General features: G+C 40.5%; 3 protein-coding genes across 5 annotated transcripts in view; all 3 read left to right on the top strand.

Annotated features, from left to right (window-relative positions):
• The first annotated feature begins 26,692 nt into the window (after window positions 1–26,692).
• LOC144257894 (keratin, type I cytoskeletal 19-like) lies at window positions 26,693–35,340 on the top strand. Of its 2 annotated transcripts, XM_077806126.1 has the most exons (9): window positions 26,693–27,127; window positions 29,901–29,983; window positions 30,431–30,587; window positions 31,972–32,133; window positions 32,243–32,368; window positions 32,510–32,726; window positions 32,814–32,821; window positions 34,137–34,146; window positions 35,243–35,340. In XM_077806126.1, exons 1-9 carry the CDS (start codon window positions 26,693–26,695, stop codon window positions 35,338–35,340), a joined length of 1,296 nt encoding a protein of 431 aa, XP_077662252.1. The 2 variants fall into 2 exon arrangements, with proteins under 2 accessions (XP_077662252.1, XP_077662251.1); XM_077806125.1 differs by lacking the exon at window positions 32,814–32,821 and having other exon boundaries at window positions 32,510–32,730; window positions 34,103–34,146.
• Window positions 35,341–45,728: 10,388 nt separating this feature from the next.
• Window positions 45,729–51,855, top strand: LOC144257891 (keratin, type I cytoskeletal 12-like). Of its 2 annotated transcripts, none has more exons than XM_077806118.1 (8): window positions 45,729–46,280; window positions 46,888–46,970; window positions 47,252–47,408; window positions 48,760–48,921; window positions 49,022–49,147; window positions 49,557–49,774; window positions 50,598–50,686; window positions 51,758–51,855. In XM_077806118.1, exons 1-8 carry the CDS (start codon window positions 45,729–45,731, stop codon window positions 51,853–51,855), a joined length of 1,485 nt encoding a protein of 494 aa, XP_077662244.1. The 2 variants fall into 2 exon arrangements, with proteins under 2 accessions (XP_077662244.1, XP_077662243.1); XM_077806117.1 differs by having other exon boundaries at window positions 50,595–50,686.
• An 8,781-nt stretch (window positions 51,856–60,636) lies between these two features.
• The window catches only part of LOC144257848 (keratin, type I cytoskeletal 10-like), an 11,534-nt gene continuing 7,170 nt past the window's right edge, over window positions 60,637–65,000 (top strand). The window contains 1 exon segment of the mRNA XM_077806017.1: window positions 60,637–60,671. Coding sequence (XP_077662143.1) covers window positions 60,637–60,671 — 35 coding nt within the window.

Here is a 65,000-nt window from a genome sequence, read left to right as displayed (position 1 = left end):
TTAGGAGTTCATGAACAAGTGAGCTGAACTGGTGAAAAATTTTTAATTTGAAATTTTTTAAAATGAAAAATGGCTTTTTTAATCAAAACAGAAATTTACATGGGACATGTTTTGATTACAATAAAAATTTGTGGAGGTCATAAAAAAAATTTCAACTGAGAACTGAACATTTTGGGTGTTTAGTTGCCAAAAACTGAAACATTTTCAGTTTTGAGGTTTTCAACATTTATGATTTTTGTTGAGGGGGGAAAAAGAAAAATTTCAATGAAAACAAAAAATTAATTCTCATAAAAAATGTTGCAGGAAAAAATTAATTCTCAACAAACTCTAGTAACAAGGAGAGACTGATTTTTCAGATACAATGAACAATCTGAATTGCAGTAGAAGCCAATAGCAGTTCTGGACGCTCAGCTTGTCTGAAATTCAGGCCAACAATCTCTGTAGTCAAGGCCTGCGGTTCCTCCCTACATTTCACATCAGCACATTCACCAAATCAGGCGAAAATCCTGACCTATGAGGGGACAAATGACAGTGAAGTATAATAGAGACTCTGGCAAACAGAATCAACACAAGTGGATATTCAGCCAGGGAGGACTGGAAAATGAATCAACGGAAGAGAGACAGTATGGAGGAGCATGAGCAACTGTATGTGATTTGTACTCCCCAGCAAACATGCACACAAGACAAAACAGTTCTGGTCTGACCAGTCTTATGTCAATGGGAGAAAATGACATTGTGTTCCTTCATATCTGCTCATCCTTAGCTTTAATGGGTTTGCACATATATTCTGTTGCTTAGTCTGCATTGAAACAAGGATCACAAAAGAGGGTGAAAGTCTCAGGCTCAGGAAAAATGTACTTCTAAAATGCACAAAATCCAACCCCATGACCTAACCCTTTCTTACTGGCATGTTAGGACAAGTTAGTGATCACCCACCCCTGGTTGCAGAAAGAAGATTCCCAAGGGCCTTGAACGAATTACTTAATGTTTTGTCTAAATTGGGTAAGACTGGTAATACTGGATTGGTGGCTCTAGGCTAATTGAAGTTGTATTCCTTAGTGCTCAGCAGCTCCAACCAGCCAGACCTGTTACTTAAAGCACCTGGGCTGGAATGTACCTGGCTGACTGTAAACAAAAATTTTGGATTCTTTTAAACTACCTTTCCACTCCCCCAATCCTATGGTCTGCTCTAAATGATACTGCCTGGACTGGTCCCATAGGTACCCTCCCAATCTTTGTCAAGGATGGGTGAGTAGGTGGCTATGCCAGCTCTGTGCTATCAAAGGATTCCCTTGCACTGAGGGAATACTTAGATACCTGCCTGAGGTGGCTTTAAGCACCCCTTGCACCACTGGAATCTCCAAGAGCCAAGGAATCACAAGCTTTAGACTACGAAACTTGTAGACATATTTTAAAAAAATCTAAATAGTGATTTTTCATCCATATGTCTCAAGGTGAGACAAACAGAGGAACAACAAAATATCTTCATTTTAAAGATGGGTAAAGTGAGGCACAGAGAGGTGAAATGACTTGTCCAATGCCATATAATAGGCCAGTGGCAGAGCTAGGAATGGAACCCAGATCTCTTGCTGCTACGTAAGGGGCCCATCCAATGGCTCATATTAGCACTCACAGAAAAGATTAGGTCTCACAGATACATTACTATTGACTATGCATTATTTCTGACTATATGATAAAATAGAACAGGAGTGTAACCATTTAATGCAAAGCTACAGTTCTATTGGCTAAACTTGGTGGTATCACAAAGCACAAGAGCAGAGCTCAAATTACCAATATCCCAATGCATTTGTTTTGTTTTTTGATCTAAGATTAGAATAATTTTATGTGACTGTCTATATGCTTATTTCTAAAACTTCTAACTAATATTTCTTATCAACATTTTTATATTCAGCACTACATAATTTCAGAGTAATACTAATATGGTTGATTGTTTCAAATAGTGCATAACAGAAACCATAAATATTTATTTTTTCACAGGATGTATTTCACTGACAAATGTTTGTTTGATTTTGAAAAGATTATAATCAAAGTGAAACACAGGTACTATGAAAAGAAAAGGAGTACTTGTGGCACCTTAGAGACTAACGAATTTATTTGAGCATAAGCTTTCATGAGCTACAGCTCACTTCATCGGGTACATCCGATAAAGTGAGCTGTAGCTCACAAAAGCTTATGCTCAAATAAATTCGTTAGTCTCTAAGGTGCCACAAGTACTCCTTTTCTGTTTGCAAATACAGACTAAAACGGCTGTTACTCTGAAACAGGTACTATATTAACTGGAACATAATTACTGATATGTTCATATATGATGTGTGTTATGTTTAGTGTTTCATTTTAACTGTGAAATGATAGCGTTCATGATTCTAAGGAATGACTGGAGGGAAAACGGCACAATAAAGATAATAGATTTCAAGAAGGCAGACTTTACCAAACTCAGGGAGTTGGTAGGTAAGAGCCCATGAGAAGCAAGTCTAAGGGGAAAAAACAGTTGGCAGTTTTTCAAAGAGATGTTATTTAAGGGCACATGAGCAAACTATCGCACTGCCTAGGAAAGAGAGGAATTATGGAAAGTGACCACCCTAGTTTACCCAGGAGATCTTAAGTCATCTGAAACTTAAAAAAAGAAAAAGAGCACTACAAAAAGCAGAAACTAGGTCAAATTACAAAGGATGAACATAAACACAAGCATGTAAGGACAAAATTAAAAAGTAAACTATCTAGAGACAAAGGGTAACAAGAAGCAAGAGGAAGATCAAGGATAGGGTAGGCCTATAACTCGATGAGGGAAAGACAGTAACAGAAAATGTAGAAATGGCAAATGTGTTAACTGACTTCTTTGTTTTAGTTTCCACCAAAAAGTTCAGTAGCAATTAGATGTCTAACGTAGTGAATGCCAGCGAAAATGAGGTAGGATCTGAGACCAAAATAGAGAAAGAACAAGTTAAAAATTACTTAGACAAATTAGATGTCTTCAAGTCGCCAGGCCTGATGAAATACATCCTAGAAGCTGACTAAGGAGATATCTGAGCCAGTAGCAATTATCGTCAAAAACTCATGGAAGACAGGAAAGATTCCAGAAGACTGAAAGAGGGCAAATATAGTGCCAATCTATAAAATGGGGGAAAAGGACCACCCAGTGAATTACAGACCAGTCAGTTTAACTTCAGTCAGTTTTCCCATGGAAAGTATGGGAAATATGAAAGTGGAACTACTTGTGTGAGTAAAGATACAAGGAAAGTAGTGAAAACAACTAGGCAAAAAAGGCCTGATTTTCATAGGGACTGACTAAAGAAAAGCATCATATCTGCTCTTGAGATGGGTTTATTTAATATTCTCTTACTAGAAAGTAATTCTGATAGTGTAATCTATCTGAGATGGAGAATGGCAATTTCAACCACCTGCAGAACATAATGGGGGATTTTCAAAAGCTAGCATCCATCAAACTTAATTCCTCTTAAATCCCTGAGAGGCTTTTGAAAATCTTCCTATCAAGTCCTTCTGTAATATGGAAGGCAAATTGGCAAAGATAAGGATTAGAATGCACAAGGAACTTCAATGCACTGGATGATGCTGTATCTCAAGAGCCACCTGGAAAATGGAAATCACTACTGACTTTAGCTGCTGGAGGCAGAGAAGAGCAAACAGGAAAATAGAATCACTTCAACTTTGAAATTGAAGATTCAAGATAGACCAGAACTTCATGTAAATAAAATTCTTCATGATTAGCTCAGACTTCCTCCCACCCAGGATAGCCTAAATTCAGTTAATAGAGACATGAGACCTTTATAACACTAGGAAATAGGAACCATTATTATAATAGAATTGGAACACTGAAACTCAGTGATGTCCACACCCTCAATCTACAAAAGTCCCTGAAGGTTTGTTGGGAGATGTCCATTCCTGTGATGAATCATTTGGAAAAGGGAAGGATCTATCAACAGGAAAACAAGGAGAGGAACAAAAATGGGAGGCCTATACACCCCTAGCACAGCTAAGAACCTGTACTTTCTGAATTATACAGCAGAATCGTTTAAATTATTGGCTTCATTTGTAAACTTGGTTTAGTGGTATCCAAAATAATTTAGGATCTGACTTGTTTTTCACTGCTTCCTCACATTTTTTTCCTCAGTGTAAAATTTAGCAATTTTTAAAAAAGTTTATTGCTAACTTGACATGATCTACATACACAAGCTATGCTTCTCTCTCATGGCTGCTGATCTCAACTAGTTGTTTGTAAAATGCCACATCAGATGCCAGTGTTGATTTATAATTGAGGTTCAAGGTCCTTTTAATGGAAAACCCAGTGTATGGTTGACAAAGTAATAAGGCATACCATGTTAAGACATGTGTATGCTCTTTTATACATAATGAAAAAAGCCTCTTAAAATGCTTTGAATGTGCATCATAAGATCAAAGGCATATAAGCAGTAAAAACAATTAAAGTAAAAGCAGTTCCAACAATTGTCTGGACTCTATGGGTAATTTATCTGAATTTTCTACTGAAGATAGAGTATATTAGGTAAATGCCACATCACACAGGATACATTTCATTAATGTTCATGGATGACTTGTATGATCAATGCACCATTTTGTAAATATTTGTTTTCATTTAGCTTTTTACCATTCTCATGATATTAGACTTGCCAGATTAGATTAGACAAGAATCAGAAGAGGTCCCTGACCTGGACTGGAATGCTCTGAGCTATGGCTAGGGAGCAAGAGATGCAAATAAAATTCAGTTTACAGAACTATCTAATTTTCCTATGAAAGTTTTCTATTTGGATGGGAGAACATTAGGAAGCAAGCTAAAGCTTTTAACAAAAGAGACACAGTAATGGTACTACTTCCTTGATAGGTTATATAGGAGATAAATATTCTTCAATGCTATTGAAGATAAAGTACCAAAGTGGGCCTCAAATCTGTTTCCTGCTTGATGGGAGCAACAGAAAGAAAGCCCTTCTGACCACATTTCTGGAGGAAAGGGAGCAATTCTAATCAGTGAAATTTCATCTTGACGTCCCCATTGCTTGTAGCAGAGAAGCCATCTTCTCAGGCCAATGTTGCACCAGCCCCAGTGAAATTTTGAGAAGCATGAAGGTTGCTCTCAACTCCACCTGCTCAAAGGATTGTCCGCCAGGTGATTATAGCCAGAGCACAGCACACTCTGGCTATACTACTAATATACCTCTATTTGCCCCTTACATGGCTCCACAGGTAGGAAGGGAAGGAGGTGCAGATGTCAGCTATAGTGGAGCTACATCTACTGAGGACTCCCTTTTGCACTGCTTGAGTGGCACAAAGGGTGTGGAGCTGGGGCTTCAGAGAGCATCTGGACCATAAACTGACCAGTGTCTAGAAACAAAATATTTCTCACTCCATTTCTGAAAATGTTATTGAAGTGAGTAACTAGTTTCTGGAAGTCTGCATGGCCTAAGAGAAGAACATCACAGACTTCCAGAAGGCTTTAAAATAAAAGTTTTTGGGGGTAGCACAAGAAAGCGTAAGACACAATGACATTTTATTTGAGGGGGAGGAATGTCACCCACATTTGCCCAATGCTTAAGAACATAAGAATGGCCATACGGGGTCAGACCAAAGGTCCATCCACCCAGTATCCTGTCTTCTGACAGTGGCCAATGCCAGGTGCCCCAGAGGGAATGAACCTAACAGGTAACGATCAAGTGATCTCTCTCCTGCCATCCATCTCCACCCTCTGACAAACAGAGGCTAGGAACACCATTCCTTACCCTTCCTGGCTAATAGCCATTAATGGACTTAACTAGATAAATTCATGGAGGTTCTCTTTTAAACTGTGACAAAGTACATTTGCTTCAACTGGAAGCAGCTGCTTTGTTAGCCATGCTCAAGTCCCAGCATGGGTTTCTTCCTGTAAAATAACGTCCTAATTACACTACAAGTGGCTGATTTTAAGAAGGCATGTGGAGGCCTCTAGTGATGAATGAAATATATAAATATATAAATAAAAATGTGGGTTAGTGATTTGGACAAGTCCCCAAAGGGTTTTGATACCCATACCTCATGTGGCATGCAGAAACCAATAGATGTTAAAACAAAAAAAAACTAATTAAAATGTTTGTGAACCTCCTTCATTCCAAGGGTCCTTTCCCTTTAGCTTCATAGTCTTTTACAGAGAAAAAACACTGCTTGACATTCTTTTAGATGGTATTAAAAATGGTATTTACTGTCCTTTTTTGGAAGACAAAGAGAAAAGGTTAATTAAGATGGCCTAAGCTGTTACTGTTGTCACTGAAGTCCGATCCTGTCTCAAAAGAGCAGCAAAGGTAGAAGAGGCAGCCTCTTCTGTCTGTGGTGCAGACTTTCACTTGCAGCACTGCATTTGGTGATTTCAACCACAAATATTTCCTCCCATTTCTAGAATCTTTCAGCTCATTATTATGCCATCCCATGACTTTGCCAGAGGCTCTGAAGACCTCTCTCACAGTTCTTTTAACTTAAACGTTCAATTTATACAGATCTTTGTCTCTAACTTCTGCTTACTTTTACAAACAAGCAATTTTATGCAACTGATCTGGACTTTTATCTTGGATAATTCAGAGTACAGAACTCTGAACACATCTAGTCTATATGTTCAGAAGAAGAGCTGCCCCTATAAACTACATCGATTATTGCTTCCTGCAGTTGTCACAGAGCAGGGGACTTGCTTTGTTCTTAATTTACTTCAGTATACTGTACTTCTTGGTCACACCTGGCATGAGTAGTAATCATTCTGAGCATTAGATAGAGACGGGCATTTTGAGGATGCAGTATTTGGAGTAATGTAGGATGTGGGAAATTTGCTTACAGGGTGGAGAAGTGTCCAAAGTTCTCTTCTTCTCACAGTGAAAATATTTAATTTAAAGCAGATGAAAATTATATTACTTGGTGAAGATTAGAACTGATCATTATCTTTGTATTACATCCTAGCTTGCTATAAAATGTATAGGAAATTGCTACAGAGCTGGTATTGTTACATATCTCAACTGCCCCACTCCATGCCACATCAGTGTATGAAGTGTCATTGTTATTGTAAGAATAATTTTTTAGGGTTTCAGGTGACTGGGCACCATGGTATGTCAGATATAGTGTTACAGCAAAGAGCAGATAAAGAAGGATAAAACATAGCACAATAAAATAGCCATTTTCTTGTTGCATGTCAGCTACACTCCATATGTGACATTAATCGATATGAAACACATAGTGCTTGATTCTCAATTCAGAGGAAAAACAAATAGTCACCATGTTTGCTGTTTCTGCTCAAAGGGTTCCCTATCCATATTTGTGATTTGGTCTTAACTACACTATAAATAGCCTCTTATTTCCCCTGAAGCTCTGTCCTGCACCATTTCTCATTGTGCAAGAACCACCTTAGCATATATTTAGAGAGGAAAAAAACCTGAGATTTAGAAAGGTGGAAGGGGAACTGCCAAGAGATATGTTGCAATATTGAACAAGGAACCCCTTCTCCCCTGAATGCATATTTACATAGGGAGTCTATTCAAGACTGCATCAGTGAAGTTCTGCAGTATACAAAAGTCCAACCTAAGAACTGGACTGAGATCAGCAACTCATTTCACACAGGCCACTTCAGGCAGCAGAGAGCCATGACTTTTGTACACTATCAACCTGGGCAACTATCAACGGCTGAGATGAAAGGTTCTATACCCCATTATCAATTCCGGAAGTCAGCCAGTTTTTGTTTTCTTTCTTTACAATAAAAGAAAAGCCTACTTTACACACACAGATTTGCAAGAATACAGGACTGAGGAGAGGTGTGGCCCCTTTCTTGAACTTCAGCGGGTCGGTTAGTAAATAGATGAGTAATACTAATGACATGCACATATTAGCACACTCCTGCGTGAGTCATCCTCATTGCCTCCTAAAATATATTTAAGTTCAGTCACACAGGTAAAACTTCTTCAGGAAATTAAATAATCTCTGAATGTTTCTGTGAACACCTTATTTCACTAGACACAAACCACTCAGCCCGTGCAGCTCCTTTCCCTGAAAGTAGTTGTTGTATATGACTCTGTAGCCTGTTTTAACAGACTATTCAGGAACGAAACTTACTGGGAGGGAAGGAAGGTAACAGCCAGTGGGTGGGAGAGAAAGAGACGGAAGACATGTAGCATATTAACACCCACAAAAGGTTTAATTGTAACCTTTCAGAAGTTGCTAGGAAACAATGTTCCACCTTCAGGATCACCAATCACCCAAGGAGAGTTATTCTGATGAAGTAATACATCTAACTAGAATTTTCATTGATTGGTTGATTTATCCTCAATCCCTTTTGGTGGTTGAACTGTAGTTCGCCTGCTTCTGCAGTTAAATTTCTCCTAATAAACACTATTGTTAATGTTTCCATTTGCCTTTAGACTCAGAAATAACTTACTACAAATGCACCAGGATGAGAGAGAAGTACTGTTAGGCTGTAAGGTGTTAATGACTGCCGTCAGTCACAACCTGGTTTGAGCTGATGGGTGTACTAAGTCCCCTTCATTCAGGCTAAATGGAAGGAGCAATTAAATGCCCCTTTGTATAGTGGAGTGGTTTCCACTTGGGGGGCCAGCAGGCCTACTGCACAGACCCTGCCTAGGTAGCCCTTCCACCATTTGTAGCAGGGTCCATTCAGAGGCCTGCAGGCAGGCCATGGCTTGACAGTCTTCCCACCCCCCCCACAGAGTCCTGGGATAGGCTTCCCTGATGGTCAGTGGGCTAGCAGCAGGAGTGAAAGTAAAATGCAGATCTTACCGGTACGGGGCCGCTCTGCCTGCCCCCCCCCCCGGCCCTCCCCAGCCAGTCCACCTATGCTCCCTAGCCCGCGCCACCTGGGGCTCCAATGGTGATTTAAAGGGCCCAGGGCTCTGGCTGGCGCTGCCGTGGTAGCAGTGGCTGGAGCCCCAGGCCCTTTAAATCGTGGCCCCAGGGCAGCTACTTCTTTTGGCCCCCCCACTGTCAGTGGCTTGGGGGTCCAAACGGGGCAGTGATATTAGAGTGCTGCCATGCTTTAACATCGCTGCCCCTTTTGCGCCCCCCCATTGGCAGCCCTGCTGGTAGGGGCCTGGCAGGGCCGCCAATTGGGGGTGCAAAAGGGGCAGCGACGTTAAAGCTCTGCCCTGGCAGCCCTTTAAAGTCAGCAGCACAGGCCAGTATTGGCACTGCTGACTTTAAAGGGCTGCTGGGGCAGCGCTTTAAGCATTGGTACTTTTACCGGTATGCCATACCGGCCCATACCCCCTTACTTTCACCCCTGGCTAGCAGTCAAGCTGTGGTCCATCACTCCCCTGACAGGAAGGCCAGGAGGGAAGAAAGTAGGGGGATCCAGGCTCTTCGTCTCTACTGGGTCCCAGCCCAGGGCCCAAGGGAGAGAGGCGCAGAAACCTCTTCCTCGTGCACCTGATCAGCCTTCCCTGGGCTGCTTCCTACCTCCCCGCTCTCTTTTCAGTTTGGGGCATAGTGACAGCCCCCACCTCCACCCTAGCAGGGAATTCCTAATCAATTTCAGCAGCTCAGTTGGTCAAATAAGTATTCCCCAGTTCTCTTCCCAAAGTTCAGCAGGAAGTGACAGGGGAAGGGTCAAGGCCTACCCTCCGAGCTGGGCTGTTACCAACAGTGAGAGACCCCTCTCCTGTGAATCACTGTCCCCAAAAGCGGCAAACTGGCTTTCTCCCTTCAGGCAGGCTTTCCTTCACTCTCCTCATTGCTAGACTGTCAGAATCCCCTTTTGACTTTGAGTAGATCCTCCAACTGGAGCATGCTCTGCAGCTGCTGATGGGCAGGGCCTTCTTGGTCTAGTGCTGCTCTTTCACTTCCTTAGCCCTGGTCTACAATGGGGCGGGCAGGGGGAATCGACCTAAGATACACAACTTCAGCTATGAGAATAGCGTAGCTGAAGTCAACGTATCTTAGGTTGACTTCCCGCGCTGTGAGGACACGAGGTGTCGACTGCCACCACTCCCCCATCAACTCCGCTTCTGCCTCTCGCCACGGTGGAATACAGGAGTCAACGGCAGAACGATCAGGGATCGGTTTTATTGCATCTACACTAGACGCAATAAATCGATCCCCAATAGATCGATCACTACCTGCTGATCTGGTGGGTAGTGTAGACGTACCCTTAGTCTCTACGTGGGGTCTGTAAATCCCATCACATGTAGTAAGAGATGAAACAATAGAAGTCAAAGCCCAAGGCCTTGGAAACACAGCAAGGCCTGAGCAGAAGCTAAGCCATGTGGGCCAAGGGTTTCCCTGGGGTCAGACTGTAAATGCGGGGGCTGGAAGACTGATTGGTTGCAGCTGTGTGTGTGAGGGCTTGTTTACATGAACATTTAGTTTGAAGCAAGCTGAGGTGTAAATCTACCCTGTAGTAGCCTGCCGTGAACTAAGTGTCTGTGTGGACCCTGCTGCTGGGGACTAACAGTTCCCTAGTATGCTTTGAACTACTCTCGTTTCAAAGCAAGAGAAGCAGTGGAGAACACGGTCTTGAAAGGAAGCAGAGAAAGTTCTTTAGGGCACAGGACTCGCTGGAAAGGCAGGCTGGGAAATTGTGAACAAGGAAATTATCTCCTGTTGATTATAACTGTGTTCATGGAAACAGGACTTTATGAACATTCTCTGCAAATAAATAAAATTGCAACCAAAAAAATTCCAGACTCATATAATCAGTTTCTCCTCCTAATGGAAACAACATGGCAAGGTCCCACATATTGGCTAACCACTCTGGCCAAAAAGAAGCTACAGTATCTTTTCAGAATTTGTCATTTAGTGGTAAAATTGGCTGAGGTTGGCTTTTAGAAAGAAAACAGCAACAATCTTGGGGAGGGTTGGGGTTAATCACACCATTTAGTTTAAAGCCTGTTGTGCTGATGAAAGATCTTCAACAAAATGTGGAATAGGGAAATACACAATCTTAAGTAATTTTCAATCAATAGATGATTATGATACTTTGCTTTTATCATCACCATCTAAGAGAAACTTCATTCACAGCAATGCAAACAGGAAAATGGTATAAGAACTTTCCAGGCTTCTGCAACTAACATTAATTAATTTCTCTCTCCGAGACAATCAACATCTGCTGAGTTTCTGACTAGAGAAATTTAGTTCCAGTGTTGTATCACAGGGAGCTCTGTAAACTGGTTTTGCAAAGGCCCAGTCAGTGCTGCCAAATCAATAACATCTTGGATAAATAGTTTGGCCAATCCACTTCACCGCCTTTTGTGGGTCATCAGGAAAATAGCTCACACAGCTACTTAAGCCCATTACTTCTTATCCTGTCCTCAGTGGATAAGGGGAACAATTTATCACCATTATTGAAAATTTGCATAATCAATTGTTTGACCACATTTTGGTTATTAACTATACTTAAGAGACCAATTAACCAATGTCCAGTTTAGTGCTATAAGCCAATAACAATATACAGGGAAAAGGTTCTATACAATACCAGCTTCCAAGAAACTGTCTTGTCCAGCTTTATTACGTTCACCGTAGAAGGTGTGCTCCCAAACGTATCCATTGCAGCTGGTAGTATTTATAGGATGATTTTACAAGTTACACATCTCTTTACAGGTCACTAAAATTCAAACCATCAGTTTGTCACAGTTCCTTAACTTATTGTTCTGTTACTTTCCTTATCTTTGTTTCGGATACGACCATTCCAGGTACTGGTCTGTGAAGGCAACTTCCAGGTTTGTACGAGGGTAGAACAATCATATATCTTGTCATCTTCTTTTGCGATATTCCAGTATTGGCTTGTGATAATAGCTTCTTGCTGTGGTAAAATACTCATATGTCCTGATCCTGACAGCTTTCCTATCTACTGAAATCAAAGCTTATTTCTGCTAATGCAAGGTGCTGTGGAATATTTAGCGTAAGTGAACAGGATGATAGTAAAAGTATAGGCCAATTTAGGCTATATAACTGCTACAATGTGCTTAATGCTATTTGTGCTTCATGCCTGCTAATATGCATACGGTACAGATAATACATATTATTGACATATATAAATATATGCTAGCCAGCATATACTGCTGAACTCTTCTTTATAACAACCTTTTATGTACTTGAAGACTGTCATCATATCCCATTCAGTCTTCTGTTCTCTAAACTGAACAAACCCAATTTTTTCAGCCTTTCCTCAGGGATCATGTTTTCTAGACTTTTAATCATTTTAGTTGCTCTCCTCTGGATTTTCTCGAAGCTTGGTGCCCAGAACTAGACACAGTACTCTAGTTGAGGCCTCATTAGTATTGAGTAGAATGGAAGAATTACTTCTAGTATCTTGCTTTCAACACTCCCACTAATAAAACCTGCTGCAGGAGTTCAACCTGGGTTGTAATGTAAGAAGCAAAATAAGGTTACTATGTTGTGCTCTATGACCTTGCAGGACTGGAATAAGAGTTGATGCCCTAAGAAAGATTTTATGTTGGGATCTGTAGAAAAGTTATCTTTCTTGAACACACTGAGAACATTATACTACAGAGACTTGACTTTTTTGGTTGGACACTCCCACTCAAATAAAATCCTCCTGAAGGAACTCAGTTCTGTGTTTCACTTGTTTAACATGGTACTTAAACTCTGGACTTTGCACCAGCTATTAGAACAAGTGTTTGTTGACTTATTTTTGGGGGAGGAGTGGTGGGAAGTGTCTATTAAAGCAATAATCATTTCATCCAGCTATTCATTTTAAACCTGTCTGGTCTGAGATGAAGGATTGATCTTGCAGTAGCAGACTTCTTCTGTGAGACAGAGACATCCAAAGATCCTACACTAGGTTAATCCGCAGAGCCATAGCCTCTTCAGCCCGCAAAGATGAAAAGTATCTCTGCCACTCTCTCCTCCTCAGGACAGTGCAAAAGATGGGAAGAAGTGGAAAAGATGGAAAGACATATACTAGAGACTTTGCCCAGCTTGGCAAAAGGCCCTTCACAATCTCACATCCCAGGTCCCAACACACAGAAGGGCTGCAGGTCACTTGTTTTTTTGTTTGTTTGGTTTTTTTTTTTTTTTTCACTCTTTCCAGATGCAAAGAGGTCAATCATTAGACCACCAAATAAATTCTTAATGAGTAAAGGTATTTCTGGATGTAGGAGCTACTCTGCTAATCCAACTTTTGCGATACAAACATAAGAATGGCCCTACTGGGTCAGACCAAAGGTCCATCTAGCCCAGTATCCTGTCTTCCGACAGTGGCCAGTGCCAGGTGCCCCAGAAGGAAAGAACAGAACAGGTAATCATCATGTGATTCATCCCCTGTCACTCATTCCCAGCTTCTGGCAAACAGGGGCTTGGGACACCATTCCTGCCCATCCTGGCTAATAGCCATTGATGGACCTATTCTCCATGAATTTATCTAGTTCTTTTTTGAACCCTGTTATGGTCTTGGCCTTCACAACATCCTCTGGCAAGGAGTTCCACAGGTTGACTGTGCGTTGTGTGAAGAAATATTTCCTTTTATTTGTTTTAAACCTGCTGCATATTAATTTCATTTGGTGACCCCTAGTTCTTGTGTTATAAGAAGTAGTAAACAACACTTCCTTATCTACTTTCTCTACACCAGTCATGATTTTATAGATTTCAATCACATCTTCCCTTAACCATCTCTTTTCCAAGCTGAAAAGTCCCAGTCTTATTAATCTCTCCTCATATGCAAGCCGTTCCATAACCCTAATCATTTTTGTTGCCCTTTTCTGAACCTTTTCCGATTCCAATATATCTTTTCTGAGATGGGGCGACCACATCTGCACACAGTATTCAAGATGTGGGCATACCATGGATTTATATAGAGGCAACATGATATTTTCTGTCCTATTATCTATCCCTTTCTTAATTTTTCCCAGCTTTCTGTTCGTGTTTTTGACTGCCACTGCACGTTGAGTGGATGTTTTCAGAGAAGTATCCACAATGACTCCAAGATCTCTTTCTTGAGTAGTAACAGCTAATTTAGACCCCATCATTTTACATGTATAGTTGGGATTATGCTTTCCGACGTGTATTACTTTGCATTTATAACATTAAATTTCATCTGCCATTTTGTTGCCCAGTCACCCAGTTTGAGAGATCCTTTTGTAGCTTTTTGCAGTCTGCCTGGGTCTTAACTATCTTTAGTAATTTTATATCATCTGCAAATTTTGCCACCTCACTGTTTACCCTTGGTGTTCATTTCCTCCTTGGTAGGGAGAGCACATAGAGACAGAAAATTTTGCTCTGACCAGGACAGGAAAATTTCTCACTGGGGTAGGTCTGATTGTGTTCTTCCTAAAACCCCTATCAGACACATTGACTGTCACAACCCTAACAACTCTGTTATCCATGGAAGGAGCAGTGCTCTGGCACCTCAATGAATCATTGTGTCCAGACGGTGGATGCTGTACTCTATTAGTGGAACAACTGCATGAGGAGAGACTCTGAAAGACCCACATCAGAATATCTTATAGCCCAGTGGTTAGGGCTCTCTCCTGAGAGGTGTGGGAGACCTCTCTTCAAATCTGTTCTTCTCTCAGGAAGAGGGGGAAATTAAGCCTGGGTCTCCCATAACACAGGTAAATGTTTAGGGCACATCTCTTCCCTCGGCATCTCCAATTGGCTAGCTTTTGTGACTCCCTGCTTAGTGTGCAGGCTTTTGTGGATAACATTCTGCGATACCAATCTCTCTCTATTTATTGTACAGGGAGCCTTGGCACCTTGGACCATAGTATCGTTCCAGTGATTTTCTAGGTGCCTAAGTCCCTTTGTGGATCTGGGCCTGTGTAACTTGCAAAGTTAGTTATTGCTATAAATATGCAGGAACACTTGATGCATTCTGTTTCACTAACCAAGCAAACCTAAGAACCAGCCGTCATTTTTAAGACCTTTTTTACAGTTTTATTCTTGCTTCTCGATACAGGATCATAGTCCTATAATTTGCAGATTCACCACACTGCTACCTAGTTTTATAGTCTATGCATGGTATTTGCTCTTTGAATACAGGGAACATCTAGCCATAGACTGATCTGGATAGAGGATGTTTATGGATTTCCAGGCTGAGAATTTGGCCTATGAAAGCTGGTCTTAAAAATATGCTGACATCATCAGTGATGTTTTTAGTTTAACACAGAAGTTACAAACTTGAATGCTGGCTTTTGCTCAATGTTGAATAGAGAGGGAAAATGCAGTGTTTGACAAATGAGTAATTACAAAAAAAATAAAATTAAACAGCAAGAAAGATACCTTTAATTTGGATATTACAAGCCACTGCCAGACAATCAGGTAGTGGAATAATTAGCCAAGTTAAGTTATTATGACTCAAACACCTACTGCACTCAAAATAAGGTCTCGTAAGTATGAACTCCATTATAGTAGCTTCTCCACTCCTCTCAGATTTAATGTTTTTAATAAACAGAAAGACCTATTGCAGGTTTCCATAGTTACTGCCTAAGAGATTTGGTTAGTGTACCTTGACTTCAACTCATAAATATTCTTCAGTCATTTACAGATACCAGTCACACGCACAGAGGGCTGAAGTCCAAAGACAATTCACATTGACGAGGGCAGGGCATCCTTGTATAAAAAGTTAACATGAGATATTTTAAAGGTTGTTCATATTGGTCTGGAAAACTTTCATACTTTGAAAATTGCACTTTATATAATGATCAAAAAGTATGAGGGAAGTGCAGATTCTCAAAATTTACTTAAAATGTTTAAATTTAGGGCCAATCTGCATTGCACGAAACTGGAAAGAAGCCATCAGAGAGCTACCTATTACTTCCTGATTCTCTGCCTGGTCCCAGGTGCAGGTTAGAGTAACCTAGGAACTGCCAGAGCACAACAGTCCATTAAGGACAGTCTGCCAGCTAAACATAGCTAGAACACAGGGCACTCTGGCCACACCTCCTCCCTCTTGTTCACCATCTAGTTTCTGTCCTCTACTATGAAATTGACTTATTATTACTTGGGCTTTAGACGTCCCCAGGTCACCTCCTCCCCACCCAGGGGAATAAAGAGTGGAGCAGGTGCATCCATCCCTCATTTCCTTCACCAATTGTGATAAAGTCCCGAGCCTGTATTGGTGCGTCCTAGAATCATAGAATATCAGAGTTGGAAGGGACCTCTGGAGGTCATCTAGTCCAACCCCCTGCCCAGAGCAGGACCAATCCCAACTAAATCATCCCAGCCAGGGCTTGGTCAAGCCTGACCTTAAAAACTTCCAAGGAAGGGGATTCCACCACCTCCCTAGGTAACGCATTCCAGTGTTTCACCACCCTCCTAGTGAAAAAGTTTTTCCTAACATCCAACCTAAATCTCCCCCACTGCAACTTGAGACCATTACTCCTTGTCCTGTCATCTGCTATCACTGAGAATAGTCTAGATCCATCCTCTTTGGATCCACCTTTCAGGTAGTTAAAAGCAGCTATCAAATCCCCCCTCATTCTTCTCTTCCGTAGACTAAGCAATCCCAGTTCCCTCAGCCTCTCCTCATAAGTCATGTGTTCCAGTCCCCTAATCATTTTTGTTGCCCTTCGCTGGACTCGCTCCAATTTATCCACTTCCTTCTTGTAGTGTGGGGCCCAAAACTGGACACAGTACTCCAGATGAGGCTTCACCAATGTCGAATAGAGGGGAACGATCACGTCCCTCGATCTGCTGGCAATACCCCTACTTATACACCCCAAAATGCCATTGGCCTTCTTGGCAACAAGGGCACACTGTTGACTCATATCCAGCTTCTCATCCACTGTCACCCCTAGGTCCTTCTCTGCAGAACTGCTGCCTAGCCATTCGGTCCCTAGTCTGTAGCGGTGCATTGGATTCTTCCGTCCTAAGTGCAGGACTCTGCACTTGTCCTTGTTGAACCTCATCAGATTTCTTTTGGCCCAATCCTCCAATTTGTCTAGGTCCCTCTGTATCCTATCCCTACCCTCCAGCGTATCTACCACTCTTCCCAGTTTAGTGTCATCCGCAAACTTGCTGAGGGTGCAATCCACACCATCCTCCAGATCATTAATGAAGATATTGAACAAAACTGGCCCCAGGACCGACCCTTGGGGCACTCCGCTAGATACCAGCTGCCAACTAGACATGGAGCCATTGATCACTACCCGTTGGGCCCGACAATCTAGCCAACTTTCTACCCACCTTGTAGTGCATCCATCCAGCCCATACTTCTTTAACTTGCTGACAAGAATACCGTGGCAGACCGTGTCAAAAGCTTTGCTAAAGTCGAGGAATAACACGTCCACTGCTTTCCCTTCATCCACAGAACCAGTTATCTCATCATAGAAGGCAATTAGTCAGGCATGACTTGCCCTTGGTGAATCCATGCTAACTGTTCCTGATCACTTTCCTCTCGTCTAAGTGCTTCAGAATTGATTCCTTGAGGACATGCTCCATGATTTTTCCGGGGACTGAGGTGAGGCTGACCGGCCTGTAGTTCCCAGGATCCTCCTTCTTCCTTTTTTTAAAGATTGGCACTGCATTAGCCTTTTTCCAGTCTTCTGGGACTTCCCCCGATCGCCGTGAGTTTTCAAAGATAATGGTCAATGGCTCTGCAATCACATCCGCCAATTCCTTTAGCACTCTCGGATGCAACACATCTGGCCCCATGGACTTGTGCATGTCCAGTTTTTCTAAATAGTCCCGAACCACTTCTTCCTTCACAGAGGGCTGGCCACCTCCTCCCCATGCTGTGCTGCCCAGTGCAGTAGTCTGGGAGCTGACCTTGTTCGTGAAGACAGAGGCAAAAAAAAGCATTGAGTACATTAGCTTTTTCCACATCCTCTGTCACTAGGTTGCCTCCCTCATTCAGTAAGGGGCCCACACTTTCCTTGGCCTTCTTCTTGTTGCCAACATACCTGAAGAAACCCTTCTTGTTACTCGTAACATCCCTCGCTAGTTGCAACTCCAGGTGTGATTTAGCCTTCCTGATTTCATTCCTACATGCCCGAGCAATATTTATATACTTATCGCTGGTCATTTGTCCAATCTTCCACTTCTTGTAAGCCTCTTTTTTGTGTTGAAGATCAGCAAGGATTTCACTGTTAAGCCAAGCTGGTTGTCTGCCATATTTACTATTCTTTTTACACATCAGGATGGTTTGTCCCTGTAACCACAATAAGGATTCTTTAAAATACAGCCAGCTCTCCTGGACTCCTTTCCCCCTCATGTTATTCTCCCAGGGGATCCTGCCCATCAGTTCCTGGAGGGAGTCAAAGTCTGCTTTTCTGAAGTCCAGGGTCCGTATTCTGCTGCTTTCCTTTCTTCCTTGTGTCAGCTGAGCAGCGGGGGACAGCAGAGCAGCAAACAGCAGGAGTTTGCCTGGGAGTTCGCCTGGGGTGAGCCCACTGAGGCTTACATCTTGCCGGCTTCTCTGAGTAATTACTGCATACTGCGCTTCTGGGAAGTTTCAGTGGCCTCAGAAACTTGATAAGGCCCCAGTGTGACCTCCCTTTCTCAGTGTAGCGGCAAGAGTCACAGCCTATTGAGTAGGGGTAGCTATGTTAGTCTGAATCTGTAAAAGCAGCAAGGAGTCCAGTGGCACCTTATAGACTAACAGACATACTGGAGCACAAGCTTTCGTGGCTTACTTTCATCACCGACCAGTATGGGAAATGGGAAGGGGGAATACCCCACAGTCTCTGTAGCTCCATCGTGCTCAGTAAGCACAGTTCGGCATCCTGCCTGGACCAAGTCCTGCTTTCCTTCTCCAGGGGATCTCTGTAGAGTATGGGAGGGATGGGGACTCAGGACCGCCCTCTACTCCAGGTTCCAGCCCAGGGACCCTAATTGTAGCAGCTATTGGTGGCTTTCCCTTCACCACTGATACCGCTTTGATTCCCTGGGCCACTTCCCCCATGGTCCCCTTTTCCTAGCTTCACCCTCACCTCAGGATTCAGCAATGCTTCCTCTCCTCCAGCTTCTTTCACCTCAGCCCCCTGGAGGGTACTGGAAGGAGAGCTTTTAAACAGTATAAGTGGGACCTTGATTGGTTTCAGCTGTCTCCATTAGCCTAAAGGCCTTAACTGGTTAATTGGCATCAGGTGTCTTAATTGGCCTAGAGTAGCCTTTGTTTGGCTATCCAGGCTGATATACCTGTCTTCCAGCTCTCCCTTATATTCTTCTGTTCTGAATCTGTCACACAATACAGAATCCCAGAGGAGTAGGTCTCTGTAGTAGAAGGGAAGGAGGGCAGGTTGTGGAATCCATGTGGACAACACATCTCAAAGAACTACAGTTACTGTACTGTAAGTAACTGTTCTTTCCTCTTCTAGTGATTGTCCACATGGATTCCATTCTTTGTGACTAACAACCAGTTATCTGTTTGCTTGGAGGTGGACAGTAGGAGACCTACTTAAACAATGATTGCCAGGTAGTCCTACAAAAGCAGGCATCTGATCTGATTTCAGAGTAACAGCCGTGTTAGTCTGTATTCGCAAAAAGACAAGGAGTACTTGTGGCACCTTAGAGACTAACCAATTTATTTGAGCATGAGCTTTCGTGAGCCACAGCTCACTTCATCAGATGCATACCGTGGAAACTGCAGCAGACTTTATATATACACAGAGAATATGAAACAATACCTCCTCCCACCCCACTGTCCTGCTGGTAATAGCTTATCTAAAGTAATCGTCAGGTTAGGCCATTTCCAGCACAAATCCAGGTTTTCTCACCCTCCACCCCCCCACACACAAATTCACTCTCCTGCTGGTGATAGCCCATCCAAAGTGACAACTCTTTACACAATGTGCATGATAATGAAGTTAGGCCATTTCCTGCACAAATCCAGGTTCTCTCACTCCCTCACCCCCCTCCAAAAACCCACCCCCATACACACACAGACTCACTCTCCTGCTGGTAATAGCTCATCCAAACTGACCACTCTCCAAGTTTAAATCCAAGTTAAACCAGAACATCTGGGGGGGGGGGTAGGAAAAAACAAGAGGAAATAGGCTACCTTGCATAATGACTTAGCCACTCCCAGTCTCTATTTAAGCCTAAATTAATAGTATCCAATTTGCAAATGAATTCCAATTCAGCAGTTTCTCGCTGGAGTCTGGATTTGAAGTTTTTTTGTTTTAAGATAGCGACCTTCATGTCTGTGATTGCGTGACCAGAGAGATTGAAGTGTTCTCCGACTGGTTTATGAATGTTATAATTCTTGACATCTGATTTGTGTCCATTTATTCTTTTACGTAGAGACTGTCCAGTTTGACCAATGTACATGGCAGAGGGGCATTGCTGGCACATGATGGCATAAATCACATTGGTGGATGTGCAGGTGAACGAGCCTCTGATAGTGTGGCTGATGTTATTAGGCCCTGTGATAGTGTCCCCTGAATAGATATGTGGGCACAATTGGCAACGGGCTTTGTTGCAAGGATAGGTTCCTGGGTTAGTGGTTCTGTTGTGTGGTATGTGGTTGTTGGTGAGTATTTGCTTCAGGTTGCGGGGCTGTCTGTAGGCAAGGACTGGCCTGTCTCCCAAGATTTGTGAGAGTGTTGGGTCATCCTTTAGGATAGGTTGTAGATCCTTAATAATGCGTTGGAGGGGTTTTAGTTGGGGGCTGAAGGTGACGGCTAGTGGCGTTCTGTTATTTTCTTTGTTAGGCCTGTCCTGTAGTAGGTAACTTCTGGGAATTCTTCTGGCTCTATCAATCTGTTTCTTTACTTCCGCAGGTGGGTATTGTAGTTGTAAGAAAGCTTGACAGAGATCTTGTAGGTGTTTGTCTCTGTCTGAGGGGTTGGAGCAAATGCGGTTGTATCGCAGAGCTTGGCTGTAGACGATGGATCGTGTGGTGTGGTCAGGGTGAAAGCTGGAGGCATGCAGGTAGGAATAGCGGTCAGTAGGTTTCCGGTATAGGGTGGTGTTTATGTGACCATTGTTTATTAGCACTGTCGTGTCCAGGAATTGGATCTCTTGTGTGGACTGGACCAGGCTGAGGTTGATGGTGGGATGGAAATTGTTGAAATCATGGTGGAATTCCTCAAGGGCTTCTTTTCCATGGGTCCAGATGAAGATGTCATCAATATAGCGCAAGTAGAGTAGGGGCTTTAGGGGACGAGAGCTGAGGAAGCATTGTTCTAAATCAGCCATAAAAATGTTGGCATACTGTGGGGCCATGCGGGTACCCATAGCAGTGCCGCTGATCTGAAGGTATACATTGTCCCCAAATGTGAAATAGTTATGGGTAAGGACAAAGTCACAAAGTTCAGCCACCAGGTTAGCCGTGACATTATCGGGGATAGTGTTCCTGACGGCTTGTAGTCCATCTTTGTGTGGAATGTTGGTGTAGAGGGCTTCTACATCCATAGTGGCCAGGATGGTGTTATCAGGAAGATCACCGATGGATTGAAGTTTCCTCAGGAAGTCAGTGGTGTCTCGAAGGTAGCTGGGAGTGCTAGTAGCGTAGGGCCTGAGGAGGGAGTCTACATAGCCAGACAATCCTGCTGTCAGGGTGCCAATGCCTGAAATGATGGGGTGCCCAGGAGTTCCAGGTTTATGGATCTTGGGTAGTAGATAGAATATCCCAGGTCGGGGTTCCAGGGGTGTGTCTGTGCGGATTTGATCTTGTGCTTTTTCAGGAAGTTTCTTGAGCATATGCTGTAGTTGCTTTTGGTAACTCTCAGTGGGATCATAGGGTAATGGCTTGTAGAAACTCGTGTTGGAGAGCTGCCGAGCAGCCTCTTGTTCATATTCCGACCTATTCATGATGACAACAGCACCTCCTTTGTCAGCCTTTTTGATTATGATGTCAGAGTTGTTTCTGAGAATCTCTGCAAAACAGAAGTGTCCTGTAACGGTGTGGACTGAGCTTCACATAGCTAACTTACAGTTTCATAAAGAGCAATATTCTTCAAACTGGCAGCAGCAAAGGGTGCCTGAGCTCTAGAGGAATGAACCCTAATACGGCTAGGTGGATCTAACCTGGCTAATTTATAACATGTTCTTAAAAATGAGGAGACCCATTCTGAAATTGTCTGTGAAGATATGGCCTGACGCTCAACCCTTTCAACAAAGGCCACAAACTGGGGGTAGATGTGTTCCTGAATGATTTTTTTCCTGTTGGTGGTAATAATAATTCCCTTACTGTATCAAGTGTCTGAAATTTAGTTTCTGCCAAGGCTGATTGAGATTTGGGGAAGAAAACTGTCAGATGAATGAACTGGTTCATATGGAACTCTGAAACAACCCTGGCCAGAAACTTAAGATAAGGCCTAACAGTAACACTGTCCTTATGAAGCACTGTAGAAGAGGGACCTCCCTTGAAGACCTGAATCTCCCCTACCCTTCCAGCTTATGTAATAGCTATAAAAAGCTATTTCTTCACTGACAGAAACCTGCTCCCTATGCCACCTAAGGGCTCAAATTAGGGACCCATCAACCCAGTTATTACAATGTTGAGGTCCCAAGGGGGAGGGAACTCCCGAACTGGGGGAAAACATGAATAAAGAGGGTGAGAAAATACAGTATGGCCCTGGATAGCAGAGCAATGTGCAGATATTGCTGCTAAATGGCCCCTTATAGAACTGATAAGAAAGTCCCAATTGTTTCTGGGCTAGCACATGGTCCAATATTGGTGAAATGGGTCATGTCAAAGGAGAGAGATGCTGCTGAGATAGACAAATAGAAAACCTCTTCTACCTAGGTTTATAAGTCTGGTTGAGGCTTTCCTGCTTTGGAGTAGAATGTTCCAAACTTCATCTGAACTACTTCTTTCAGTGGATGTCATCCAGCCAGCATCCTGGCTGCCAGATGTAATAATATTGGGTCTGGATGTATGATGTGACCATGGTTTTGTGAGACTATGTCAGACAGAGCAGGCAAAGTAATCGGGGATTGCACTGAGAGAGTCACCAAATCCAAACACCAGAACTGCTTTGCCTATGCAGGGACGGTCATAATAATCAATCCTAGATCTTGCCTCAGTTTCCTCAGGACTGTCAGTATCACAGGGACCAAGGGGAAGGCCTACAGCAGTCCCAGTGCCCAAAGGATAAGAAAGACATCTGACAGGTAACCCTGACTGGACCCCTGTCTGAGGCAGAACACTTCACACTTCTTGTTGTGGTCTGCAGCAAATAGGTTTTTGGTTGTAGTTATTGTTTTACTTTCCAACTAGTTTATCAAAGTTAATTTAAAAAGACAGAAAATGGTGAAGCCTTTACTTTTTTCTTTTTTGATGCTAAATTTGCCATTTGACAGAAGAAAAGTTTCTCTTCCTTCCTCAAACAAATTAATGATGACTTCATCCATCTTAGGCTTCACTCTTGTGGTTTATGTTGTCACCAGAACAAATTGATAGAATAATGTCCTTGTAACTCACTAAAACCTATATAGCATTCTCTAGGTATTAGCTAATTTTTCACATGCCACTTTCTTGATATATGCACAACTGCACAAAGGTGTGGTGTTAACCCTTGTCATCCTGAACTGTTAGTCACGATTAATGCATGACCATGTAATTATTGCAAAATTAATTCCACCACAATTTATTGCATGATTATTTCAATTTCCTAAACCTTTCTACAAACTCCAAGAAGCTGCCATACCCATTTTCCTCCACAGCAGGGAACCAAAGGAAAACAAGGAGACTGCTTTTGAATAACAAGCTCCAACAATTTCTCTGATCCAAGCTTTGAACACCAGCATCTGGTATAGCTACTTTAAACTATGAAAGCCCTGTGTGCTTTTTTGACTGTTCTGCTGTTCTACTTAATAAGGTAAATTAACTGCAATGCCCTGAGGTTCTAGAGCTATTGTCTGTTCTGTGAACACCTATGCCATTCATGTTCTGAAAAATTCATTCAATAACCCATTTCTTCCCTAGCTTTATCTCCCTGTATTTGGCACATAAACACCTGTGCCCAATGTTCAGCTTACAGAATAGTTTACCTAGTAAGATCATTGAGCCCCACTGATTTTGGTAATTGGTTAATCATGGGATGTAAAAGACAGTCAGTCTCCTGCTACAGAAACCTGATAGTTCTGTGTGCACATTGCAGAGAAAGTAGAAAACAGACCTGTGATAAAGTTCCTGCTCTACCTTGGTGGGTCTTGCGCTTATTGGCGGATTTGCTCGCCTTGGAGCTTCACGGCAGCCCTCAGATTGGCCGTTTTTCTGAACCCAGAGTCCAGGTTGATTCCTCCTGTGTCTGACCAGGAGTTGGGAGGATCTGGGGGGGAACCCGGGCCCGCCCTCTACTCTGGGTTCCAGCCCAGGGCCCTGTGGAATGCAGCTGTCTAGAGTGCCTCCTGGAACAGCTGTGCGACAGTTACAACTCCCTGGGCTACTTCCCCATGGCCTCCTCCCAACACCTTCTTTATCCTCATCACAGAACCTTCCTCCTGGTGTCTGATAATGCTTGTACACCTCAGTCCTCCAACAGTCCGCGTTTTCACTCTCAGCTCCTCGTGCCGCTTGCTCCCAGCTCCTCACACGCACACCACAAACTGAAGTGAGCTCCTTTTTAAAACCCAGGTGCCCTGATTAGCCTTCCTTAATTGATTCTAGCAGCTTCTTGATTGGCTGCAGGTGTTCTAATCAGCCTGCCTTAATTGTGTCCAGAAGCTTCCTGATTTTTCTGGAACCTTCCCTGTTACCTTACCCAGGGAAAAGGGACCTACTTAGCCTGGGGTTAATATATCTGCCTTATATTACTCTCCTCTAGCCATCTGGCCCGACCCTGTCACAGACCCTATAACCTCATTGCTGAATCACTCACCTACGAGTGTAAGTGGGACACTTAAGCAGAAATCCTGGTGTGAAATCCTGGCCTCACTGAAGTCCATGAGAGTTTTGCCATTAACTTCAATGAGCCAGCATTTCATTCCTGTTCCTAGCACAGCACCAGAGAAAACAAAGGGGAACTCCATCAGGACTGGGGCAAAAGAATCTTTCTTCCCTCCTAAGCCATGACCACAGCAGCAACTTCTACACAGCTTCTACTACAGCATTGCTACTGTCTCCATACTTGCCCTAAATGAAGTTGTCAGTGGATCCGAATAATCCTGAACCTACTAGCCACATTCCTTTCTTCCCCGCCTTCCTTTATCAACAGCAACAGCATTAGTAGGTCTTCTAGTTCAAATAAACGAAAATGGAACTGTGCAAGTAAAAATACATTTTTCAAATTAGCAAATATTTGTCACTGGCACGCAACCCTTTTGTTTTTATCATATATCTATAACAAAGAAAGTAAAAGTGTGCATATGATGCCAGATACCTAAGTAATTTGCGAACTCTAACCTACCTTTTTTATTGGTCCTGAATGATACAAAGATATATTATCTTTCTTTAAGGGTTAATTGTTTCTTTGAGATATAACAATTCTGTGTAGAGGAGAACTGTAGTATCACCAACATTTGGAAACTAAACCATTCTGTCAGATGACAGGGAACAGTCTAAAATCTTCAAATTTCTTTAGAAAATAGCCAAGTGGACACAGTGTGTGTGTACATGTGTATGGGTGGGCTGGAGGAAAGAAATGTTGTGTTTTTTAAGCAAAATATTTTTTTTTAATTTTTAATAAAGGAAACAAGTGTACTGGAAAAGTAGAATGGTTTTTTACTAACATGCCAACATAATCAGTTAATGTTAATCATTAATACACAGAGTACAACCTATTGTAGTTGCCAAAATACAGCTCAAATTAATACATATACTTTTATCTGTTGAGCATATAAAACAAGAAAAGAATATATAATGAAAGCTTATTCGTTTCACTTTAACTTCAGCCACACGAGAGTGCAAAAAGTGCTCGAGACCAGCTACACTGGGCAGGTAAGTATGTCTACGATAAATTAACTTGGCTAAACTTAATCCCTGGTATAGCTCCATTGATGCAGTTGCTGCTATGGAAATGAAGGAGAGCAATGAGATTTCAAATGCTCTTGTCCTGTTGTTTAAGTTGCATTTACTTACATCATATGACAAAGTAATATTCTTTTTATTTTCAAGTGTATTGAAAGTCTGTTCATTTTAAATTATAGTAAGGATTTCTTGTTTAAAACCCATATTATATTTATATGTAACATACCTTACCTTTGCTAAATCACAAATGCTTAATGTCTGTTTTAAATGTTAATGCTGTTTTCCATTTACTATAAAATAAATGACCATGGTAAATACAAAAGTAATCTTTCTAATCATCTGCCTAATTAGATTATACAAACATACTACTATTATTCTAAATAGTTTCTCGGGCAGTGACTATTGTCTTGTCAGTAGAAATATATTATTGACTCTAACCAAGTTTTATGCCCCTTGTTACCTACACACACCTCTGCTTTTTTTATACCATAATCTACAAATAGGGAGTAAAATATTTCCTTTGTTTTTTTCAAAAGGGATATCGAGACTGTGGCCTCAGGTAAAATGCAATACATTTTTCAATAGTGTTTTACCTTTTCTCTAAAAAAATCACAAAGACGCCCCCACTACCTGGGGACTTTTCCTGGCGCACACACGAACAAATTAAAGTTTTGTTACATTACTCTGAGCAAGATGCTAAGAGTTGGTGGTGTTGACCCCAATTAAACTGTGTCAGCAGAGGTGGAGTTTACAACTGTCATGCCTCCTTTTCAGATAAAGTATAAAAGATCAAGAAGCATACAATGCTCTCCACTCTAGCTGCTCTCAATCTTGTGGTGCTTTAGCTATTTTTTAAAAACAAAAACACCACCAATGTCACTCTCCAGCCGAAGCTACCTTACTGGTACAAGCTCCACTTTCCAGCCTATTGCACCCAGTCTAAGTGGTTCAACCTACAGGAAAACAGCTATCCGAAAGTATCAGGCACCGAGTGTCTATGGGGGAGCTGGTGGCTATGGCACCCGCATTTCCACCAGCACTAACTATGGAGGAGGCTTTGGTAGTGGCTTTGGCAGTGGATTTCAACTCAACACCAGCAGTAGTGACATCCTGCTTGGTGGAAATGAGAAACTGACCATGCAAAATCTGAATGACCGTTTGGCTTCCTATCTGGAGAAAGTGCATTTTCTAGAAAAAGCCAACTCCCAGCTTGAAAAGCAGATCAGGGAGTACTATGGGAATAGATCCTCAACTACAACGCATGACCACAGTCAATATTTTAAAACCATTGAAGACCTCCAAAACAAGGTAAGAAATCATAGAAGTATCCATTATTTTGTAACTTTATATGCTTCTGTACTCCAATTATTAGAGAATGAAGAGAGTCAGCTAGCTGTGAATATTTTTTTTTCAATAACCATTTAACTTTGGCAAGATGCAGGTTAAATTGTGCAAAGTCAGTTTATCACATCACATTTTATATTGCTATAAAAATGTCTATGGATATGTGTAACCTAACAGTTCAAAATCTATCATAAAGGCTGAATTAATTCTTCTATAATTACATAATATAGGGTTTTTCAACTGTAGATTTCAAAGTGGGGCTTTCTAGAGAAGATATAATTATCCCTATTTTACAGCTGAGGAAACTGAGGCACAAAGAAGTGAAGTCACTTGCCCAAGATAATACACCAGATCAAGAGCAGGGGTGAGGACAGAACTAATGTTTCCTGCCTCTCATTACATTGCCCTATCCAATTAACCACACTCACAACTGGAGTGTGAGAATATAAAACTTTAATTCTTTCCTCAGTGTTGTAGAAGGTCACACACTCTAAGTTTAGACACTTACCTTCATATTAATGTAAATTATTTCAGAAGTTCTAAGTTCATAGAAGGCTTTAAAGGCTTTGAAAGTGCTGTTACAGTTTGTCATAATCAACGTATGAATGGATCACCAAACACTCAATGACAAGTAACATATTTCTTAATATCACGGAATAAAAAAAACCCAAGATAAAGTGACGTTAAGGATCAGATTTATACCTACAAAAGACAGGAAATTTAGAGTAAATGGTAAAATTCCTTTCTTAGCTCATCTTAAATTGTTTATTAAAAAGGTCTCCCAGCATCCATTAATTTTATTTATCTATGTATAATAGTGAGTATTTTTTTAAAGACAGCATTTTGGTTATCTCTGTGGATTGCTGTGTATTTGTGGGCTTCACATCAGACTTTTAGACTTTGTTTTTCTTCTTGTGTGTGTGTGTGTGTGTGTGTGTGTGTGTGTGTGCGTGTGTGTGTGTTTAATCTAATCTCTTACACCTGGACAACAGTAAATAAACAGATTGTTACCTGGGAGGTGCTGTTTATTGAGGAAATCTAAAAATCCAAAGTTCTCTTTGCAGTTTCATAATTAACTAATTTCCCCAAGTAATTTCAGTTGTCATTTTTTATTATTTATTTAAACATTCTGTTGACTATTTACACAAAAACATTAATACTTAATCTTTTTTTCAACTGTTCAAGTAGCAGTAAAGGAAAATGTCTCATCATTTTACATATCGGACCCCATGTTGCCAGTGTCACAAATATTACATTCCAAAGAGAAGGTCTCTAACAGCAAGATATTCAGCAATGTGGATTAAGGTTTTAAACTTTATTTTAAAATCCAGTTCATTGTAGATCTAGAAGGAAGTCACTTTCTGACTACTATGCTGAGCAAACTAGGTGCAGCTTTAATTTACAGGAAACCTGTGTCTTTCCAATGTCTGACCTATAGGCATTATTCATGAGTGTCCATCTTTATACCTGCAAAAAAATCTCCCTTGTCAAAATATCACGACTGACAGAATGCGTGGCTCCTAAGATTATGACATGATGAGGGAGGAAACTGTGGAAAGAATCAATTCACACATATGACACCATACTTAATGTAACATTTACATCATGGTTTTTGATGTTCCTGAAGATTTTTTCAAAAGCTTCTTCAAAAAGTGGCCTCCCCTGTTAAACGCTCTTCTTAATTTTAATAAAAATGGGCTCCCCAGCCCATTTCATTTTTTTTTTTTTTCCTGCTGGAGATGTGAGCCTTGAGATTTTGATAGGCCTCTCTTCAACGTTGCCCATAGTTTGTGTTTTAATTTTTCTATGGTCTTGAGATTTTTTCTTGTTTACAGCATCAAGTGGTCTGGACCATACCTTTTGGCCAGCCTACAAGATATATTTTACAAATTACCCTAAATTCTTTGTGACAGAGTCCAAGCATATTCTGCTCCAGGAATTTTTACAAAAAACACCCGCTCTGTGGTGCAATCTGGTGCATTCCAAAGGCAAAAAAAATTAATTGGTCTTCAGACATAGCTAAGATCTAGCATAATAATAAACCATGGCAGGAACACTTTAGTGGTATCTAGAGATGGGAAGGAAATCCACCAGAAGCAGGGAAATATGCATGCATGCGCCTGCACACACACACAAACTGAAACATAATGTATGTGTGGGTACATGCACGAACTTTATTTACATTTTTCCTTCTATTTTATGTCTCATATCTCTTCTCTAGTTTTTCAAAGTCTGTAGTTTTCTTTCCTTCTTCCTCCAGTTCTGGAAATGAGAAGCTTGAAACAATGGCAAAATGTCAACAATATCACTTACCATTCTTTGTAGAGACAGGGTTATAGTTTGTAATAACACAAATCAATCTTTAAGTTAAGATGGGGTCACAAATCACAAACAACTAGAAGTTCAATGTATAAGACATCTCTTTTTCCATAACTTAATCTGTGCTTCAATGTTTTATTTAATCTTCATTTGCTTTGTCCCTAAGGGACTATGCCGACAGCATATAGTGTAGTCTCTGAAGAGTACAGGTAACCTTAGATTTGCCTTCCCTTAACACTATAAATTAGAGAGGAATGTATCTGCCTATATATCAAGATTTTCTGAAAACAGAACAATCTGATTGCTGGCACAGATTCCATATTTTAAAATGTCATCCAAAGTTATTTTTATAACATTTAAATATTGGTTTGGTTTGCTAACTCTAGATTACTTTACAATCTATCATCTTCTTTTCCAGATTGGTGCTGCACATCTGGAAAATGCCCGGCTCGTCCTGCAGATCGACAATGCCAAGCTGGCTTCTGATGACTTTAGAATGAAGTAAGTTTCTATGATGAATTAATGTGATGTCCTCCCCAAATGTCAGTCAAGTGATCTCTTTAAAAGCCAGCGGGGTCTTCTGGCAAATGTGTGTTTTTTAGGAGAGAACTGAATGCCTTCAGATCACTGAAACTGAATAGTAATACAAAATGGATACATTACATAAATCCCACCTGCCCTATTCCCACAGAGAAACCCTACATATACACGTGTATATCTTGTCTTGGTAATAAAGTTATTGGAGTTAAAATTGAGAATTAAACTGTTTGTCCCTAAAGAGTCAGTAAAAAGGCAATTTGCAGAGTGAGATAGTAATAGTTTGTGATTCTCTGAGACAGAACTACAGTCCTAGCTTATCACGGTAAAGCATATCAGTAATTAATTACATATTAATTGCACATTAGTAATTATATATTAATGATGCTGGAATGAACATTTATTTTCCAGGTATGAGAATGAGCTAGCAATCAAACAGAATGTGGAAAATGATCTTGCTGGACTACTCAGAGTCCTTGATGACTTGACCTTGTCAAAGGCAGACTTAGAGCTACAGATTGAAGGTCTGAATGAAGAGCTGACTTTCCTCAAGAAAAACCATGAAGAGGTGAGAGCAGCAGAGAAACTCATTCAGAATTCACATATTTTCTCAATGACACACAGAAAACATTTGACACATGCAAATCTTAAGAATACTGAAAATTCCATGGTTAATCTGAAAAAACATAAACTTTATAATTTGAGACATAAAGTGAAAAGATAAAACTAAGAATGTTAACCAATCTTGGTTTCTTCCGTTCTTTTCAAGAAGTAGGGTCACATAACTGAAATCTGGAATTAACCTGCTACTCTATTAGTTACTAACAGAAAGCCTGAATTGTGTCATACGTTAGGCTTCCTTTGTTACAATCCATAACACAAAATGATTCCTCTTAGCAATCATAAGTCATAGTATTAACTTTTTCATACCTACTTTCTTTCTAACTGTGTAGAAAAATATGACATTTTAGAGGCTCTGAAAATTAAGGTGTGATGGTCTTCCTTTAGTTTAAAGAATATCCTTTGGTTCTATGGGCCACCACTAAATGCAAAACCAGATAACTGGGAGCCAAGACTCCTGCACTCTAGTCACAGTTCTGACACTGCTCACTATGACCTTGGGGAAATCAGAACACTTCAGTCTCTTTGGTCACTCGATTACAGACCCAAAAGTTGCAATTCTTCAACAAAAAAACTTCAAAAACAGACTCCAACAATGCTGAATTGGAATTAATTTGCAAACTGGATACAATTAATTTAGGCTTGAATAGAGACTGGGAGTGGATGTGTCATTACACAAAGTAAAACTATTTCCCCATGTTTATTCCCCCCACGCCACCCCGCACTGTTCCTCAGACGTTCTTGGCAACTGCTGGAAATGGCCCACCTTGATTATCACTACAAAAGTCCCCCCCCCGCACACCCGCCCTCTCCTGCTGGTAATAGCTCACCTTAAGTGATCACTCTTGTTACAGTGTGTATGGTAACACCCATTGTTTCATGTTCTCTATGTATATAAATCTTCCTCACTGTATTTTCCACTGCATGCAGCCGATGAAGAGAGCTGTAGCTCACAAAAGCTTATGCTTAAATAAATTGGTTAGTCTCTACGGTGCCACAAGTACTCCTTTTCTTTTTGCGAATACAGACTAACACAGCTGCTACTCTGAAACATTTCACCTCAGTATCTCAGTTTTCTCTGCCATAAAATGGGGAAAACAGTACATCAGAGGGGGTGGGTTGTAATTTTAATTAATATTTGTAAAGTGACTGAGAGTCTCTGAAGAAACGTGCTAACGCAGGCCTAGGAATTACTTTTTATAGCCCTATTTCTATGCATTTTGAATTTTTCTGTCTTTCTGTCTTAAGATGACTGCACGTTTCTCTTCCTATTTAAAAGTTTAACTGATGTTCATAAATATAGAATTATCTATAATCATTATTGTTTGTAGGAAGTTGGTGAACTGCGTAAACAGCTAGGGGGCACAGTTAATGTAGAGGTGGATGCTGCTCCGAGCACTGATCTTGCCAAGATTATGGAAAACATGAGACAGCAATATGATAGCATGGCAGAAAAGAATCGTCAAGAGGCCAAAGACCACTTTGATAAACAGGTAAAGTCTCACTGATCATATAGCAGCAGCACCTCACAAGGAGTTCAGTCAAGATTTAAAATTGAACTTCACTGCCTTTACACCTTCTTTTCCATTCTTTGTATTTCAGACAGAAGAAGTGAACCAGGAAGTCGCTATTAACATTGAACAACTGCAAACCAAAAAAACTGAGATCACAGATCTGAGACGCACTTTCCAGGGTCTGGAGATAGAGCTGCAGTCCCAGCTTATTACGGTAAAGCATATCTAAAATTTAACATAGGGAATATCTTTAACAGATAGTTGTTTGGATAAACAAGGAACTACAAGGTCTTTCAATGTAAACATAATTTAAAAATACAAATAAGTAAGTCCTCTATTATTTCACCTTCTGTAGAAAAAGGCTTTAGAAGACACACTGGCTGAGACTGAAGCACTTTATGGTTCACGACTTGCCCAAATACAGGCTGCAATTGGCAATGTAGAGGCACAGCTGATGCAGCTTCGAGCTGACATGGAGAGCCAGAGTTCTGAGTACAGTTCTCTGCTGAACATAAAGACACGGTTGGAAATGGAGATTGCCACTTACCGACGCCTACTGGAGGGAGAGGATAGTAGGTAAGGAACTGAGTATCAGTGAAGTCTGCTGTTTAGTTCAGTTTTCTATCATAGAATATCAGGGTTGGAAGGGACCTCAGGAGGTCATCTAGTCCAACCCCCTGCTCAAAGCAGGACCAATCCCCAGTTTTTGCCCCAGATCCCGAAATGGCCCCCTCAAGGATTGAACTCACAACCCTGGGTTTAGCAGGCCAATGCTCAAACCACTGAGCTATCCCTCCCCCCCCCAAAGTCAGCAATTATTCTAAATACTCTTTATAAAGGCTGCCTAGGGGTAAAAAGAGGACAGATGTTGAATTACACTTGCATTCAATAAAATGAATGGATAAAGGATACTTCTGCATATTAAAATTTGTTCCTGCCAACACTGGTTACTCTACTGGTGGTGTCCAGTCTGGCTGAAACTAAAGAGAATGAAAGTCAAAGACAAACAAGCAAAGTGAGAAGGTAATTATGCTCTAAAATAGAAAAATATTTGTATTTTAAAAAATGAGTACAAATGCTTCCCCCACAAAAAGTAACAGTGAAATGACCAATTACAAATACCCTTGTTGTATATGGTAACGTCTTTTCTAAACTATGGCACTGAACTGTTCAGCTTCTGGGGCAACCTGATTGGTAGCACAAGGGCGCTCTTCATTATCCTTTGCACCATGGATATCTCTGCAAAGCAGCATGGGGAGAGAAGATGTGGACAATCTGGGACTTGGCCAGTGGGTCTGAAAACAATGTGGCACTCTTTAGTAAAGCAGGCTACAGGCATTACTGCATTGTCACACCTCCTTGCAGAAACTATTGCTGATCAGTGATTGAAAGACAGAGAGTGTGTATTCCGGAATGTACAGGTTAAAAATACGCTCCCCTTCCCCCTGGTGCACATGGTGGGTCAGTGCCCCCCCCAACTGGTCTTGTTACTTCCTGTTGACTCGTTGGCTACTCTCAGGTAAGTCTGTCCTCCTTTCCCATTCCATATAACCCAAATGTGGTAGCGACTTTTCAAGGAGCTCCGCTCTCTTTTTCCTGCTGACAGTCAGTCAGTTAGTCACCACATTCAGCTGCAGAGAGGACATTCTAGAGGCTGCTAAAGAAGTTGGTTGGTTCAGTATCCACCAAGCCTCCTCATAGTACCTGACACAAAGTTCATTTACTTAGGCTTTGTTCCATTCCCCCCAGAGATAACTGTTTGTAGAACTGAGTGAGATTAATCCAAGGAATTTAACAAGAAAAACAATGTTTAGCACATGTTTAAGTACCTTGCTGTATTGGGGTTTAAGTGAACAAATTAAATGTACAAAGATCAGTGATCTCAACATTTCTTAAATTTAATAAGCACCTTTATTTACAAAGTATGTTTTATTCATATATTTAACAGACCTTTACAGTCAGAAATATCTACTATTGAAGAGTCTGAGAGAGGTATGTCACTTAAATTTTTGTTTTCATATTTTTATATTTGGTTGCTACTAATTTGGCTGCATTAAAATTAATTAAGCTGATATAAAACAAATTGAGGTACTATAAGTCTTTCAGATGCAAATATTAAATCAGTGAAATCTTATGGCAAAATTGCCAATTCAATTGCCTGACTATATAACTCTCAATGTAATGTTTCCGTTAAAAGCACCTTAGAACTATTCAGTTTGTACAAAACCCAACCACCAAAATATGCTCAGGAGGAATAAAAGATTCACTCAAAACAATGTTCTGTAAAAAGTTCAGGGTGATGTACAGGATGTTCAGTAATTGGAGAAACCATATTCTGTACACCAAGAAAGAAAGTTTACTTACTATCACAAAACAGCTACTAGTGTCACCTTTGCATATTCACACTTACGGGACTGGCGCCTCCTTGTGTTCAGCTGTATATTCTTCAAGAGATGACATGCATTGTCCTTGATGCTTCCCTTTTACATAGGTATTCCCCCACCTCCACCCTAGAACTGGCCTCAGCCCACACATGAATTGGACAGTACTATTTTGTTTGTTCTTTTCCATAATGAGGGATTTTTTCCGAACAAGTGAAAGTGAAAGTGAACACTTCCATTTGCCCCAGCTATGACCAGCAGGCACTCTACTAATATGACACCTGAAAACCCAGAATTTTGACTTCAGACTGAAATAAGCATATCATTTACACTTAAGAAGAAGCTCAATATCTATTTTACAATAAATGGCACTTTCATTCTTAAACCCACTGTTAAACTGAATAGCAAAATTATACATGATCAGTAATTTAACTTTTCTTTTTCATGTGTGTTTCAAATTTTCTGATGTTCCACTTGATTATGCCAATGTGGGATTAAGGCAGTGCTTCCAAATATGACAGGTTTCAGGAAAGCTTATGTTCAAATAAACTGGTTAGTCTCTAAGGTGCCACAAGTACTCCTTTTCTTCCAAATATGTTTGCTCAACAGGCTGGAAAACTAAAAGTATAGAGCTAGTTACTGAAGTAAACATTAAAATATATTAATATAAATGTTTTAATTAACACTCTGTGCAATTTTATTTCCAGAAATAAATAAAACTAGGAAGATCAAGACAGTTGTCGAGGAGCTGATTGATGGCAAAGTTGTCTCCTCCCAGACCAAAGAGATTGAAGAGACAATATAAGCAGCATCAGCAGGGAGATGCCTCTGAACTTCTTAGAGTTAATAACAAAAATTACTTGATTAAACTTCAATGGGAGTTGGATTAGACTGTTTTGTCGCCAAAAGTTTTATGCTGCTTTAATTAAAGTGCTTTGATTAAACTGCTGTTGCATTTCCACAGTATGCTCCTTGTGTCTGCAGAGTGAATCCACATTAGCAGCTCTTGCATCGACACAGAGAGCAGTGCACTGTGCAACTGGCCATAGGGTGCTTTGGGAAGGGTTTGCAATGCCTCATGGGGCAGATACAGCGTCATATGTTGCAGGTTTCTCAATCCCATCGTTCCGTGGGCCTGTGGACATCCTACTAGACTGCCAGCTGCTTTTCAACTAAAGTGTGTGAGGGGAGGGGGGAATATGTGTGACAGGGAGCGTGTGTGTGTGGGGAGACAGAGACAATGTGTGTTGCGGGAGTGTGTGCATTGGGGGAGAGTGAACAAAACTCCCCCAACTTCTAAATTCAGACAGCCACCAGAAGGAACCAGTCCTGAGGCAGGGGGAGGGGGACAGGGACATCCCTGACATCAGCCCCCCACCCTGGCGCTGCACAGCACAGCAGTCTCTCTCTCACACAGACATACACACACATGCCTCTGCCTGCCTGCCTCTGTATTCGTGAAAAGAAAAGGAGTACTTGTGGCACCTTAGAGACTAACCAATTTATTTGCGCATGAGCTTTCGTGAGCTACAGCTCACTTCATCGGATGCATCCGATGAAGTGAGCTGTAGCTCACGAAAGCTCATGCTCAAATAAATTGGTTAGTCTCTAAGGTGCCACAAGTACTCCTTTTCTTTTTGCGAATACAGACTAACACGGCTGTTACTCTGAAATCTGTATTCGTGGTGCTGTCAGAACTTCCCGGAGCTTTGAAAGGGGAGAGGGTGCATGCCTGCAGGGCAGCTGAGTTCAAAACGGTGAGCAGAGTGGTCACAGCGGGCATTGTGGGATACTGGGAGAGGCCAGTAAGGCAATATAACAAATGGCAGCAGCTGCACTGACGCTTTGTCGCTTTAAGTTTGCCACAAAAAGCTTTATGCCTCTCGTTGAAGTGGTTTCATTTTGTTGTCGAAACTGAAGAGTTTTGCTGAAAAAAGTGGCACTGCAGTGCGTACACCTCCACTGTTTCGTCACCAAAAGCTGCTTTTTGGCAACAAAATTCCGCAGTGTAGACACAGCCACATAAGTACAGTGGGAGGCTATTTACTTCAATGGTACTTGGATCAAGCTGAAAGAAAACTGCCATGTTATCTACTGAGAAACAACATGCTATATCCTCATTTTTTGTCCATTAATCAAAAATTGCTTTGCATCACTAAGTTACAAGGCACAAATATCCTTTAAAAGCTCTTTACTTACATGGTGACTGGCAAGTTGATTACAAAATGAGGGCCATTCAGTGCGAGAATATTGTGTATAGACACAGTGAATGCCGTGCTGTTATAAATCCATTATTATTTCAGTTTATCTTAACCATGGTACATATGATTATAGCAATTACTATGGATCTTCTCAGAGTAATTAACAACAAATTTTCAGCAATATGCAATTACTATGTAGCTATATATTTATGAAAAAGCTTAATAAAACTGTAGTGATCATACAAGTACAAAAGGCTTAGCATGATGCGTGCGCCATGTAGTTTAATGTTATTGAATCTTTCTTAAACTATCAAAATTGTTTCCTCTGTACTTCTGGTAATAAACTTTACATGTAACATATGGTATCTGTGTATCTGGTGTTATACTATACAGCACATCAGTGCCTGCTTTTGTTGAGTGTGAAGATTAATGTGGTCCTTGTAGTTCCAACAATTCACCATACTCTAGTCAAAATATGTTAAGCCAAGTTTAAAAGAACATCTCTTTTCACCTCTAATTAACCTTCCCTGCATCAAATTTATGCTACTTATGTTTATCCCTCAAATATACTCAACAATACTCAAATGTATATGTAAACAAATAGATGCACAGACAGTTCAAACATTCTGTCAAAATCTGGACTGGTCAGGACAGGATTTTCTTTATCTCACTGAAATCTTTCTGACAGGCTGCCATCTATATTACTTTTTTGAGTCTTGTCTTTTTGCACAACTCTGTGATACGCAGACACAATGTCACTGAAACCATTTTCAAATCAGCAGTCGTAGTTAGCCAAGCCTATGAAAGATTGGTCTTGTTTTTTAGTCTTGGCTATAGGCCAGTTAACTATGGATTCTGCTTTCAAAGGATCTGGGGAAACTTAGCCACCTCCTTCCCAGTGTCCTAAATAAGGGTCTTTGATTGCTCCTATTTTGCATTTTGACACTTTCACAGTGGGACGTACATCTCTGAATTTTGTCAGCACAATTCCCAAGATATTTTTATAATCTGACAAAGAATTGCTAAATATTGCAATGTCATCCATATAAACTTATGCAAAGTCTTGTAACCTAACACTTGACTATCAAGCCTCTGAAAGATGGCTCCTGCATTAATTAACCCAAAAGGTAACACTTTAAACTCAAAAAGTCCTAAATCAGTAATGAAGGTGGATTTTGTCAGTGCTTTGATGTTTAATGGGATTTACCAATAGCCCTTTGTTAGGTCTAGAGTGCTTAATGTCATTGACCAGGACATAGGCGGTCTGACCTAGTAGTCAAAGCAGCAGTTGGGGGCCAGGAGGCAGGCCAGATCTGGATACCTGTGGACCAGAATCTGCGATAGGCCCAAGGACAGACCGAGAGTCAAGTTGACAGGAGATCAGAGTCCAAGACAAGCCAGAGGGCAGACGAAGCCATGTGTCGGGAAGCAGGCAGACTCAGGTTATCAGAGTCTGAGACAGGTCATGGGGCAGATCAGGGGCAAGATGAGGGGCAAAGTCGGGATACCAGGAAGTCAGAGTCAGGCAGCAGGCGCAGAGTTACAAATCACTCTAGTATTTGAATGCAGGAGTAATGAAATGTTATCCTTATTGTACAAGTAAAGGGCAGCAGAACTATGCTTAATATGCCCTGATTGAGGGGGTCACCCTAAACTGAACCTTGCTTGCTAAGTAGGGGGTAGAGATGCCAAATCCCAGTGAAGATGAGACTGAGTGGGAATAGTTGTTCCTAGTGGTGGTGTGGCTGCTGCCTAGAGAGTCCTAGATACCATTTGGCCTATCCTTCTGTAGCATTTAATGACAGAGCTGATTAGACTCAATTAAGAGCCCTTGTTTCCAGCTGGTGATTCCTAGAGCTGCCCTGATTGCTGAGCAAGTCTAAGCCTTAGACTTCGTGTAGGGACAGAGAAAGGCAACCCAGAAACTGCACTGGCAGTGAGATTCCCCACTATCTGCTGAAATCACTGAGAGCTGGGTTAGTGGTAGAACCTCAGAATATGATGTCACAGCAGAAAGATTTCAGAGTAACAGCCGTGTTAGTCTGTATTCGCAAAAAGAAAAGGAGTACTTGTGGCACCTTAGAGACTAACCAATTTATTTGAGCATGAGCTTTCGTGAGCTACAGCTCACTTCATCGGATGCATACCGTGGAAACTGCAGCAGACTTTATATATACACAGAGAATATGAAACAATACCTCCTCCCACCCCACTGTCCTGCTGGTAATAGCTTATCTAAAGTAATCATCAGGTTAGGCCATTTCCAGCACAAATCCAGGTTTTCTCACCCTCCAGCAGAAAGAGGCAGCGGGATGGCAGCCAGTGGCAGCAGAGGGACAGCAGCAGCAGAGCCATTGTCCAAGGCCCCTCCCCCTGCCCACGAACAGACCTCTGAACTCTGGGTCTTCACTAACCAAGGACTACCAACTATGAGTGTGGTGCCATGGCGGGAAAGGGGAGTGGTGTGTTAAGGGACACTCGTTTGTTGGACTTTCATGCTGCAAGATGAAAAACTGAGGCAAAGGACACTGCCCAACCTACTGTGGGGGGTGGGTATTTGCCTATGGTCATGTGCTTTTGATTATGGTTGTAGTGTTTTTCCAAATTAATGTTCTGTCCTCTTTTCCCTTTTAATGAAAGTTTGATTTTGTTTTACATACACTCGGTGCTTGAGAGAGGGGAAGCATTGCCTCTTAGAGGCACTCACGGGTAGTGTTTCGTTTTCCCAGATTACTATGGGGGGGCTCAGGCCAGTTCTGTTTTCTGTTGTTAAGAGAAACCCCTAAACATTGAACCAAGCCCTTGCTGTTGCCGACTCAACCTGGCAGAAGGGTTACACATGAATTCTGCATTTTGTGCCTTTTTACAAGAGTACGCCATCACCAAGTCCCCCTGCATCAAACGATTGCTCACAGGCATTGCGGTCATGCCACAGTTTCCATGCAGATGGCTTTTAGTGAGGTTTTGCTAAACAATTTCCATCATAGTTTATAAATCTTTCCTAAATTTCTGTACATATTCAGCCAGTGGTTCCCCTTCTGCCTCAGTGCCATCGTCCCAGGAGTTCCTGATGAGGTCCAATGGCCCATCGCATGGGGTGTACTCTGTGGACCCTTGAGGTACATCCCTGTAAGTGAATAATTTCTCTTCTTCTTCTGCATGGCTAGTGTAGAGCAGCAATTATAATTTCACCTGAAGTTGATCAAGCCAAATGGCTACGACAGGAGTAGCAGAGTTTATTGCAGTAATGCCTCCTTCATATTTATCAATTGGGCAGTAGGTACTGATATGTTCAATGGCCTGTTGTGAGGAACCAGACCGGGGAGTCCTTGATTTTCCATTTGTGCATTAGATGTCCACATCTACCATGGTTGGTTTGGATTTGGTTCAAAGTTGACCAAGATGACGGTGGAAGGTCAAACCCAAGAACCTTCTGCATGGGATCTGGCACAAGGTGCTTATTTTTTAAGCCTTGTTTAGCCCAATCTGCTTTCCAAGCCTCCTCCTGATCGTAGCCTGATTGCATGAGGCTAAATGAATGTGCACAGAAAGGCTTCCGGGTTTAAGACATTGCAGTGTGGGAGCGCTGTCAAGGTCTTGGAGGATAGGAAGACATCTGTTTTCCTGGATTTGCTTAGCTTTGTGGAATGTCGCAGCAGTTTGGCTTATCGGCAGAGGAGCGATGTTAGACAGAACAGGTATCCATGGTGTTGGAGTCGACTTAAGGGTTACCGTGATGCAACGCATCACTGTATTCAGCTGGGTATCCACAAGTGGCATGTGGCTGCATCTGCTCCATACCAGTGCACAGTATTCAGCTACTGAATATACAAGTGCTACTGCAGATGTTTGCAACAATGATGCACCCCAGGTTGTACCAGCTAGTTTCTGGATTATGTTGGCTCTCATTTTTATCTTTGCAAATAAAAACGAGCGAATAACTTATAGGGTAACATTACATACCTGTCATTTGACCTCTTGGTTGCATACATTCTCAGCATAAATTTTAGAGTCCTATTGACCCTTTCAACTAAATCGTTTGTCTCCCCACACGTTTTACACCACACATCTGCCATAATTCACCACATAACTGTGACATGAAATTTGACTCACAATCTGAGCTCTCCTCTGGAAAATCTAATCATCTGAACACAGTGAACAGAGCCCTACCCACTGTTTCAGCCTCTATATTAGAATAGGCAACTGTCTCTGAGTACCTAGTGGCAAAGTACACTACTACTAATATATATCTCTTTCCTATTTGAGTTGGCCAGGTCATTGGCCCAACTACATCCATGAGAGAGCATAAGCATGAGAATGACTCTATAGCCTGGTGATTAGAATACTCACCCAGGATGTGAGAGACCCACAAGCCAGTCCCCCTGCTTGAATGGCTTTTTAATTATTTGTATTATCCACAGTGCCACAGCTTCCATAGGAGAGATTGAAGGATTTCCCCCATCGGAATATCCTATATACCAATGGTTACAGCACTCTCCTGAGAGATAGCACATTACTGTTCAAATCCCTTTTACCATCATGTCGAGAGGGGACTTGAACTAGGGGTCACTAACATCCTAGGTGAGTACCTGAAGCACTAGGGTAAAAGTTATTAAGAAATGTTTTACTAATACCTTTTTCCAGCAGTAAATGCATACTATCTTTCCACAGAGTACCAGTTTAGTAAGTACATATTGTCCTCTTGACAAAACAAACACAAAAATCTTCCTTTCGAAAAGTCACCTGCTCATTCTATTATGAACGGCATATACACAGCTGTCAAAGAAAATACTTTATCTTTCACAACCATGAATGAGACACCATCAGACTGATTCTATTCTAAACAAAAAATGCTTTTAATGGAACCTACCTTTTCCTTTGTTCTCTGGGACCAATACAGCTCATATCAAATTTCTGTCAAATGTATACCCATGCTCTAGGGTGTGGATAAATTAAAAAGTGATAAACTTGAGATGACATATCTAACTATATAATTAAATCATTACAAAGAAAAGTAAGTTTTCTGTTTATTGAAATAACTTTAAAAGGAAAGTGTGTTGACTTCAAGTGTTCCCATGTTTAAACCTGCAACAAGAACATATATATGATCTTTAGATACAAGTCAGAAAAAAATATTGTACTAAGAGCTTTCAGTCCCAATAACTATTTTTAAAGATTTGCACACATCTACACCTAAAAATGAGATTTTATGGCATAAATGTAGAATATAGTCTGCCCTCTCCCTTTTTCCTTGAGGATTATTACAGATGCAATCACTTTGTCTGTCCCACGTTGTATGTACCTCCAATTATTCAAATTAGTGTTTGTGTAAAGTATCCTGCTAGTTGCATATCACAATATAGTTCTGTAGATGTAGCATAAGGTGTTTCCAGACTGTGCTTCCTGCCCTCCCACATCTACAAAACACACTGACTGGAGTGCACTCCAATCTATTTCATGTTCCAAAGTTTAATAAGGAATAAATAGCATGATAATGAGTGCAATTATGAGAACCTATATAGAAAATTGGCATTTTCTGAGTCTCATGAACACTGGTACAATTCATACCAAAGGTGATATAGTTTTTGAAAATGGCAGAAAGAGAAAAAATATGCACTGATAGGGGATTCAGAGTAGCAGCCGTGTTAGTCTGTAGCCGCAAAAAGAAAAGGAGAGTACTTGTGGCACCTTAGAGACTACCAAATTTATTTGAGCATAAGCTTTCGTGAGCTGTAGCTTATGTACACTACTTATGTACACTACTAGCTGTAGCTCATGAAAGCTGATGCTCAAATAAATTGGTTAGCCTCTAAGGTGCCACAAGTCCTCTCCTTTTCTCTTTTCTTGATAGGGGATTGTAAATCACCTTCTAAAATGCTCTAGTGCTAGTACTTCACACACAAAGCTACATTAAAAGCACATTAGGATTGCATGGTTAAACACCCAGACATCAAAAATTGACAGCGTTAAAAATGAGTGTGCAAGCTACCACTTTGTGCATTTACATTATGATACAATTTTACTTAAGGTTCTCTGTGAACCTTATGAGCTGCGTAGCAGGAAAAGAGGTATTTTTCAGATAACCCACTAGGCTTTGTGATTTCTGCAGGCAATCTCACATGGAGCAGGAGTGGCTAAGAAAGAGACAGTGCTACCTAATAACTGCCCCCATGACAAATGGGCTGATAAAGTTTGAAAGTCCCCAAGGCCCCCCAAACAGCAGTTCCTAGGGTGTCCCCTCCCCTTTTAAGTCCACTGTCATAAGTAGAGCTGGGAAAATAATGGATTTTAGTTCAGCGGCAATTAAAAATATATATTTAATAAAATAAACAATATTAAATAATTATTATTATTTTCAGGTCAAACAAAAAAGTAAATTTGCTGAAATTTTCAGTGAATTGTTTTGATTTTTTGAAAATTTTTAATGGAAACAATTAGGCAAAATTAACATTAATTCACAAAATGTTTTGGTGTCACTGAATCTGCATTTTCTGTCAAAAAGTTTCTGCCTAAAATTTTCACCAAGCTCTAGTCACAACAGAAGACGACCATCAGCTACCCCAGAGATTAGAGCCCCGACTTTGGGATATTAACAAATTATATAAAAGAAACAAAGGTGATTTCAGTTTGACAATAGAAAGTCTTTGTGTATGTCATCTGTAATACCTCTTATTGAACTTTTTGTATGATTTTTTTTATATATCCTTTTTTCCTAATTTGAAATGCTGGTTGGAGAAGGCTGCAATTTTTTATTCCAGATTTAAAAACACATGCATGACAGAAATTTTCAAGAACTATATTCCTTTTAAAACATAAAATTGATGTAGTAATGTATTATATTTCCAATTACAGATACAGTAACTCCTCACTAAACGTTGTAGTTATGTTCCTGAAAAATGCGACTACGCAAAACCATGTTAAGCAAATCCAATTTCCCCATAAGAATTAATGGGGGGGGAGTTAGGTTCCAGGAAAATTTTTTTTGCCAGACAAAAGACATTATATACATATACAGTATAAGTTTTAAACAATTTTAAACAAACAGCTTAATATTGTACACAGCAATGAATGATTGTAAAGCTTGGCTGAGGTGGTGGAGTAGGAGGGTGGAATATTTCCCAGGGAATGCCCTGCTGCTAAATGATGGAACTAGCATTCGGCTGACCCTCAAGGGTTAATATGCTGTTGCTAATGTAGCCTCACACTCTACAAGGCAGCATGGACTGAGGCAGGAGTGAAGAAACACAACAGATGCAGGGCAGTAGCTGCAAACACTTCCCTGCAAAAACTGAACACGATGATGAGCCCACACTATCCAGCTGGAGCGCATCACTCCCTCCTTCTGACAGCACATGCATGACTGCACAGGTGCTGACTTTCCAAAGTGCTGTGGGGTGTGCACATCAGTGAGAAAGAGAGACATGCATTACTCCTTTAAGTACACTTAACACCACTTCTCGTATGTTGCCCTTTCAAGCAGATCAGCCAATTCAGACAGGAAGCAACAGCTTCCAGCAAGCTCCCTCCTTTCTGTTCTCAGGCTCCCTCCTTTCTGTTCTGTCCCCCTCCTCCACTTTGTGGCACCCCTCTCCCCACCTCCCCCAGCTAGCAGGAAGCTCCTGGGAGCAGCTCCAAGGCAGAGAGGGCAGGGCAGGGGCAGCACAGCAGTTGGGGGAGGGACAGCTGAACTGCTGATGGGCAGCTGTCCAGCCACATACCTTACAGGGAATTTAGGGGAGCTGATGGGGGCGGGGTTTGCCGTCCCCCCCCCTCCCAGTTCTAATCCCCACAAGGAGGAGCTGCTCTTCCAGAGAATCCTGCAAGCAATGGACAAAGCAGGCAGCTGCCAAATGACCTTATGAGGGAGCATCATGCAACTTTAAACAGGCTTGTTCCCTAATAGATCAGCAATGTAACAACGTTAACTGAGACAGCATTAAGTGAGGAGTTATTGCATATTAAAAAGGCTCAGGTATACCAACTCAACCCCTCTCCCTCTTATCACTACAGAGATTTACTACATAAGATGTCTGTTTATTGTGAAGGAAACACGGTTTAAAGAAAAACAAAACAAAAAGGATATACCAGTCTATGCACAGTCTATTTATGAATTCATTAGGAAAGATAGTACTAATGTAGGTGAATAATACAATTAGTGCTCCTAAAAAGTGACTCTTGGACCTTTATTCATAAATACATAACTTTGGAATGGTAGTACAAGGGAGACTCAAATACAAATCCTGTTAGATACCCAAGAAAACATGTATGCTGTAGATCCCCTTCTCATTGGGACAAAGTACAAACACAGTACAGTCTTGAATAATTTTCAAACAACTTAAAGAAACAAGGAAAAACCTTTAAAGAGTCCAATATAAAATTATGGTATGATACGTCACAAATATTTCTCTTCCCCATCCATATTATTATTGGTGTCTAAGTGCTGGTATTGCTTTCTGCTCAATCTTTACTGATCTATAGAAAATAATGTTCTTTTCTTTCTTTCTCTTTCATGACAAGTGACAGAAAGAGAAATATAATGAGATTAACGGAATTTTTCTACTGGTTCTCTCAGGTGTATTCCTACAAGAACAGCCACAAATAATAAAGGAGATTAATATTAGAATGAGAAAAAAATTATGTATGAGCGATTAAAAGGAAAGATGACTTTTCTGTGCTCAGTTGCACATGAGGAAACATTATAATGAAAGCTTAGCTCTACTCCACCCATATCTCCTATTAGTAGAACAAATACCTGGAGGGTGATATATTTTCACATGAATGGACAATATGGATTTCCACATATCATTTAGTCTGGTCAGGAGATGTTAAGCTGGGAAAAAAAGAAAAGCATTGAAGTGCTTTGCTTGAGGAGGTGTGGACTGTACAACTGAAACACCCATTCCTTTCTGTATATAAAGGCTAAAAGTGCTCTCTGAGCTACCCTGCTCTGTTTCATCTACTTCTTACACTACATCAGGGCACCTTGAACACCATGGCTCTTTCTGTGCGTACAGGGGGAGGATCTCGGCAATTTTCATCCCGGAGTGCTCTTAGTGGGGGATCTGTAAGAATATCTAGTTCCAGTGGTGGAGGAGGCTTTGGTGGGGGATCTGGTGGAGGCTTTGGTGTTGCTTCTCTGCTTAGCTCTAGTTCTGGCTTTGGTGGAGGTTTTGGTAGTAGCTTTGGGGGAGGCTTGGGTGGTGGCTTTGGAGGTGGCTTTGGTGGAGGTTTAGGAGGTGGCTTTGGTGGAGGTTTAGGAGGTGGCTTTGGTAGTGGGTCAGGCGCTGGTCTTGGAGGTGGCTTTGGTGCTGGCAGTGGTGGTGATGGTGGCCTTCTCTCTGGCACGGAAAAGGAAACTATGCAGAACCTGAATGACCGTCTGGCTGCCTACTTAAACAAAGTACATTCTCTGGAGGAGAGTAATACTGACCTGGAGCATAAAATCCGTGAGTGGTATGAGAAAAATGGTCCTGGTGCTGGTGGCCCTGGAACTGGCCATGATTATAGTAAATATTACCCAATAATTGAAGACCTTAGGAATAAGGTAAAAAAAATCACCTGTTACATCTTTTTACAATCTAAATTCACCTAATATTTTCCAAGGTGAAAATTATAATAATTCTTTTGAGAAACTAACAGCAAATTTTCTCTATGATACTATTATTTGTAATGATCATCTATCATATTATGCTGATACTAAGAACATTTTTGTTGTAGTACAGATAAAGCAAATTTATTGAAATTGTGTGGCTAAATCCCTTTTGATGATGTGAACTAACCTGGCCTCATTTGAATTGAAGAGAAGGTAGAGATAAAATTAACTAATACTAACTCAGATTATTACTTTTCTTCTTGATAGTTAAAAAAAAGTTTTCATGTTAATACCCTTCCTACTTTTTGCACCCCAAATTCAATTTCTGCAATAAAGAGACTATCTGAAAAGCTACTTTAGAGCCCATGTGCCAGATAGTCACTGGCATAAATTGGTGTTGCTTATTTACATTAGCCGAGAATGTGGTCCTAAATATTTTAGATATACTTGTACAACAGCCTAATGAATGTCCCTTGCATTATTATATTACTAAATACACTGAACAGTAAGTCTATCAGGTTATAGAATCACTCTCTGGGCATCCTGCTTGTCTTTCCAGATAATTAATGCCACTATTGATAATGCCAGGATCGTTTTGCAGATTGATAATGCCAGACTGGCTGCTGATGACTTCAGACTGAAGTAAGCAGAGAGTAGTATCATGAAATGTGTTTTGAAACCCATTATAAATATTTTATTTAAAAATTCCAAATCGATTCAGCAATTTTCAGATATTTCTCTTAGAAAATTTAAATGAAACATTATTGTATAATTTAATAACAATCATAATCATAATACATTGGTTTTGAAGTGGTAGTAAAAGATGTAACCATTTAGTAAAAAACAGTTATGGTATTTTTTTTTGTATGGGTTACACTGATCCCATTTATGGTACAAAAACCTGGTTTATGATTTTTTTAAAGATATGAGAATGAAGCAGCTCTTCACCAGAGTGTGGAGGCTGATATCAATGGTCTGCGTAGAGTTCTGGATGAGCTGACTTTGACCAGAGCTGATCTAGAGATGCAGATAGAAAGCCTGAATGAGGAGCTGGCTTACCTCAAGAAGAACCATGAGGAGGTAAACAGGTTTTTTGCTTCAGTATTGCAGTTTTCTCATAAATTGATTAATAGTAAAACTCAAAATGTACTAGAAAAAAGGAGATGAGATGTGCAATGTCAGTCTTTTCTCTGATTTTTTTATCCTGAGAAAGAGCTCTTTCTGTTGTTGGGTTTTTTGTTTTTGTTTTTTTGTCTTCAGTTCAATCAAAGAATTGGGGGAGAGAGACACAGAAAGAGGCAGACCAAGAGGCAAACTGTGAGCGCTAATGGTTCTAGTATTACTGGTTTTCTCAGATTCACTTCCAGTAATATAATAAGCAATTTTGCCAAGAATATATGCTTTGTGTAAGGCCTCTCTATGTAAATACAACGGATAGGCCAAGATGCGTGTGGCAAAGATCCAGCTAACTACTTTATTGAAAAAGGATTAAATAGGCTTAGATCTTCCATGTAAGAATAGAAAAAGCTTCAGATTGCACCTTTTGATTACTTTTCTGGGCTTTAAAAAACATCAGGTACAAAAGCCCTTTAAAATGCACCAGCATGTTACATTCTCTTTATTTTGGTTTTGCAAAGTTCAGTTATTTACCTTTAGCCTTTGGGTAGGCAGCAACATATTTTCTTTTCAGCTGCTCCTGAGTTTCTGGGTTCATTCTGGAAATGTACAGGACACTGAACTGTAGGCATATTTGCTTCCACTAGTATGCAACACATTTTTAACTCTTGCTATCACTTCATCCTAACAGCTCTTCTTAGTTTTTTGTAAGTCGATTCAGCGATGAATGAAATGAAACTGGTTTGCAAGATCTTTTCATATTCTTTTTCGAAGTATCATGAAAATCAGTCAGATGTATTATTTTGATACAATGGATGGTTACATATATTTTCAACAGACATGGCAAAACTGTATCAAATATAAAATAATGTATGAAAAAATATTTTTCCCACCAAGGATAAGTTTTCTCTCAAGTTGAAAGCTAATACCGAAATGAACCAGAGGAATCTGTGAAGTCAATTAAACTAGTACCCTATCTTTCCCTTCAGTGATTTTTTTACTAATAGCCTAGGGCACTGTGTGGGGAAGAGATGACTTCTCTGTAATTTAGAAATGTCCAAAAAGGTGTAAAAATTGAAATGGCAAGATTGTAGATATGAATTGCTGAGGTTGCTGTGATACAGTGAAAAGAAATTCATATTAAAAACGGGGTAAATTTTACAGTACAGGTAGTGGTAGATTAGATTTGACTAGGAAGGTTTAATATTGACTTAAAGGGATCTTGAATCATACCCTTTTCTTTATACATAATTTAGAGCTGATCATTTTGTTCATTATTATACTGAAACACCTTTACTTCCTTTTACCCTTCTAGGAACTTCAAGGTTTCCAAGGTAATGCCACTGGCCAAGTCAGTGTTGAAATGGATGCTGCTCCAGGAATTGATCTGACCAAGCTTCTGAATGATATGAGAGGACAGTATGAAGTCATTGCTGAACAGAACCGTAAAGAGGCTGAAGCATGGTTCAATGAAAAAGTAAACATCTTAGAGATAACAAATTCAGCCAAACACAGTTAAATATAGGAAAAACATTTGTAGTAGCTGAATTACATTCTATTTTTCCATGACATTTCAGAGCCTGGAACTGAAAAGGGAAATCTCCACCAACACTGAACAGCTTCAATCAGGAAAAAGTGAAATCACAGATCTAAGACGCATTCTTCAGGGCTTGGAAATTGAACTACAGTCTCAATTTGCCATGGTATGCTGAGAGACAGCTGCTACTCAGAGTAGCTTTTCCGATTTCAGATATACTGCTGTTTAAGATTAACATTTAATTATCCCAGGGAACTCTGTATTCTTTTTAGTCCATAAACTCCAGTAATATCTGGAATACCTGAATTGCAAGTAATGCATTATAAAACAAATACATTGTTATGACTGGGTACAGCAAAAAACAGGATTACATATTTAATAAGAAGCCAAAGTAGGAATTCTACAAATTAATATTTCATTCTAAGAGGAAAATTTGTAAATGTTTCACTATACACAAAGAGAAAGAATACCACTTCTCTCCATCATTTTAGCCTACTTTTCTTCCTAATTATTACATTGTTTTCTTCTCCCCATTCACAGACTACATTTAATCAATAACATATCTTTTTATGCAGAAAAAATCCCTTGAAGACACATTGGCAGAAACAGAAGCAAGTTACTGTGCTCAACTCTCACAAATGCAGCTTCAGATTGGGAATCTGGAGTCCCAGCTTTTCCAGGTCAGGGCTGACATGGAGCGCCAGAATGCAGAGTATCAACAACTCCTGGACATCAAGACCCGGCTGGAAATGGAGATCGAGACCTACCGTCGCCTGCTAGATGGGGAATTTGGGTAAGGACAGAACTGAAATTGAAAACTCGCTTTTTACTCATTCCCATGGTGAATTCAATGTGAACTCCAAGGAAGTAGAAATGGTGCAGACTGGTGGTCCTCAAACCAATAGAAAGTAAGGCCTATGACACACATAGATTTCAACTGTACATTCGTTGGTTCTAAAAGATCCTGTAATGATTAAAGTTATAGCTCTTTTTATATATAGAAACCACTTAAGGAGAATCAGCAATTCTATCCTATATTTAAGTCATTCCTTAAATGTGACACTTTATGTCTGAACTAGAGTTAGTGTGTGTTAGCCTGAATTAGAGATACATGGAATTTCAGGGTTTAACTAAGATATGACAGAATTAAACCTGTGTAAAAGTAATGAGACTGTTTACACAAAATTTCATTGAAAAATTGTTATTTTATTTTGGGCTATTTCATGCCAGAAATTTTGTTTTTCATGGAGTTCCCGCAAATTTACCAGACCAATGACTTAAGAAAATGTTGAAGTAGATGTAGTCATATATGTTTTTGAGGTAAATAAATTGTCCTTTTCAATGAATACGTTTGGTGGCCTGGTAAGAACTGACCTGGCAGGGTTGCAATCATACTGACTGATCGAAGCAGGATAATATAATGATTTTTTTTAAAGTAAAGTTCTCACCCATGATGCTGATGATTTCAGTATTTTAAAAAAGAAGAAGAAATCAGAGAGAACTTATTCCTGACTCATCCAGGATTAAAAAATTATCAACAAGAAACTTGCTGCTCTATATTCCTGCTCCTGACAACTATTGTGTGGCATTGTATATCTGTGATTTCTTTGCAGAAGTGAATTTGCTGGGGGACAAGGAGGTTCATTTGAAAGTTCATCCTTGACAGGTTCCAAATCACAAACACAATCACTGGATTCTTCTAATGGTGAGTAGAGTCTCCTGGGATAACATTTATTTTTGCAAGTGTCCATTGACCCTGAGCATTGAACTTCAACTGATGATTAGATTTGTGTGTATATACTCCTAAGTACTGTGAACTGTAGATGTAAAATTGCCGTTAATGTTTGTGTGCGGGAGGAAATACCCAGTTAAAATGATTTTATAAAACAACTGCTGTACTAAATTAGTAAATGCCATTCTGTTCCTCTACACTGTAAAGTTCATCATGGCAAGAAACTTTAATCTTTAATTTTAAAAGGATTAAGGACATAACTAGTATCTGTGTATATAATTCTGCTTTATGACTTTAATTGATGAAGTCTGATGTCAATGTTGATGTACGAAGATTCAGCAAACACACACACACATGCAAGGTCAGACCAATGTGAGATTCACAAACACAGTTATATGTGTGACAGAAAAGATTGTTCTTAACTATTGCAGGCTGTTATATCCTTGCTTTGTGATGACCACCTTTTTCCTATCTGCTGTTAATGCTTCAAAGCAGTGAATGGCGACATGACAAATCTGACTCCATCTTGCTCTGGCATGGGCTCTTGCTTCCTAGTTGCTAGGGTCAAGCCAACATGATTTCAAGTTTGACTTCAGTATGTCCTTATATTGTTTGTACTGGCCACCATGAGAATGGGTGCCTTGCTTTAGCTGACTATAAAATATGGCTTTGGTTTTTCTCGAGTTGGCCACATGAATGAAATGCCTAGTCCAAAGCAGCTGAACTGTGCATGCTTTGAATGACAGACATCCAACAATGATTAAGGAATTTGATACTGGGAATCCTGTCACACCATTTGACCCTGCAAACAGACCAAAGATAGAGCACATGTAACTGATCAAGTTTCTTAATGTGGCGACAATATGTTGTCCATGTCTCCCAAGCATACGGAAGCATTGTAAACACAGCGGCTCAAAAGACATTTAGCTTATTTTGACATCCCTGTCATTCCTTAGGCAGCATTCCAAATTCCATTCTGCATTTGGAGGGTTTTTTTAATAACCTTAATCCTACATAAACGAACTCTTTTTTATTAATGTTTAGATCCAACCAAAACCAGAAAGATCAAAACAATTATTGAGGAGGTGGTGGATGGTAAAGTTGTCTCATCCCATGTAAAGGAAGTTGAAGAGAAGATGTAAGCAACAGCATGAAACTGCAGAGGATCCAATCATTAGATTGTTTCTTTGACAAGCATCGCAATGAAGAGACATAACTTTGGATCTCTGTTCTTTTGTCTGAAGTGATGAGTCCATGTTGCCTTCTTTTTCTTTTGATTTTACCAGGATTCTTTTATACAAAATTAAAATACATTTCTGAATCTCTGAAGTTTGGTAATGCAATAAACATTCTGTTTCAAATTATACTTGTCTTTATTACTTTCAAAATGTATTCACCATTCAAAACCAGCTATTGTTATGTCATTAGTAAATATCTGAAAAAACAAAACAAAACAGATTTCTAGTGTACATGTTAAATTTTCAGTTTATTATTATACAGTAGTCTTATCTGTAATTTTGATAAGTGAATAATAAATATAATTACTCTGCTATTCTAAACTCCATACACAGTTTTTGACCAATAAAAAGGGAATAAACAAGCTTTTAAAATGAGTGCTCTTTGAGAGGTGCAATCATAACTTTAGAACTGTAGTTACTGAACATATACTTTTTTTGTACATATGCCTTGCTTTAGCATACAATTTGTGTGTGTATATTTGTAATTTTAATCCTCATTTAAGAAAGAGTGTTTGTACCTGAAACAAGAACATTACATTCAAGCACCATTTAAGTTTGTGATCAAAGCAGTATTTGATGGTGCACAATTTAAATCCCATACTCTGTAACAAATCATAACATTCATAAACCAGTCGGAGAACACTTCAATCTCTCTGGTCACGCAATCACAGACATGAAGGTCGCTATCTTACAACAAAAAAACTTCAAATCCAGACTCCAGCGAGAAACTGCTGAATTGGAATTCATTTGCAAATTGGATACAATTAACTTAGGCTTGAATAGAGACTGGGAGTGGCTAAGTCATTATGCAAGGTAGCCTATTTCCCCTTGTTTTTTCCTAACCCCACCCCGCCCCCAGACGTTCTGGTTAAACTTGGATTTAAACTTGGAGAGTGGTCAGTTTGGATGAGCTATTGCCAGCAGGAGAGTGAGAGAGTGTGTGTGTGTGTGTGTGTGTGTTTCCGGGGGGGGGGGGGGGTGAGAAAGCCTGGATTTGTGCTAGAAATGGCCCACCTTGATTACCATGCACATTGTAGGGAGAGTGGTCACTTTGGATGAGCTATTACCAGCAGGAGAGTGAGTTTGTGTGTGTATGGGGGTGGGGAGGTGAGAAAACCTGGATTTGTGCTGGAAATGGCCCACCTTGATTACCATGCACGTTGTAGGGAGAGTGGTCACTTTGGATAAGCTATTACCAGCAGGAGAGTGAGTTTGTGTGTGTGGTTTTTGGAGGGGGGTGAGGGAGTGAGAGAACCTGGATTTGTGCAGGAAATGGCCCACCTTGATTATCATACACATTGTGAAGAGAGTGGTCACTTTGGATGGGCTATTACCAGCAGGAGAGTGAGTTTGGGGGGGGGGGAGGCAAGAGGGTGAGAAAACCTGGATTTGTGCTGGAAATGGCCCAACTTGATGATCACTTTAGATAAGCTATTACCAGCAGGACAGTGGGGTGGGAGGAGGTATTGTTTCATAGTCTCTGTGTGTATATAATGTCTTCTGCAGTTTCCACGGTATGCATCCGATGAAGTGAGCTGTAGCTCACGAAAGCTCATGCTCAAATAGATTGGTTAGTCTCTAAGGTGCCACAAGTACTCCTTTTCTTTTTGCGAATACAGACTAACACAGCTGTTACTCTGAAACCTGTAACAAATCAGAGTATCAAAATGCATTTGTTATGAAATGTACGTACATTCTCTTGTTGCCTAATTTTTTTCCAATTGGAACCACCCAACATACTCTAGAGCACAAATGTTGTAGATGAGACTTTATTTTAAAACCTTAACCTAAATGTAATAAAGGAAGCCTCATACTAATGATTTTACTACTGGGACACTAGGGACATTTAGGAAAATAAATTCTATTAATCATTAATTATTTCAACATAATGCTTCCAAACGAAGAACACATATGACTTAGACTATAAGTTTGCTGGAGTGGAACTGTTTTATTCTGTATTTTGTAAAGCATCGTGAACATTTATTGTGGTCATATGAGTAATAATAATTATTTTATTAATTAATTATAATTATTATTAATATCACTCAGCTGCTCCAATACCTCAGAATACAGGGCACATTACACTAGGGGACTCCATAACAGCAGTCAGACTTCATGAACAACTGTAAACTTTACTGAATAGCCTGCATAGCACAACAGAAAACTAAGAAGCAGTGGCAAAAGTGCCTTCATTAATGAATACACAAGCAACTATAATAGAGCATTTACATATAGTGTCAGCCTAAAAGTATGATCCTGAGTTAGCAATGAATGAAATGGTAATGACCGAGATACTATCACAGGGAACATTCTCTAAAAGCAGTGACTTGTCATGGTGTGGTGTGTTAAAGGAGGCTGAGCATGATATAAATAGCTTGCCCCAGCGCTGGGGCGTGAGATGGAGACAGCCAGCGTATATGACATGGCATTCCTCATTTGCCAGCAATGGAGTTTCATGTTGGCAGAACCCACTCCCTCCCTGAAATCAGAAAATGAATGACTCATGAAGAGCAAAATTAGCCAAACTGTTACTGCCACAATGTAGAAAGACATTTAAAATAAATATGCTTTCTGCAGAATCAAGAATGCCCAAGCTTGTACACTTACTGAAAATGAAAAGAGTGTTTGAGAGGAGCTAGACAGACAGTCTTTCTATCAATGTTTCAAAGTATAATATCATAACCAATTATCAGCCAGATTTTATCCTGGGGTGCCATCTATTGGGGGTTCACAAAACAAACTTTTCAAATATGTTTGACTTTTTAACCACAACACTTAAGTAACTATTAGAAAGTATGAAGAAAAGGAGTACTAGTGGCACCTTAGAGACTCACCAATTTATTTGAGCATAAGCTTTCGTGAGCTACAGCTCACTTCATCGGATGCATTCAGTGGAAAATACAGTGAGATTTATATACACACAGAACATGAAAAAATGGGTGTTATCATTCACACTGTAAGGAGAGTGATCACTTAAGATGAGCTATTACCAGCAGGAGAGCAGGGGGGGAGAAAACCTTTTGTAGTGATAATCAAGGTGGGCCATTTCCAGCAGTTAACAGGAACGTCTGAGGAGCAGTGGGGGAGTGGGGGAAATAAACATGGGGAAATAGTTTTACTTTGTGTAATGACACATCCACTCCCAGTCTCTATTCAAGCCCAAGTTAATTGTATCCAGTTTGCAAATTAATTTCAATTCAGCAGTCTTTCATTGGAGCCTGTTTTTGAAGTCTTTTTGTTGAAGAATTGCAACCTTTTGGTCTGAAATCGAGTGACTACAGAGATTGAAGTGTTCTCCAACTGGTTTATGAATGTTATAATTCTTGACGTCTGATTTGTGTCCATTTATTCTTTTACATAGAGACTGTCCAGTTTGACCAATGTACATGGCAGAGGGGCATTGCTGGCACATGATGGCATATATCACATTGGTAGATGTGCAGGTGAACGAGCCTCTGATAGTGTGGATGATATGATTAGGCCCTATGATGGTGTCCCCTGAATAGATATGTGGACACAGTTGGCAATGGGCTTTGTTGCAAGGATAAGTTCCTGGGTTAGTGGTTCTGTTGTGTGGTGTGTGGTTGCTGGTGAGTATTTGCTTCAGGTTGGGGGGCTGTCTGTAGGCAAGGACTGGCCTGTCTCCCAAGATTTGTGAGAGTGATGGGTCGTCCTTCAGGATAGGTTGTAGATCCTTGATGATGCGTTGGAGAGGTTTTAGTTGGGGGCTGAAGGTGATGGCTAGTGGCGTTCTGTTATTATCTTTGTTGGGCCTGTCCTGTAGTACGTGACTTCTGGGTACTCTTCTGGCTCTGTCACAATCAGAGGCTCGTTCACCTGCACATTTACCAATGTGATATATGCATCATGTGCCAGCAATGCCCCTCTGCCATGTACATTGGTCAAACTGGACAGTCTCTATGTAAAAGAATAAATGGACACAAATCAGACGTCAAGAATTATTCATAAACCAGTTGGAGAACACTTCAATCTCTGTAGTCACTCGATTTCAGACCTAAAGGTTGCAATATTAGAACAAAAAGACTTCAAAAACAGACTCCAACGAGAGACTGCTGAATTGGAATTAATTTGCAAACTGGATACAATTAACTTAGGCTTGAATAAAGACTGGGAGTGGATGTGTCATTACACAAAGTAAAACTATTTCCCCATGTTTATTTCCCCCACCCCCCACTGCTCCTCAGACGTTCCTGTTAACTGCTGGAAATGGCCCACCTTGATTATCACTACAAAAGGTTTTCTCCCCCCAGCTCTCCTGCTAGTAATAGCTCATCCTAAGTGATCACTCTCCTTACAGTGTGTATGATAACACTAATTTTTTCATGTTCTGTGTGTATATAAATCTCCTCATTGTATTTTCCACTGAATACATCCGATGAAGTGAGCTGTAGCTCACGAAAGCTTATGCTCAAATAAATTGGTTAGTCTCTAAGGTGCCACTAGTTCTCCTTTTCTTTCTGCGAATAGAGACTAACACGGCTGCTACTCTGAAACCTATTAGAAAGTATCTAACCTGAAACAAAGGTATGAGACAGATTGTGAGCCAGGGAACAGAAACTTACTTCTCAAATAGTCCCATTGATTTCAATGAGGCTATCTGAAAAGCATAAGTCTATCCAGATAAGGGTTCACAATCTGGTCTTAAAATGAACAAAAATCTTAAACTTGCATGCAAGGGGAGAGGAATCGGCCATGACTTCAATGATTTTACATGTGTTCTATTGGGTACCTTCACAGAACTATTATCCTTGCTACCTTTCTTCTTGATAAAGCAATTAAAACTGACAGTGTTCATTTACTAGAATATACTTCTCGGTGTCTGACTTCTCAGTGAGCTGACAGATATTTAATGACAACTGCAGGGAAATGTTTTTTCATGATTCTTAGTATATAACAGAGCTGATGTTAATTTATTGTGAAATTCAACCCTGTGCACAAGGTCATCACAAGGTACTATAAGCCTTCAAAACAGCTCAAGTGAGATTTCAGTGTTTAATATGCCTTGTGCTGGCACTCTGCACAGGGGTGAATTTCACCCTTAAGCCTTTTTTACTAGATCATCATAACTTAGCATTCAGCTTAAAATACATTCAGTACTAATTTTATTTATTTAATTAAAAATGGGTAGGTTTTTTATATTAAGTTGATGATATATTTCACAAATGTGCTTTGAGGCATCTGAGAAAACTTGTACAGATGGCAGATGAAGTCTTGTACAAATTGCAGTACTAGGCTATGCAATGTTGCAAGGAAAAGAGCATTTCTTAAGATATGTCTGTGACATTGCATTCCAAAATGTTTTTTTTTTAAATATGCTTTGAGTGTAAATATGATGTAACTGGAATATGCTTTATGCAAAAGCTCTCTTGTAAGATATCATTACAAAGTTTATGATCTACGGAGTGTGTTCATCCCATTTGTTTTCATGTATAATTTCTGTCTAGAGTTAGGAGAATAAGATATAAACTTGTCTTACTGATATAAACATGCTAAGTGGAAGCCATGAAGGGTGCTTCAGAATCAATGACCTGTGAATGGGTTTGTTCACCTGCAAGCCTGCCTATGTACATGTCGGCCAGCTCCTGGGTAATGAAGAATGAAGTCTTACAGTGACGTGTGATCATGTCACCTGAACTGGAATCCATCTTAAACCTGGTGCTTTTCCCTTTAGAAGGAGGGGTGGGAACCCAAAGAGACAAAAGAGTCCCGCCTTGTGCCAAAGATATAAAGGCGGTGGAACAGAACAAAAGGCATCCCAGTCATGAGAAAGCCCCTGCTTTTCACCTAAGATGCCGGCTGGAAGTAACAAGGTCTGTAGCAGGGGAAAGGATTGGGCCTAGACTAGGAAGAAGTCTAGTCTGTGAAAGAAGCTTATTGGAACATCTCTGAGGGTGAGATTTACCTGTAAACAGTTTCTTAATGTATTAGGCTTAGACTTGTGTGTTTTGTCTTATTTTACTTGGTAACTTACTTTGTTGTGTCTATTACTTGAAACCACTTAAATCCTACTTTTTATTCTTAATAAAATCACTTTTGTTTATTATTAAACCCAGAGTAAGTGATTAATACCTGGGGGAGCAAACAGCTGTGCATATCTCTCTATCAGTGTTATAGAGGGCGGACAATTTATAAGTTTACCCTGTATAAGATTTATACAGAGTAAAACGGATTTATTTGGGGTTTGGATCCCATTGGGAGCTGGGTGATAGGAAACCTGCTGAGAAGTTTTTGGTTAAAGTCTGCAGCTTTGGGGGCATGGACCAGACCTGGGTCTGTGTTGCAGAAGGCTAGTGTGTCTGGCTCAACAAGGCAGGCTTCTGGAGTCCCAAGCTGGCAGGGAAAATGGGCTCAGAGGTAATTCTAGCACATCAGGTAACAGTTCCAAGGGGGTCTCTGTGACCAAACCCATCACAGTCTCAAACTCAGAAATAAACACTGTTTTTTTAAAATATTTCTCTGTATTTAGGAACACATTGACCAAGAAGTCAGAGATATCAGTCCAGATTTTCTGCTAAGTTGATTTTCCACTGGGAACTGCTCCAACTTGCACCTCCCTGGCAACAGTCTGTAACGGCCAGATTTTCAAATATATTTTGGTGCCCAGTGAGATTTTTCAAAAGCACCTACTCAGGTTAGGTACCTAATTCTATTGATTTCAATGTCCCATAGGTGCTTAACCTCCTTAGGTCCTTTTGACAAATCTCACCAGGCATCTAGCTGCATCTTTGGGCACCTAAATACCTTCGAAAAGCTGGTCCTAATGTACTGTCAACCAGCTGTGCAGAGCCAGTGTGCTAGGCAGTAAGGCGACTGTCCTTCTCCAATCTGAATATATCCCCTGTAGGAACTATGGGGAAGATGATGTAAGATTGGGGTATCCCCATCAGGGGAGTTCGGACCAGATGTCATTCCATTTGCACCTTAGGAATGGCACAAAAGAGATGGAGTGGAACTTACCATTTCCACGTTGCTGAGTCACTAGGAAAAAGACTCTGAGACATGTCACAGAGGATGATAATTTGTAATTGGTTAACCATTGTTCTAGGATCATTTAAAAGACAGATTTGACTAACAGCATCACAACTTACCCTTGTGAACCTTTATTAATCAAGCATAGTGAAGAATTAGCCAAACCTTCATTGGCTGGAGAAGGGCAAAATCACAGAAGTATTCACTCCTTAACAGGGTAAGAATAGTTGATGTGAATGACTAATCGTTTAACAAAGCTTGTTTTTATGGCCCAAAAACCTGTTTTGTGTTTCAAGGTTTAGGAATGAGTATGTGTTGCAACATACAGAAAATGATTTCAACAAAACAGGAGATTTAACAAGTCAGTAGCTTTTACCAGGCTTGAATGGGGTAACTGGTTAAAATAACTTCACATTTTATTGCAAAGATCATTAGCAAATGCACAGTAAATGTAAAGTTCTGTACAAATTTATTTTTTATTTAGCTAGGGCCAGACACAGTTGAGATGAATTTCTTTTTAATGATTTTTCAAATAAAAAAAATGAAGTCCAGAGGATAGACATCAGGACCTAAAAAAAATGAGGTTAATTCACTTTTACCCTTATGTGAACCTAGAAATTACAATACCAAAATAGACCAATGGTCTACCTAGTCTGGTATCCTTTTCTGCTATGGCATATGCTCCCAAGAAAGATGTAAGCCCTCTCCCTCTCCTCCGCCCCCACTTCAACAACATTGCAGGATATTTTCTTTAAGACCACAACATAGGATCATATGATGCTCTGAAGAAAAGAATAGCCATTAAAATTTTTATCTTAATCTAGTGTAAGTGCAGATGCTATACGTCTTATTTGTTTTTAATTTTACTAAGCTATTAAATCTTACGGCTGTGATATATATATATATACACTTCTTTAAAGTAGTACTTTCTTTTACCCATTTAAGCTAAATCCTACCCACCTTACTTATGTAAGCAAGCAATCTAATTTAAATTCCTAGTCAGTTCTAGTTAATAATCTGGGAGTTCATAAACAACTTTACAGCCAAGTTATTGGAACTACTCATGTTCCAATATTGGAACTACTCATGTTTAAAGTTAAGCATGTGCTTATGTGCTTTGCTGAAATGTGGTCTCTAACAAAAATAGCAGAAAAAGTTGAACTATGTGGAGAGACATTATTTAAAGTAAAATATTATCAATAACAGAAAACAGGACACAAAGCAGTTGTGGTTCAGTAATGTTCTTTTTCCATAAATGGCCTCTTTTCATGTTTTTATTCAGGTGAAAGTGGCCTCTAAGAGGTTATAAAAATATATAGTGTCAGGATGAGTGTATTATTGTCTAACTAATATCACAACTAGGGCTTTATTAATATATTTCTACTGCAAAGGTCACAGTGCAGCAGAAGAAGCAGACTCCACAGAAATGAAGGTTACTTACTTGTAAACTGAGTTCTTCGAGGTGGCTCTGCATATATAAACTTATGGGTATTGTGCCACCTACTGATGCCTAACAGCCAAACCTTCTCCAAGCAGTTTGTCAGAGCACTCATTTACCCCTTCCTCCCTCTCTGCCCAGTGTCTCAGAACATTCTGAGGGCAAGGCTGTATAAGGGGCACAGAGCCCTCCACCATCTCAGTTCCTTCCACCACCAACCCACAGACACAGAATAAAAGGACTCTGAGAAAGAGGGGATGGCGGGTGCTATATTGAAGAATTCCAGTTACAAGTAAGTAACCTTCATTTCTTCTTTGAGTTGCTTTGCATATTCCCACTTACGGATTGTTTGATAAACAGTGCTGAAAATAACTTGGAGGAAACTGAACAGAACAGAGACTGAAGCACCACTGTACCAAATCTAGCATCACCCCTTAAAGCCAAATAGAAAGCATAATGTGATAGTAAATGTGTATACAGAATTGCAGATAGCAGCCCTGCAAATTTCAGGGGCTTGCTTAAGACAAGCAAAAGACTTTGCCCCAACTCTAGTGCAATGAGACTGTACCATCGCAAGTGTTGGGATGGTGCCGAATTGGTGTGGCCATACTAAATGAATGGTGAGAACATGGCTTGACGTGACTGAACTGCGAAAGAGGATTCTGGGAGCAGAATCCTTCTCTAGCATCAGGCAGATGGCAGAGGTGAAACTGACTGGCTCCATTCTGTGTGTATGATCAATACTGATCTTTGGATCATCAAATATGTCCACTTGAAAGCAAACAACATATGCAGAACATCCTGAATGGAGCATGGGCTGACCGGGGCATCTCAACCCTGCTGAAGGACATCACACAGGAGGCTGAAGTGAATGACTGAAAAGGGAGTGAATGTGGGATAATGTTCAGTTGGCACCACTCTGCAGTCTCCTCCTAAAGTATTAATTAGGAAATTTTTAATTAGTAAAAATTAGTAGCCACACGCCCACTGGGCATGCTTTTAGGACATGTGACTCCTCTGAGGAAAAAAGAGTATAAAAATCAAGCAAATTAAGTTACGGTTGGGGGAATTCCTTAATTGACGCTTCACGGCGCGCTAGACAGAGTAGCCAAAACTCTGCTCTGTGGGCTCGAGTAGGACTGTGACCAGAGGGGTTTCCAGGCAGCCAAAGCCTTGCCTTGAGGGAATCTGAGACAGACCAGAGGGCTGAGGAGACCAGACCTGGAGAGAAGTCGTTGTCCATAGAATTGTTAACTACCTTCTCCGTTTGCCAAGCAGGAACTGTGTGAGGCTAGCACAGGGCCTGTTTGTGTATGTTTGTGAAAGAGAGGCTCACTAAGAGGAATGTATAGCTCTGTCAAGGTTCCTTCCCCACTCTGAACTCTAGGGTACAGATGTGGGGACCTGCATGAAAACCTCCTAAGCTTACTTTTACCAGCTTAGGTTAAAACTTCCCCAAGGTACATATTATTTTACCCTTTGCCCTTGGATTTCCACTGCCACCACCAAACTTTATCTGGGTTCCTGAAAAAACAGAGTTTGGACACGTCTTTCCCCCCAAAATCCTCCCACCCCTTGCACCCCACTTCCTGGGGAAGGTTTGGTAAAAATCCTCACCAATTTGCATAGGTGACCACAGACACAAACCCTTGGATCTTAGAACAATGAAAAAGCATTCAGTTTCCTTACAAGAAGACTTTTAATAGAAGTAAAAAAAAGAATCACCTCTGTAAAATCAGGATGGTGAATACCTTACAGGGTAATTAGATTCAAAACATAGAGAATCCCTCTAGGCAAAACCTTAAGTTACAAAAAAGACACACAGACAGGAATATTCATTCTATTCAGCACAGCTATTTTCTCAGCCATTTCAAGAAATCATAATCTAACACATACCTAGCTAGATTACTTACTAAGTTCTAAGACTCCATTCCTGTTCTGTCTCCGGCAAAAACATCACACAGACAGACCCAGACCCTTTGTTTTTCTCCCTCCTCCCAGCTTTTGAAAGTATCTTGTCTCCTCATTGGTCATTTTGGTCAGGTGCCAGCGAGGTTTAAGCTTTAGCTTCTTAACCCTTTACAGGTGAGAGGATTTTTCCTCTGGCCAGGAGGGATTTTAAAGGGGTTTACCCTTCAAGCTCTTACTGTATAGTTCTTTAATGTCTAACACAGGAGTTATGTGCTTAATGTAACCCTTTACCACTTGTGTAATTCCTTCTTGAATAAACTGCAGTGTATGCAAGCTAATTACTGTGGACCTTTTTCACTGATATGACAGTAATCTGCTCCGCTGGGAGCCATTCAAGATCCATTCAGGGGTAGTAGTCCCCTGGTACCAACAGCAGGTACAGGAACTCTTGATGAAACATGTGTCATAATAATATCGTCTTTATTTCTCTGTAAAGTTTGTAGTAAACTACCTACTGGGAGCATTTGAATGGTTAATTGCCATATGCTAGTCAATGCAACTAACTGCCTGTGTATACATAGGAAATAGGAATTGACTTCAAAGCAACAATATACATTATCTATTCTTCATCAAGGAATGCTTGCTGTGAAAAGAGGTTTATCAGCTGCGCTTCAACTATAAAAGAACTTTGGGACCTGATCCTGTTCATCTCAAATCTCTTGAACTTTGTCAGGGGAAGTTTAAGTCACAAGACTGAGGCCTCCAGCTCAATTCTGTATTACTCTGCTGTTTCTTATGGAAGAATTTAAACAAACGCTGCACAATGACTGCCTATTGGACTATAACCTATGGAACTGATTCTGGACAAACTTTTTACAAATTAGCAGCTCACCATCTCTGCTATGAAACTGACCTAAGAACTTTATCCATATATGTATGTGTAATGATCTTTAACCACAGTACTCTCTTTTCTTTTTTAATAAATCTTAGATTAGTTCATAAGAATTGGCTATAGGCGAGCATTTGGGTAAAATCTGAAATATTCATTGACCTGGTGGGTAATGTGTCCAATCTCTTGGTGGAACTTTATATATGGATAAGATCTGAAATAATCATCACCATATTTGACTGGGCTGTCTGGGTGGGAGACCACAGGTGGACTGCTTTAGGGGAGCTGTATTTTAGCTTCTTGATAACCAGTAAGGTATTGCAGAAGCTGTTTTGTTGCTGGCTTGATTAACCTAATTATTAGATGGGTTTCAGAGTAACAGCCGTGTTAGTCTGCATTCGCAAAAAGAAAAGGAGGACTTGTGGCACCTTAGAGACTAACCAATTTATTTGAGCATAAGCTTTCGTGAGCTACAGCATCCGATGAAGTGAGCTGTAGCTCACGAAAGCTTATGCTCAAATAAATTGGTTAGTCTCTAAGGTGCCACAAGTCCTCCTTTTCTTTTTGCTAATTATTAGAATAAACCATCAGTTTGGAGGATCGTCTCGCCCATTCTTTGCAGTTTGCCCTGATTGAGCAATCTCAGTGAGGCCCCTCCAGCGACCAGGGTCACGATACTAAACAATTAACAGAACACTAAGAACAGAGGAAAAATACCCAGATCCAAATGGACCAGAGCAGTTGCCTTCCATCTTTGGCATGCAATTGGAAGGAACTGAGGTGGTGGAGGGCTCTGCACCCCTTTATATAGCCTCACAATCAGAACGTTCAGAGATGCTGAGCAGAGGGACAGAAGAGGACGCATAAGCACTCTAACAGACACTGGTTGGAAAAGGTTCTGCTCTTATGCACCACTAGGTGGCACAATACCCATAAGTGGGAATATGCAGAGCCACTCGAAAAAGGACCACTATTTCCTCCCCACACCTCCACATTTTGCAGGTGAGCAGGATGGGGCAGGGACTAGACCGAGCCTTGGCTCCGACCCTCTGTGTGATGTGCCAGATTATATATGCTGAGCCAGGCATAAACCCAGTATAGAATATTACCTACCCACTGCAGTGAAGAGACCAGAAAGCTCTGAGTCAAAACTGGCTTGCCAGGCTGCTTCTGGGGAAACACAACTACATGCATCCCCTTGCTCAGGGAAAATTGTAAAGTGACAATTTAGCCCATAGTTATTCAGCACTATCCTGATTGAAGAAACAAAATAAGATGAAATCAACCCAGAAGTATTTGCACAGCCTTCCGGCAAAAGGAACTTCAAAAATTGCAAACACATGTAACTCATTACAGAAAGTGTGAAGTTGCACTCTATATGATTTTATAAAAATACGCTAATGAGTGTGAATATAATGTAACTGGAATACACTTCATGCAAAAGGTCTCTTGTAAAGTATCATTACAAAGCTTATAATCTACTGAGTGTGGTCATCCTATTTGTATAAATGTATCACTCTTATATCTGAAACTAGAAATATGAAATATAACTCTGAGGTCCTATTGTAGTTATGCAAAGTGTGGGCCATTAAGGGTGGTTTGGAATCTTAATGGCTCCCATTACCAAGGACAATTACCTGTATATGGCTCTGTTTTACTTGTAAGTCTTCCTGAATACCTGTGGGCTTGCAAGTGGGTAATGAAGTCTTACAGTGACATGTGATCATGTCACCTGAACTGGAATTCATCTTCAACATGGTACTTTTCCATTGAGAAGAATGGGTGGGATCCCAGAGGGATAAAGGATTCCTGCTTTATACA

Source organism: Eretmochelys imbricata, chromosome 27, assembly GCF_965152235.1.
Source record: "Eretmochelys imbricata isolate rEreImb1 chromosome 27, rEreImb1.hap1, whole genome shotgun sequence".
Lineage (NCBI taxonomy): Eukaryota > Metazoa > Chordata > Testudines > Cheloniidae > Eretmochelys > Eretmochelys imbricata.
The sequence above is the reverse complement of the archived record's forward strand: the minus strand, read 5'-3'. Positions and strand labels throughout refer to the sequence as shown.

Coding starts and splice junctions, on each gene's coding strand:
- LOC144257894 (XM_077806125.1), top strand. CDS start 26,693: ATGTCACTCTCCAGCCGAAGCTACCTTACTGGTACAAGCTCCACTTTC. Junction 29,984..30,430: donor TCTGATGACTTTAGAATGAA/GTAAGTTTCTAT, acceptor TTTATTTTCCAG/GTATGAGAATGAGCTAGCAA. Junction 30,588..31,971: donor TCAAGAAAAACCATGAAGAG/GTGAGAGCAGCA, acceptor TATTGTTTGTAG/GAAGTTGGTGAACTGCGTAA.
- LOC144257891 (XM_077806117.1), top strand. CDS start 45,729: ATGGCTCTTTCTGTGCGTACAGGGGGAGGATCTCGGCAATTTTCATCC. Junction 46,281..46,887: donor TTGAAGACCTTAGGAATAAG/GTAAAAAAAATC, acceptor TTGTCTTTCCAG/ATAATTAATGCCACTATTGA. Junction 50,687..51,757: donor ATCACTGGATTCTTCTAATG/GTGAGTAGAGTC, acceptor ATTAATGTTTAG/ATCCAACCAAAACCAGAAAG.